Source organism: Terrapene carolina, unplaced genomic scaffold (assembly GCF_002925995.2).
Source record: "Terrapene carolina triunguis isolate 2854851 unplaced genomic scaffold, T_m_triunguis-2.0 Scaffold42, whole genome shotgun sequence".
In the NCBI taxonomy this organism is placed as follows: Eukaryota; Metazoa; Chordata; order Testudines; family Emydidae; genus Terrapene; species Terrapene triunguis.
Genome location: NW_020664393.1, coordinates 15,241,186 through 15,313,274, shown reverse-complemented (window position 1 = coordinate 15,313,274; position 72,089 = coordinate 15,241,186). Strand labels below are relative to the sequence as shown.

The 72,089-nt window shown below is 41.8% G+C and overlaps 1 protein-coding gene across 2 annotated transcripts; it reads left to right on the top strand.

Annotated features, from left to right (window-relative positions):
* Positions 1-19,718: 19,718 nt before the first annotated feature.
* UFL1 (UFM1 specific ligase 1) lies at positions 19,719-62,553 on the top strand. Of its 2 annotated transcripts, XM_024192652.3 has the most exons (19): positions 19,719-19,822; positions 20,877-21,022; positions 27,809-27,837; positions 28,601-28,698; positions 29,237-29,351; positions 30,724-30,854; positions 31,571-31,629; positions 41,600-41,746; positions 44,305-44,480; positions 45,144-45,323; positions 49,434-49,554; positions 51,850-51,972; positions 54,384-54,504; positions 55,224-55,390; positions 56,535-56,665; positions 56,834-56,914; positions 59,800-59,885; positions 60,364-60,544; positions 61,940-62,553. In XM_024192652.3, exons 1-19 carry the CDS (start codon positions 19,746-19,748, stop codon positions 62,153-62,155), a joined length of 2,385 nt encoding a protein of 794 aa, XP_024048420.1. In that variant the 5' UTR covers positions 19,719-19,745; the 3' UTR covers positions 62,156-62,553. The 2 variants fall into 2 exon arrangements, with proteins under 2 accessions (XP_024048420.1, XP_029767919.1); XM_029912059.1 differs by lacking the exons at positions 19,719-19,822; positions 27,809-27,837 and having other exon boundaries at positions 20,878-21,022.
* The last annotated feature ends 9,536 nt before the right edge of the window (positions 62,554-72,089 follow it).

Sequence of the window (72,089 nt, the reverse complement as noted above, 5' to 3'; positions counted from 1 at the left end):
CCATGACTCATCAAAGTATGCAAGGGCTTGTGACTAGATCACATGATACTGAACTCCATTTTGTATTTTTATACAAACTGGGCTGGGAACTTGGAACAAAGGGGTTCCCGCCATGTGGAAGAAACTATAAAAGGGGGAAGTGACATCACCAAGGGGCCTCACTCCCCTACAACATGGCACCTGAAAACACCTAAGGAACAAAGACTGAACTGGGGAAGGAAGTCCCAGGTGGGAAAGAAAAAAACCTGCCTGTGTATGAAGCCTTGATGACTGTTTATACTATCTAACAGGATGAGACACTGCTTGATTCAAATCCTATCTAGCGTATTAGGCTTAGTTTGCATTTTTGTTTATTTGCTAGGTAATCTACTTTGATCTGTTTGCTATCACTTATAATCACTTAAAATCTATCTTTCTGTAGTTAATAAAATCTATTTTATAATTTTTACCTAAAACAGTGTGGTTTGAGTAAATGCTTGGGGAAAAATCTCAGCTCAGGAACAAGAGTCGGTGTGCACATCCACTTTCCTTTGTAGAACTGGCGAACTGGGTAATAACTCTCATACTGGTCAGGCTTTTAACCAGGCAGCTCTGGGGTCCTAGGCTGGGGAGCTGTGGGTATTTTGGCTGGAGCCTCTCTCTATTGTCAGTCCTTGAGTGGCTTAGAAGAAGCTTCATGTAAGTGTAGCTGGCTGTGTCCCTGCCTGTGTAAAGGTCTGGGTAAGTGCAGGATCAGGAGCGATCTGCAGCTTGTCACAGCAGTACACCGTGTGAGAGGTTGCACCTAGGTCGGGGGGGGAGACCCATCATACCACCATCTTGCCACCTCTAAAGAAAGAAGAATGGCTGTTATTACTATTTATTTATTTACGTGTTTTATCAGAACACCTAGGAACTCCGTCATGGACCAGGACCCATTATGCTAGGTGCCGTACAAAGACAGAACAAAAACACAGTCCGTGGCCCAAAGACTTTACAATCTGAGATAAGAGAAAACAGATGGATACAGACTGATAGATGGAGAACAAGGAATCAATGAGACAATAGTGATCAGCGTGCGAGGTATGCTGCACACCAGCAGCCCAACCACTAATTGTTGTAAGAAAATATACGTTCCCCAAGAACTGTCAGTTCTTAAACTGGTCTGTCTGTAAACCCTTTCTCTTATTTTTCAAGGTAATTTAAGAAAGCTTCCCCAGCAATAAAGGCACAGAGCTAAATAAAGGATTAAAATAAATATAAAACCTTAGGCTGACACGAGAAAATGCACCATAATTCACTCACATCATCCATGTCCTGTTAGGAGGTGTAAAGAGCATGCATTCTAAAGCTAATTTTGTTCATTTAATCCTCATATCAACCTCCAGCAGCAGCTTCCCCTGTGCTTTTTCATTAGTCTGATGCTGTATTAAAAAAAGATGAATGCCATAAGGAAAGAGTTAATTATGTAATACCAAACATCCCCGGGGGGACGTGACATTATGTGTGAGAAACAGAGAGTAAAATGAAGATCTCTACAGATTAATTTTCTGAGATTCAAATCTTATAACATTCCCCACCAGAAATATTGTAATATAGTGCAGCATACAGTCATAGAGACCAAACTCTAATGGTTATCTTTCTCACTTAAAGACTTGATACACTAGCTTGATTAAGTACCACTCGGGAAGTATTTTGCTTTCCCAAAACTAATATTTGTCATCATAATTTTGGGAGAGGAGGACATGAATTTATTTATTGATTTATTTGGTGAGTTTGTTTTTACAGAAGGATTAACTTGTTTCTCATCATGAGTTGGCATTCCATAAAGATCCATCTAAAAACTAATTGCTTGCTAAAGTTGTTTTTTTATCCTAGCACATCCGTGCTACTTGCAGCGTGTGTAACATGTAGGCATCCTTTAATAAAATGATACAGAATGGAATGGATTAATATGTTGGCTAAAATAGGAAGCAATTGTTCCGCTTGAGAATGTGTGTAATCCCAGAGAGTTGATACAGGATTGAAATGCAGCTACACAAGGAATGCCATGTAAAACTCACATTAGCCCATTGGATGCTGCAAACACAACGCCCAAGTCCCTTCATGGATTCCACCCTAAGGCTACATCTACACTGGCTATGTCTACACTTGTGCAAATACCTGAGTACTGGATTATGTTCATGCTTGCATGTGCTCCCCATACATGCACACGTCCACATATGCTGGGCTGGACATGGGTATAATGCCATGTACATGCATATACCCATGTCCACACTGCCGCTGTACGTACACAATTCTTAGAGCTCCATTTCAGGGGCAATATCCCAGGGCTCTGTGCATCATAGGAAGATGTTCTAGGAATCATATTGCTTTGTTTTGTTCGTACTATACCTGCCTTCACACATTTGTCTATGGCAGTTCCCAATCACGGTAACCCTCATGTTATCCCCCGGAAAACTGGGTGAAAGTCATGAAACAATGAGATGATGATCTGGTTCTTCTCCTGCTCCTTATTGCAGGACAAATGCTTATGCGGTGGAGTAGGCAATCAGTGATATGCTGGATAGAATTTGGGCAGCATTTTCTAACAAGTCAAAGATGGCTGACCTTGAGGGTCTATGACAATTTATTCAGCTCACACTGTACAGATATGGTGAATGCCGATATTGCCACAGTATGCCCTTGGGTGGACCGTCACTTCTGTTGCAGAAGAACCAGCACCGTGAGGGGGGATCCCATAGTTTTGGAAATCTGGGATGACCAGCAGGGCCTTCAGAACTTCAGAATGAGGAACAGACCTTCATGGAGCTGGGTGAGGAGCTTGCACCAACCCTTCAGCATCACAATACTCGATCCAGGGACACCATACCAGTTCAGAAGCGGGTTGCTATTGCCCTGTGGAAGCTGGCTACGCCAGACAGCTATAAGTCTGTTGCAAACCACTTCAGGGTTGGAAAGTTCACCCGTGGGATTGGGGTTGTGCAGGTTTGTGAGGCAGTTAACACTGTGCTTACCCAGGGATGGTTGACATAAGAAAATTTCCAGAAATAATAGCTCGATTTGAGGTGACGGTGAACTGTGCATGGGCATGATGGCACCCACATCCCTCTGCTTTGCCCACCACACGGATAACTCAGTATGTGAACCGAAAAGGTTACTATTCAATTGTTCTGCAAGGCTTAGTGGACCACAGAGGCAGATTCATGAATACAAACTTGGGGAACACCAGACAGGTTCATGACCCCATGGTGCTGAGGAGATCAGGATTGTATGGGGGAAGAAACGACTTTATTCCCTAGAGAGGATATGGTTCTGTATGATATGTCTGTGTCAACTGTTAGTTTGGGGAACCCTGCTTACCCATTTCCGCCTTGGCTCATGGATCTGTACCCCCACACCAATGACCCTGGAAAAAGTGAATTCGGTTACAAGCTCAGCAGCTGCAGAATGATCATGGCATGCATGGTTTGTAGGCTGGCAGCTCATTGGCAGAGCCTATGCACTCATCTGGATGCCAATGTGGCAAACGCCGTTCATTTATGTGACACTGAGCACCTCTGTATTCACACCCTACATATCACTGTAATAATCTTTGTTCAAATATGCCTTGTGACGGAGGTATCATTTGAAAACTAATATCTCACTGATCATTAATATTCATGTGAGATGTATGTATGTGGTGGGTATTAAGAGTTATGGACATATGATGATAACTAAAATGTGTTCAAACCAGATATGGCAGGGGGAGTTGTTAAACAGGGCTATACTAAACAAAGGAACATGTGGCTACTTCATTTTACATATAAGCAGTAAACAGAACCATCAAGCTAACAAAGGGTGGAGGCAAACCTCACACAGACAAACAGGGGAAGACAGGGCTTGGAGCCTCCTTCACCACCAGACTCCATGTCACCTACCTCACAGTTTGAGGGGTATCCCTCAGAAGAATTTCAAAGATTCAATGGACTATAAAAGTGGTATGGTTTAAACTGATCCCTGGTATAGTTGAAACTGCTTAAGGTTCGGGGGGGTGGGGGGGAGTGTTCTGTATGGGGTCCTGGCAGACGCTGTTATTGCAGGTATGTTCCCTCTTTCTTTGTTGTTGTTCTTTGGTTTTGATTTTCAGCATGTTTAATAAAGCTATTAAGACACTGATTGACCCCATTTGTGTCAATCTGCTGTCCTGAAAAATAGTGCTTTTGAAGGCATATAACACATACACATACAGTTTTCCTATCCCTTCTGTGCATCTGTGGGACTTAAGATATTTTCAAACTTTAGGGGACAAACTCAAACATATTTGCACTATGAGGGCACCAGATTTTTACAGACCATTCCATTACAGGAGGAAGGAGGCTTGCAGACCATTCAAGAATGAAAAACCACCTTCAGCTCATCATTAGGAAGGAGGACCAACACATAGTTAAAGCATAACATTTCTCTTTCCCCTCATTATCAGAAGGGATGACTGATGAGAGACAATGGCTCTCTGTGCCACCGGGCACATCTCCTCCAAGTGGTTTTGGGAGCCAGTATATGGTGGTGTTCCAAGACTCCTGCAAGCTCAATGTTCTCATACTGGTTGGTCAGTGGAGTTGTGATGCTGGCAGAGCAGGTGCCAGCTCATGCCAAGTCCCCTCGGCCTCACTGTACGCTGGCAAATGCATAGCTGGAAAGACTTAAAGAAGACCTGGAAGAGCTCTGTGTGGCTTGAAAGCTTGCCTCTCTCACCAAGAAATGTTGGTCCAATAGAATATATTATCTCACCCACCTTGTCTACCTGGAAACCAGTGTGGCCCGTCTGTATGTTAGTATTGTTAAAATAGATAATGGAGTTATAAGAATGTGTTTAGTGTTTAGACTTTATGGAATGCTTGTAAGATGCTGCATACATTAATCTTACTTATAATGTCCGTATCCCATGTTACAAGGTAATATTTAAGTGTTTGCTCTGTATGTATAAAAATGTTTGCTAAGACTGGAAACCCGCACAGTCAGGGGAGAAGCATTATCAAGTGTGAAATACTAGTTTACTACAAGAGGTGTTATCTACTCCTCCAAAAAGGCATATAGACCCCAGAAAAGCCATTGTGGAACATCAGTGGACAAAAGACCTTAATTGCTTCCCCCATACCCCTAAAGAGGGTAAGTGCACAGAGCCCTTCTCCCATCACAGCTTGAATTCTGGGGGAAGAGAATAAAAATCCTTGTTAAGGAGAAATTGTATCCCTGTGCTGCTTGAACTCTAAAGGGTGATGATTTCTAAGCATAAGCAAGGGGTCTCCAGCAGTTTAACTTGAGTTAGCCCTAAAAGACATATAAAACTTACATATTATAGCAACTACCACTATCTTTTGGAACCTAAAACTTTATCTCATTTGTGTGTGTATGTTTACCTGTTTTAGCCTTGTAAAATAACTCTTTTATTTCTTTTTTCTGGTTAATAAATCTTTAGTTAGTTTATTACAGAACTGGCTACAAGTGTTGTCTTTGGTTTGAGACCTGGGGTACAATTGGGGTTAAGTGACTGGTCCTTTGGGACTGGGAGTAATCTGAATATTGTTGTGATTTTTGGTTTAAGGGACCATTCAGCAAAAAGGCGAGCTTGCCTGGGTGGCAAGACAAACCGGAGTGCCCAAGGGGACTGTCTGTTAAGACTGTTATAGTGCTTGAGGAGTTCACACTTGATGCTTGGTTGGTGAAATCTAATTATAGAACACACAGCCAATTTGAGGTTTGTGCCCTGGCTTGTGGCAGTTTGCCCTGAGGAGGGCACCCACATTCATGAGTCACTCCAGACAGCTTGACAAGGGTCACTGCAACAGGATCCTCAAGCTCAGCAGCACCACTGGTGGCAGCTGGAGGAGAAGCAGGAGGCAGTGGCAGCAGATGGGCTGGTTCTGGGCTTCAGCAGCACCCAGCCACCAGTTCAATTAGCCTCTCTATTAGGAAACGCTCCCATTCTTTATGGTGTGTCTCCATGTCCATGAAATGGTTCATAAGTGTCTCTTTCTGTAGAGCATACCACTCCTCCCATCCCCTGAGGAATTCAAATTGTGTCCGGTTTCTCCTGTCCATCCTTATGAGTATCTCCTCCAGGGTCCTTCTTTATCTACCTCTGCCCTCTCTGGGCGTCTGCTCCTCCTGTCCTCTTGGTGTCATGATTTCACTATCAGGAGACATAGGTCCTACCAATTCAAAGAGAAGGAGAGCATTATATTTTGGACCTTTTTGGAGAAGCCGAGAAATCTCCCCACAGAACATAACTTTGTTATAAAGGGCCACGATTTTGATCCTTTTCAGCATTCCAGGAATGTAGCTGTCTTATTATTCTAGATTCTTAAACAAATTTTGTAGCCCATGAGAAAAGAGCAGAGGCTACTAAAGGTATGAAGATTAGATCAGTATCTTTAGCTATTTAAAATATTCATACTTTCTAATTGGTAGCAGAGAGCAGTAGGTTAATTCTTGCCTGGAACTTTGTTACCCGTTTACATTTTTTTTCCCTTAAGGCTGACCAAAATGTGGAGAACACTGCAGTTTTCAAAGTACCAGAGTAGAAAAAAGAAGTGGCATTCCAGTCCTGTGGAGGAGATGCCAAAGAGAAGTTTCTGCTAATGGTCACCCCTCTATATATTGCTGAATGGAGGGGTTTGGTCAGCTATGAAGGTAAACAAAGCAGATTTGCCAGTGAACTTAAAGAACCAGCTGCAGTTTTTTCTGCGACAGAAATTTTTGAAATATGCTTACAGGATTGGGAGGCAATTTGATTACTATATTCTCAGCTTTTGTACAGGGGATTTCATGTGAAAGGAAATCTGAACCACCAATCACCACCACCCAGCTTCACCAGAAAATCCTGCCCCTGTGCCTGTCTCACAACAGGGAAATGGTTAGGGAAAGAAACAGACACACTGTAATTTCATTAGGTTTCCTGAAGATTTGGCTCAGCACCACAAGCCCCTCGCCTCACGCAAATGGAAACAGACTCTGCGCCATTTTTATCTGACTGCCAGACTGGATCCTTCTCCCACCCCGACATCTCCTGGCTTGCGCAGCATGACTCTGTGCAGGGAGAGGGCAGACATCAGAGACAGAGAGTGTAAAGACTTTGAAATCTTCCAAGGGAGAACAGACTGCTATGACTAACTTTTCCTTAGACAACCAACTGTACATGTTCTACAACCATGTTTTGGCACCTTCCCCATTAGAGACCTTCCTTCCCCCAAACCCCTCCTCCACATTCCATGTGACTCCAGTTTGTAAGAGGACAGAAAGATCAGTGGGTAGGAGATGCACTGAAACTATAATCTTCCCAGGGAGAACAGACTGCTGTAAGGGCTTGTCTACACCTAAAACAATGCAGCGGCAGGTAGCATTTCAGTGAAGACACTATCTATGCTAGCTTCTCCCATCAACGTAGGTACTCCACCTCCCCAAGAGGCAATAGCTAGGTTGACAGGAGAATTCAATTTAGTGCGGTCTACACTTGTTAGGTTGGTTTAACTGTGTCACTCAGGATTTTTCACACCCCTCAGCGACATAGTTATATCAACCTTATTTCCTAGTATAGACTAAGCCTAACTAATTTTTCCTTAGACAACCAACTAAGTTCTCTACATCTGTGTTCCCTTCCCCAGCCAGGACTTTTTGACTGCCCCCCCAATCCTGAGCGCCCCAGCTGGTCCATACAGACCCAGGACCATTACTGCCTGACTGCGGCTGAGAAATGCAGAGACATAGGGACACACTGATTTTTCCTTTATAAAGTGTTTGAAAAAAATATCTTTAGAAGCCAAATGTATAATTGTGGTTCATCAGAAGTCAATAAAATCATTGATATGTAACTCTGTCTGGCTTGATGGCCATTTCAGGTGGAGCAGAGCAGGGGCTAGATGAAGGAAGGAAAGTTGGAGGAGTTTGGTAAAGTTGGAGGAGTGGATTCAGCACTGCAACGACACAAAGCAGAGGAAGAGTCAGTGCACAGTACTGTAAATGCCATTGGTCTTAAAATCAGAAATTTAGCATCCAAGCAAAAGGGGATATTGGTAGGGAAGGTGGGGGAGCCATCGCAATTTATCAGCCTCAGGTTCTCGTGACTCAGGGCCCTCCTCAGGTTTGTTAGAGAATCCTAGAATCATAGAAGATTAGGGTTGGAAGAGACCTCAGGAGGTCATCTAGTCCAATCCCCTGCTCAAAGCAGGACCAACACCAAGTAAATTATCCCAGCCAGGGCTTTGTCAAGCCAGGCCTTAAAAACCTCTAAGGATGGAGATTCCACTATCTCCCTAGGTAACCCATTCCAGTGCTTCACCACCCTCCTACTGAAATAGTGTTTCCTAATATCCAACCTAGACCTCCCCACTACAACTTGAGACCATTGCTCCTTGTTCTGTCATCTGCCATCACTGAGAACAGCCGAGCTCCATCCTCTTTGGAACCCCTCTTAAAGTAGTTGAAAGCAGCTAACAAATCCCCCCTCACTCTTCTCTTCTGCAGACAAAACAAGCCCAGTTCCCTCAGCCTCTCCTCGTAAGTCATGTGCCCCAGCCCCCTAATCATTTTCGTTGCCCTCTTCTGGACTCTCTCCAATTTGTCCACACCCTTTCTATAGTGGGGAGCCCCAAACTGGATGCAATACTCCAGGTGTGGCCTCACCAGTGCCAAATAGAGGGGAATAAAAGTCATGGGGGGCTTCTTCAACCTGCTGCTTTGGGTAACGGTGCAGAATCGTGGGCTCCTGTCTTCCACATTTCTGAGGCATCCTCCACAGTCCTTGCTGCCTGCTTGTCCTGGCCCACCTCTGTGTCCTGTCAGACAAGGCTGGCAGAGTTTAGGAGGGGGCCATGAGCCACTTCTGCCTCAGTCCTGGGGAACCTTGACAGCACCCGGTCAAGCTCCTATAGAAGGGGCATGTGTGAGACCTCTCAGACTGATTGCTGATTTCTGTACAGGAGCTTCAAATGCTTCATGCATTCACAGCACTCTGCCAGAAACTGCTGAATGCCTTCCAGGTGTGTGAAATTTCCTGGTGCAGGTGAATGTTCTTGCTGTTCTGGCCAAATTCATGGAGGACAGTGTACTCAGTCCACACATTGATCAGCACCTGGGTATGCTTGGAGCTGGATCCATTGTCACCTGTAAGGAGTACAGCAGAAAGCTGTTCTGCTGTGGTCAGTGCAGCACACTACTACAGGTGCACTGGGGGACAACGACCTTGCTTGTGTAACAATCAGGAAGGAAAGGGTTCAGTGCATTGGGAAAAAGGGGGTGGAGGACTATTGTAACTCCAGGTACACGCCCCTTAACCCCATTCAAACTGCAAACTGGCACAGGTACGTGGCCATGCCACAGCTGGCTGTACTTACAAAACCATCTCAGATGTGCTAGCTTACTTGCCTTCCTCCCCTTGAGACATGTGTTTCAGGGGTTTAAGTGTGGACAATAGGGAGGTTGTGGCACAAGTCCATGCATGGACATGTGTACAGTTGCTAGTGTAGATGTACCCTAAGGGTATGTCTATACTGCAATTAAAAACCCGTGTCTGGCCTGTGCCAGCTGACTCAGGCTCATGGGGCTCCGACTGCCGGGCTATTTCACTGCAGCTCTGGGACCCTCCCATCTTGCAAGGTCCTAGAGCCTGGGCTCCAGCCAGAGCTAGGAAGTCTAACTGCAATGAAACAGCCCTGAAGCAGGACCCCACGACCCCTAGTCAACTGCAGGTGTCTAACTGCAGTGTAGACATACCCTAAATGACTTGCCCAAGGTCACAGAAGAAGTCTGCAGCACTGTTGGGGCAATCATCTAATGAAAGGTACAAATGCAGTATTATGGATGTGAGATGCGTGCTGAAAATGGCATGGAAAGGTTACAGCTGCAGTCAAAGGGAGTCAGATTTGTCCCGGGGGTTAATAGGGTGTGCCCACCTCAGCAGTAGCATCACCACCACAGGAAGAGTGAAATCCGTTCCCTACTACACACCCAGCTCTGCTGAATGGTGCAGAAGGGAAGGCCATAAACCTGCCACCCCTGACCTGCCACCTTCAGACAGCTAGCATACAGGGGCAATGGCAGGGAGCAGAGCCTTCATCAAGGAGATTTTGACAGCCCTTGTCCAGGAGTGCAAGGTAAAGGGAAAATGTCTTGTCATGTTCCATTCCCTCTTGCAAACTCATAAAAGGGTAGGCCAGAATCTGGCCCTGCATATATATCGCAGCAAATATTCGTAGGATTGCCAAGTGTCCAGTTTTTGACCAGAACACCCAGTCAAAAAGGGACCCTGGCGGCTCAGGTCAGCACTACTGACCTGGTCATTAAAAGTCCGGTTGGCAGTGCAGGCAGGCTCCCGCCTGGCTCCATGTGACTCCCGGGAAGCTGCCAACATCTCCCTCTGGCTCGTAGGCGGAGAGATGGCCATGGGGCCTCTGTGCACTGCCCCCAGCACCAGCTCAGCAGCTCCCATTGGCCAGGAACCACAGCCAATGGGAGTTGAGGGGGTGGTGCCTGCAGGCACGGGCAGCACACAGAACCACATGGTCACCCCTCTGCCTAGGAGCTGGAGGGAGATGTCACTGCTTCCCAGGAGCCGCCTGAGGTAATCGCCACCCAGAGTCCTCACCCCGAACTCTCTCCGATGCCCCAACCCTTCCCCAGCCCTGAGCACCCTCCTGCACACTGAGCCCCGCATTTCTGGCCCCATCCCGGAGCCCGCACCCCCTACCCAAAGCCCGTACCCCCTCCTACATGCCAATCCCCAGCCCCAGCCCAGAGCCCCTTCCCACACCCAACCCCCCACCCCAGCCCGGAGCCCCCTCCTGCACCCCAAACCCCTCATCCCTGGCCCCACCCCAGAGCTGCACCTCCAGCTGGAGCCCTCACCCCCTCCCGCACCCAAACCTCTAGCCTCACCCCAGAACCTGCAGCCGGAGCCCTCACCCCCTCTCACAACCTGCCGCAGCCCGGTGAAAATGAGCAAGTGAGCAAGGATGGGGGAGAGCAAGCAATGGAGCGGGGCAGGGATGGAGTGAGTGTGGGCATGGCTTCAGAAAAGGGGCAGGCAGGGGGCAGGGCAAGGATGTTCAGTCTTCTACAAATAGAAGGGTGGCAACCCTAAATATTGGGCCAGTTTCTTGGCTGTTGTAAAATGGTGCAGCCCTACTGAAGTTAATAAAGCTACATGCGTTTATATAAGCCAAAGTTTGACCCAGGTTTCTTACATTGCCTTGTTTTAGATGCCTGAATAATCCACAATGTATGAATAATTGTTACATTTCATTTAGTATTTTCTTCTGGTGCAGAGATTTGGGCAACAAATTGACTTGGATATTTCAGTTTTGAAAATTACACTGTACTAGTTATGAAGCAACAGATAAATGTATTACTAGGCCTTACAACACAATAAATGGGAAAAAATCCTAAGAATGTCTATTGTGAAGGAAGAGTGAGAGACATATTTGGAGAGAAATTAGGGTCCCTCTGTTGAAACTGGTGACTTGACCGTAGCATGTGTTCTAACATCACTGGTGTTAAATGTTAGATTGGTGTATAATATTGCATGGCTTGTCTTACTGCATATAAATGAAACCAAAACACATGCACGGGGGATGTCATATACTAAACACAAATACTGGATTTAGTTGGATGAATAACCACAAAATATTGGAAGGCCATAAGCTATTTCATCTACTGCTTCATACTAGAGAAAGCAAAAAATGAACCACTGGCACCAGAAGTAATTCTTCTTGGAATTACAGTACCGGATCGAGCTAGCTCTTCTCAGGTTTTGTCAACGCTTACTGGGGGATCAACGAGCAGCAATCGATGCATCCACTGCAGATTGCTCTCCCATCGACTCCTGTTCTCCACCAGATTGAGAAGAGTAGGGGGAGTTGACAGGAGAGCATCTCCCATTGACATTGCCTAGTGTGGCCCCTGCGGTAAGTAGATCAAAGCTAGGTCAATTTGAGTTATGTTATTAACGTAATTCAAATTGCGTAGCTTAGATCGAATTTCCCCTGTAGTATAGACAAGGCCTTAGTTGACAAATCTGATCCACTTTCTAATCCCTTTTCCAGAGACTGGCATTACAACGCTATGGAAATCCCCAGTCCACTGCTGGTCTAAGACTATAAATGACATTTCAACTGCAACACAAATTTAAAATCAAAACCGATGAACCGAAACAGCATTTAAAAACTGTTGGGGGAAAATATTCTTAGAACAGAAATGTCTGAATTACATTGTGTGTGTGTAACTCAACATAAAATTATATAAAAAAGAGAACCACACTTTTGTGTCATCTTTACGAGCTGCATGTATTTCTATTTTTTTTAATTGCTACCCTAGTCCTTGCTTGATGTTGGATTTTGTGACTTTTACTTCTGAATATACCATTTTAAATAGTTGAGCTATTGCCTTCCATAGTACAAATGTATGTTCATTTCAGCAATAGCACATATATATTGTTTGTAATATTATATGAATGCTTGTGTTTTGTGTGAATAAAGCCTTTATAAATTTTTCAGTGCTCTGTTTCATTGCAGCTAGTATCTAAGGGTAAGAAATATTTGATGTTTGCTGTAATGTAATCAAAGTTGTATCTCAACATGATAGACTGGTCTTGCTTCTTACATAAGTCAAATATTCAGTTGCATGGCACAAGGTGGGTAGTGTTGTATTAGTTTTGATGGAACAAAGGGCCCAAAGAGTTAAAGGTGTTAACATGACCCTGTCACTGTCCAACATTAGTCAGAGTTAAACAAGGCTTGGGGTTCAATGTACAGAGAACACAGCCTGCTCAGTACCACAGCAAACACACCATTAAAAATCTTTTAAACCTTTTAGTAAAGATACAGAAAAGAAGGAAAAACAGTAAAAGCATTTGAAATACAAAATGTTAAGTAAGGCTTTCATTTTAACAACATCCCTTGTTCCTGTTAGGTTAGGGAGTCTTTACAAGAAAAAAATTCTACTGTTTGGCAGCCTTTTAGATGATAATATCTGTCCCTTTGGGAAAGAGAGAAAAAGTTAGTTAAGAGAGGCTGGAACTGTTTTTGTTGCTGTTCTTGTTAAAGTCCGATACTGTTTCCTAGAAGCCCAAACTAGACAAACATGCACAAATGCAACTTCTGTCTCTTGTGTTGACTTTCACTTGCAGCCTCACAGATGGGAAAAAATAATCTGAGGCCTGGCAAACTTGTACCAGTGTTGGGCTGTTTAGGGCATTGCTTCTAACTGCTTCTCTGGTCACAGGTAGGGTTGCCAACTTTCTAATTGCACAAAACCTTGTCTCGCCCCTGCCCAGAGGCCCCGCCCCTTCTCTGAGGCCCTGCCCCCCACTCACTCCAGCCCCCCTCCCTCCGTCGCTCGCTCACCCCACTCTCACTTTCACTGGGCTGGGGCAGCGGGTTGGGATGCAGGAGGGGGTGTGGGCTCTGGGATGGGGCCAGAAATGAGGGGTTCAGGGTAAATAAGGGGGCTCCAGGAAGGGGCAGGGGGTTAGGGTGTGGGATGGGGTGTGGGGTGAAGGCTCCGGGAGGGAGTTTGGGTGCGGAAGAGAGTTCCAGCCTGGGTTAGGGGGTTGGGCTGCAGGTGGAGGTGCATGCTCTGGGAGGAAGTTAGAGTGCGGGAGCGGGTTCTGACCTGGGACAGAGGGTTTGGGGTGCAGGCTCCGGCTGGGCAGTGCTTACCTCAGGCAGCTCCTGGTTGGCGGTGCAGTGGGGCTAAGGTAGGCTCCTGCCTGCCCTGGCTCCGCGCTGCTCCCGGAACCGACTGGCATGTCCGGCTCCAGGCAGAGGTGCTGTCAGGCAGCTCTGCGTGGTGCACACTGCCCGTACCCACAGGCACCACCCCCGCAGCTCCCATTGTCGATGGTTCCCAGCCAAGGGGAGCTGAGGATGCGGCACTCGGGGTGGGGACAGTGCGCAGAGCTTCCCTGATTGCCCCTGCCCCTAGGGGCCGCAAGGACATGCTGGCTGCTTCCGGGAGCTGCGCAGAGCCAAGGCAGGTAGGGAGCCTGCCTTAGCCCCACTGCACCACCAACCAGACTTTTAACGGCCCGATCAGTGGTGCTGACTGGAGCCACCAGGGTCCCTTTTCGACCAGGCATTCTGGTCGAAAACCAGATGCCTGGCAACCCGTGTCACAGGCTTACAGCAGTGTTGCAAAATATACAACATTGGCCAGCTAAGCAAGACTCTTATTAGACAGAAGGCAAAAGGAGAGAGATAGGAAAGAGAAGAAAGTGGGAAAGAAAAAAGATTATTTGGCAGGTGGGAGATGGGGTTTGACACAGTCTCACATCCCGGATGGGGCTGGGATTTAGCCGGAGCCAGTGGAGGTGGAGGTAGTGATATCATCTAGGTTCCTCTCTCTCTGGCTGCTGTGGTCAGGACATCTCTCAAGTTCAGAATAATGAAGGCCTAACTCTGTTACAGTAGATCCCAGGGTCCCAGGAGATGGTGAAGGTGGTAGCCATGATGGTAAAGCTTGTTGCAGCAGTTGTTGGCAAACAGCAGTTGCTTCTTCTTGATTTTCCCTCCAATGTCTTTTCTTTTAAGACCCCAAAAGAGTGTGATGAATGGAATAGCCCATCCGCTCATTATTTTATCAGTTAGGTCTAATTTTCAACACACCAGTTTGGGTTCATTGATTTCCGGGATCACACTTCTCTTGCTTATGAGGCAAGATCTTAGCACAGTCTTTGAGTTACATCAGTTGGCCTTTTTGGTGGGCTATAGCGGGGTGGACACCCGCTCCTGCCTGAAAGGGCCTGAAACAGCCCTGGGAGAAGGCTGGGGCAGGGAAGGCTGAGCTGATTTGGGGGAAGTGGCTGCAGCTGGGGCCACGCCCTAAACAGACTCAGCTGGCCCTATAAAGGCAGGGAGCCAGGAGCTCAGATAGAGTCTCTCTCTCTGCCTTCAGAGAGAAAAGGGCCTGGCTGCAGGGAGGTAACACAGAGTACCTGAGTGGAGTAGGGCTGGGGAAAGGCTGAGGAGCTAGGGAGCTCCAGCCTGGAAAGCCCCAGGTTGTGGCCTAGGAGAAGGCCAAGGGGTACTGGGGGTTGCAGAGGGCAGCCCACGGCTAGACTGAGGCAGCAGGTCCAAACCCACCCTTGCCTGTGATGAGTGGCCTATACTGCAGTCTGCCCCAGGGAGTGGGGGCTAATTGGTGACTGGCAGTGGCCTTATCCTGAGGTGAGGTGGGGTTAGTGGGTGGAGGTTCCCCTGGGAGGGGAGAACCAGTGTGTGTGGGTACTGCCAGGGGGCAGCATCCCAGTAATAGGGGCACTGGGTCCTGGGAGGGACACAGGGGCCAGAAGAAGACAGGTGGATCACTGGCCTGCAGAGGGTGCTCCAGATGCTGGATGAGCTGATTCCCTGAAGCAACCAGTAGGGGGTGCCGCAGGGGTGAGTCTGACTCCTTACAGGGACTAATTCAATCTTTGTCTCCCTTTTGCACTTTCCCCCTCAACATTTGTTGTAAGTTACAGTAATGTTTTATGAACTTTCACTTACTTTTTACAGTTGTACTCACAATTAGAGTAAATTTATAGGGCCAGTTATTACAACAGTAGCTAATCTTTGATTCTCTTCAATTTGTCTTGCTAATATGTCAGTAAACTTGACTTAAAACTGAATAAGAGGCTGAAAATGTTCAAAAATATCTCTCCTCCCCTTACATTTTTTGCATGATATTCAAAGATAAACAAATGATTATAGTAAACCCCAGGTAGTATATTTCAGTCTTCCTGGAGAAAGATCAGAGGCTTAATTCAACATACAGTGTGGGAGTTTACTCATCAGGATGCTTCAATATATTCAGTTTTCCAATTCAAATGGAGAAAAACATCATTTGGCCTTAAATATTTTGAGATAGAAAAGAATAAATAATCCCTATTAGATGTAGCTACAAAAATAAGTTAATTATTTAAAATAATAATAGTGATATAAATAAGGTTAGACTTTCCATTATAGGTGTCTAAATTGCATGCATAAAACATGTATTTGTGCACAAATCAGATGATTGCACATGGAATTAGCATTTTACCTGGTACAACATACAAATGTGATATTGTATTTGTATGTGCTGTTGCAGGGATTGTACAATCATTAAAGCTTTGACCTAGAAAGGTATCGTTAGAAAAGCCACATTCCCTGCTAAGGAAGGACTGAATCTGGTGTGGTTTCCCCCCCCTCGCCCCCTATCCACAGGTAGGTAGGTAATCTGCCTAATTAATTGAAGGTTTGCTGTTTAGTAACCAAAGAAGCTATGTAGAAAAGGCTGCCTGAGGTTGAACTAAGTGCTGTCTCATTAGCATTCAGCACAGCTGCTAGCTCATGAACAAAAGAGAAAAGACAGGACATAAGATGTGAAAAGAAAAACATATTATTTATAATTGTGCCTTGATGAAGGATAGTGACAAAGAAAGGGACTGCATCTATTCATGACACACTCAGCCAGTGTAGTATGGCTGCATTAGGTGGAGGTATTGTGCTCTTAATGCATATCCCAATTAATATTTTTAAAAGCCTACTCAGAGCACATGTAAACACCATTTGTAGCATGCTCTGTATACAGTCAGTACTGCCATCCTTTACATATTACATTGACATTACTGATAAAATGTTTCCTTATCATCCCATGGACTTTTTCTTGCTAATGAAGTCATCATCCATTTTATGATGTACAGTGGATACGTCAAGTCACACACAAACATTTCAGCTTGTATTTCCTAGCTGTTCAACAGCCAAAAATATTACACACTAGTATTAATAACCCTTGTTCGTAACAGGTTCAATGCTTGGGGCAAGCTACTTTCTTACATTCCATATAACCATAAGTAACTATTGTTACTTCTCATTTCTTGACAAATGAATGGCAGGCTGGGTTGAAATTAGTTGAACATAAGTGGTTTTGTGTGTGAGCTTTTTTGCATAAATTATTATTTTAGTAGCACCCACATTTTGCTAGACACTGTCCATATACACACAGTCTGTCCTGAAGCTCTCACTCTTGGTCTGGTTTTCTAACAGTTTGCTCAGTGGAGAATGGGACACTGACATTCTTGTTGGATCATAAATTCTCAAATAGCCCCTATGGTTTGTTTGCATCAATATACTGCATTGTTTTAATAATTTTCATGTAGTCCTTTTCAATAAGAACATGGAAAAAAAGGGGATTACACTGAGGAATATAAAAACACAGCTAAAGTGTGTGTGAATGCAGCAAACAGAAGGGAAAGTGGAAGAATGCAAACATATCTGATTTTGGGTAGCTTCTGCATGGGTGTGGAAGGCAGAAGTAGCTTCCTCCTATGTAAGGTTGGCCAGAATTATAGTGAATGTTCCCCCATAAATCCAAGGACTCCTAGTAGTCAAAATATGGAAAATATGGGGCCATGATCCTGCTCCTCTTTCTATTCAACCAACCATGAAGAGATGTGTACACTGCATCCCTTTAAGGAACACCACAATGGACAATTTTGGGTGTGGCATTAGACTATCCCTGATTCCTTTTGTATTGTAACTAGTGCAGCAAGCATTTTAGCTCTTTACAAGATGTGATTTTGTTCAATGGACTATTATTGGCCATTAATTGTATAATTTCTTTTTCAGGTCGGCAGACAGCAGTTACACTGCACAGTTCTTCAGGGATTGTTCCTATGATGATTAATGCCTCCATACCTCAGAGCAGCAGCAGCAAAATTGATAACATGTTCCTTTAACTCATGCTTGGTTGATGAACTAGAAGAACTTTCAACTCCTATAAGAATGGAGTTTAGAGTAGTCACTGAAGTTTTCTGGGTATTCTAATATGAAACTTTCTAATGTATTTCATGTCACACATCCAGTATTGATTCATTTTGACAGCACTAATATCCCCTATCATTTTCTTTCATTGTTCATAATAAAGATGGGGATTTGATGCTCCCAAAGTGAATCAATAGGATACTGTATGTGGATCATATAACACATTACAAACTTGCATTCATCATGAAATGACCATCAATCCATATTACAATATTAATATAAAGAATTTTGAATCAATTACCTCCATTAAACCTGTATAAATCTTCATTTTGAGTGTACATTGTTTCAGGCAATCTTGTGATATTCATGACTCTGGAATCTGTAAAGCTCAGAATACTAGAGAGAAATGAAATGTGTACCTATTAAACATGATTTATATCCTATGTACCTACTGTATATGTCTCAGTTCCCAAGCAGCCTGTAATAATATCAGAGTTCAATTCACTGTGGTTCTACTGTGTATATATGAGATAATTAAAGAAATTGTTTACTACTTCTTTTAACCACAAAGGGTCTTATTTGATTTGAATAACACCCTGACTTGTATAGTAGAAATACCTATGTTTATATGAATAATACATAGATGTAGAAACTATGTATACACAGAGTTGTAGCCATGTTACTCCCAGGATATTAGAAAGACAAAGTAGGTGATGTAATATCTTTTATTGGACCAATTTCTGTTGGTGAGACAGACGCTTTCAAGCTTACACAGAGTTCTTCTTCAGGTCTGGGAAACCTACTCAGAGTGTCAGCTACACACAAGGTCTGCACACACATATACACAAAGAGAAAGACATTTCTTGTTTAAAAAAAAATCTTTGAGTGCTGACTCAACAGTACAACCTGGTATTTAGGTGTTTTATTTTTTTTTAAAGTACTTACAAAATTGAGATTTATAAGTTTTACCTGCTTGCCCTTCCCCTCCCCTTATTTCCTCTTCTGCCTTTCCAAGACAGGGCTTGTTTGCATAGGGAAATTGACCAGCAGAGCTATAGCGACACAAAGCTATACTGAAGCAAGTTACTTTCCCAGACGGGAAGGACAGTTCTGTGTAGGTTCAAAATCTTGTCTCTCTCACCAACAGAAGTTGGTCCAATAAATGATATTACTTCACCCACCTTGTCTCTCTAATATCCTGGGCCCAACAGGGCCACAGCACCACTGCATACTTTTATTCTAGATACAAGGGACAGTTCTGCTGGTCAATTTCTAAATGCAAACACACAACCCAGTCTCACATCACCATGCTCTGAAGGTAGAATACTCTTCCGACTGAGCCCAGACTGCTGCTCTCTCCGCTCAAGCTGAACAAGCGAACAATCACTCAACCTGAGCCAAGGCTTTTTCTAGACTGGGGGAAAAAGTGGTTTGTTTAAATGGGCTAGGTAAGGTTTATCTACACTTGAAAGGTAATTCGGATTAAGGTGGGGGTGTGAATTTAGCTATTCCTGGATGACGCCAATTTATTCCATCCTGCACCTGAGAAACCTTCCCCACCAAGCGGCGTTTCCTTGCCACTGTTACGTTCCTGTGACAAGTGTCACCCGTGGCGGATGGGCGCCAGCCTGCAGCTACCGACGTCCGTGGCAGGTCTGCAGCTGGCAGCCGGGCGGAGGCTCCCACCTGGTGCCATGACTTACCCCAGGCAGGCTGGAAAGGAGCCGGCCCTGGGCTGAGGGCTGGAGGGTTTCGTGGGGGCAGGTCTTTAACAAGGCTCCTGTCCCGTTTCAGCTCCACGCGGGATCGAAGCCCAGGGCTGGGCGGGCGCTGGGGAGCCCGCCTCCCACTCGGGGCGGGGAGCGGAGCCGCTTTCCCTGCGCTACTGCTTCCCCTCTCTAGGGGGCGCTGTGGGGAGGCGAACGCGATCGTTGACGCGCCGTAGCGGTATGTCCCTGCGCGCGGCCCGTAGCCCGGCGGCTAGGCTGACGTGTGGCTACGGCGGGGGCAGCGATGGCGGCCGCCTGGGAGGAGATCCGCAGACTGGCTGCCGACTTCCAGCGGGCGCAGTTCGCCGAGGCGGCGCAGAGGTGAGGGGACTGGGGTACACCCTCCCCCGCCGAGTCCTGGCGACCGAGAGGAGGAGCCCAGCTCCGCGCGCGTCCCGTCCCCCCCCCCCCCCCGGCCCGGGCCCCCGGGGCCCAAGGGCGGGGGGGATGGACAGCGCCGGGCACTGCGTGTTGGACGGCTGTGGGGAGGTCCGGTGGCCAGGACTCTGTGTGGGGGGAGGGGGAAGGAGGAGCACTCCGCCCAGTGGGGTGTGGGGCGGGCAGTATGCAGCGCCCTGCACTGGGGGCGGTGAAGTGTCGAGCGCACCGCGGCCCGGATCATAACAAGGTTACTGTGGCTGAAATTGGAGTAGAAAATACTTTCCTTGCTCCGTGCCCAGTGCGTCCTGCGCCGTCACTGCAGAGTCAGCCAGTGTTTGTTTGGGTCTGGCACCTCACGGGAGAAAACCCATTTTTGAAATAGGAAAGCGGTGATGGTAAAACTATAGAAATGGGCAAGTGAAACTAACAACTCACATTTTAAAGTTGATGGGATTTCAAACTGATAGCGCCCTTTTCAGTTCCAGCCTCCTATTTATCCACATCAGCGGATCAGCTAAATATTTAATCTTTTGGTAGTGCTTTGTCTTTATCTGTCTTGACAAACAATTGTAATTTGTATAAGTGGGGGCAGTCATTTGCTTAATTGTTTTAACTATTTTCAAAATCAAACTCCAAAGTAACAAATTATAATCATAGGGCCTCATCCTGCAAAGTTGACAAAGAGCTTAACTTTGCTGATGTGAGTGGTCTCATTGAAACATTGACTATCCATGAGAGCAAGGAAACTGACTTCAATGATACTACTCACATGAATAAAATTAATCATTTCTAGGAACATTTGCAGGTACTAAGACCATGTTTTTAAAATGAAAAGAGAATTAGGATTTTGTATGAAATTGACATACTGAAAGTTGTGTGCAGAGAATAGCAAATTAATCGTTCAGTTTGTAAAATTTGAAAAGCTTCAGTTATTTATCCCAAAATTAGAAGTTCTCATTTAAAATGACTTGGTTACTCTTTATAACGTCCACAGGCTGTCTGAACGTAACTGCATAGAGATTGTTGCTAAGCTGATTGCTGAAAAGCAGCTGGATGTAGTGCATACGCTTGATGGAAAGGAGTATATCACTCCAGCACAGATTAGCAGAGAAATACAGGATGAGCTTCATGTTTGTGGTGGTAAGAGTTACATTTGTTTTTCTTCACTTCAGTTAAATTAATAGCAAGATCATAGAAAATAATTTGGGGATTCAAAGATTGCCTTTGTCCTTCAATAAACTTAATATTACTTAAATTTGCATTTCCCTGTTGCTTCATTGAGGATTGTCTCGCTTCCAAACTCCGGCCACTGGCTGGTTGTGAACCAGAATTGTCAATGTTACCTTATTTTGTAGTATCAAGAATATAGGACAAGGATGTTACAACGCACAAAAAGAAATCTTTTAGCGCCCTTAATATATTGCTAATATTATTTTTTATATATATATATCCCAAAATATATATTATAAGCCAAAATATGTACTTTGATATCTTATGGGCATTAATATTGTTCATATCTTGTATGTATAGTAAATAAAATAGATTTTTATAAATTCAGTAAATGTAGCGCTGTGTTTAATGATTGTTAATGACTCCATCACTATCAGATTAAAAGTGTGAGTAAGACTGAAAAAATTCATTGTACTTTTGTGGGCACTTAAAGCCTGATCTTGTAGTACAAAATAAGCATTTGCATGTGTATATGGGTGGTTTTGTTTTGTACTGAATATTGTTATTTAATGGTCAGAAATTATCTAAACATGACTGGTATATTTAGACAGTTTTCAAAGACAAGTTAAAGAAGGTTGTTGAATCAAGCAAATCACTCAACTAACCAACCATTTTCCTCTGTGGAGGAATAAATGTATGTGCAGTTATAATCAGAAAAGTGGATTTAAAACGTTCCATGATGAGGTTTGACTTCTCAAATACTCACTTCACAAGTAGATTAGTTTTGAAAGGTGTGTGTATCTGTTAGAAAACTTACAATAATATAACTATCAATTTAAAACCAATATAATTACACCAGTGAAAACCTCTAATATAGATGCATTACAGCCATAGGAATTGTAATTTAAACCAATTTAAGAACATCTGTATTGGAAGTTTGCACTGGTGTAACTAGATTTGATGTTCAATTGACTTAGAGAATTTGCACTGATGAAACTACATTTTTCTAAAATAGATGAGGCCTGAGAACGAGGCCTGCAACCTTGACTCAGAATCTGAAAATCATATTTGTTTCTGCCTCTTACAACATCACTAGCAATAAAAATGTCTCAATCAGAATTTAGAATCAATTTTGTTGATGTAGAAATATAGAATAATATCCAGCCTATTCTTCCATGTCTATATGATATCACAGAGTGAACAGTAGTAAAAGCTTTGATGTATTAGGTATGGTTTAGATGCACAGGGAGCATATATGGCTTAAACTACCCATTTGTCTATAGCAAATGGGTAGTTTAGCCTACAGATTTCTACCAACATAACTCTATCAGTCAGAGGTGCGAAGAGGTATGATCCCTGCCCAAAAGCTGTGTCAACATAAGCCCCTAATGCAGACACAGTTATACCAGTAAAACTACACTTTTAAACAGTATAGCTTGTTTTACCTGTGTGGAGTCATTTTACTATTCTAATACAAAGCTCTGCTTTCCCAGTATAGCTGCGTCCACCCTAGGTGCTCTTTGCTGATATAGTTTACTGTATTGCAGGGATCGGCAACCTTTGGCACGCGGCCCGCCAGGGTAAGCACCCTGGCGGACTGGGCTGGTTTGTTTACCTGCCGTGTCCGCAGGTTCGGCCGATTGCAGCGCCCACTAGCGCGGGCCGAGGGATGTGCTGCCCACCACTTCCCACAGCCCACATTGGCCTGGAGCAGGAACCACGGCCAGCAGGAGCTGTGATCGGCCGAACCTGCTGATGCGGCAGGTAAACAAACCGGCCCGGCCCACCAGGGTGCTTACCCTGGTGGGCCGCGTGCCAAACGTTGCCGATCCCTGCTGTATTGGATAAACATTCCTAGTGTAGACATGGCCTAAATTAGAATGTGGAGAAAGCATATGGTACCTCTAGTTAATCTGAAGTCTTTCCCCCTTGTGTGAAGTTCATATCATCATATGGTTTGGAAAATAAGTTCACACACCTGCCACATTCATGCACTATAGCTGATTTTTCCTAAGATTACCTTGTCAGCTTGGCAAAAGTTCAAATTTGTTACCATTTGATAGCAGTTTTCTGGCACATGAGGAAAGGATTGGTGGTTTCAGTTCCATGTCTAGTAGACTGGTGTTCCTCTTCTAGTAGTGTCCTTATGGGTGCTCCACTCTAGGTGCACTTGCATCCCCTGCGCCTTTGACTAGAGATTTCTTCAGCAGTGTCCGTTTGGCCTGTGCATACATGTTACTCAGCCTTGTGCTCCATCCCGTTGCTATATGGCACTGTGTGGGCTAACCCTTCTCAACTGTCATGGCTTACGACGAAGTTGAGTTTTGGCCATAGGTGCTGGAACTAGGGGTGCTAGTGGTTTGAAATGGTTTCCACTATATACAGGGTTTACAGTTTGATTCTGACATTTGAAGAAGTGGGTTTTTTACCCACGAAAGCTTATGCCCAAATAAATCTGTTAGTCTTTAAGGTGCCACCGGACTCCTTGTTGTTTTTGTGTATACAGACTAACACAGCTACCCCCTGATAGTTTGATTCAGTGGCTCTCAGCACTCCCATTATACAAATTGTTCCAGCACCTCAGGTTTTGGCTCAGCTGTGTTCTCTTAGCTTTTGTACTTAGTGTATTAAAGTAATTAGTTAGTTGTATTTTTAAAAAAAGTTTCTCTCTCTCTCTCTAGATATATATATAGATATAGATCATCCCCCCCGCCCCTGAGGATGTTTTGCCCTTTCCAAGGGTATGCTTGGTTCTCCCGGATTCAGGTGTTGCCTGTCATGCTGGGAGGCAATCCCAGTGAGTGATGGACACTCCCGCTGCATCCATTGCCTTAGGGAATGTCATATTTCCCAAAAGTGCAACTTCTGTCTGGCGTTAAAATCTAGAGCCAGAAAGAACAGGGAGATAAACTTTGACTCCTTAAGATGGAGAACTTGCTGCGTCTGGGCTCTGACGCAGATCAAGAACTCTTCACCCTCCTCCCCCTTGCATACACCAATTTCCGAGTAAGTCAGCTGCCTCTGAACCGCACTCCTCAAGGGCATCTAAGAGGAAGACCCAAGATTCCTCTCATAAGTCTTCCAGTGACCGTGCTCCAAGTTCTCCAGGTAGGGAACCTACATCAAAGAAATCAAATACATCAGCTCCCTCGGATCCCATCGGTCTCAGACATGGTATCCCTGAGGCTGCTGATTTCTCAAGTACCGAGAGCTCCGCTAAGTGAAGAACCCCTAAAACATCGGGTTCTGAGAGACCTTTGATACTAACAGGAGACCGCAGCGGCAAGAAGAGCTCTACCATGGTACCGGAAAAGATTGGTTGGGCTCTGTCTGGATTCTGCCCGGAGCGTTTGATACTCACATTACCATCGCTACTGTTACTTCAGCACAAGCCCTGGACACGATACCAACAATGCTGTCAGTACTGTAAGATATCTGGTTTCTCCAAGACCTCAGAGCGTTCAAGACTCTTGATTCACCATTGTTCAACACCTATATCTTTTTGGCACCAAGAACTTCCAGATCTCCGGACACCTGCCCGGTACTGATGATGATACCTCAAGCTCCTTCTGCTCTCTCACCATTACCAAGTGACTTAGAGGAGAAGGATTCTGAGGAAGATTTTGCCTCAACCTCCCAAATATCTGTTCCAGGCTCTCCACTCCGCCCCTATGGGAGCCTTTTCCTAAGGAGCCAGCGCTCACTCATGACAGATGTCCACAGCTACCATTCCGCTGGGATGAGCACCTATGGATTCCACCATCCATGCCATATGTGCCATCCTCTTGGCTATACGGGAACCCCTGGATGAAGCTGTCATGCCACCTGCACTATCCCTGGCTGGCGATTTTAAGCAGTTTCAGGATCTCATCAAGAGCATCGTGGATTCTTTACAGATCCCTCTTGAGAAGATTGAAGCAGTAGTTCTCAACCAGTGATACGTGTACCCCTGGGGTTAAACAGAGATCTTCCCGGGGGTACATCAACTCATCTAGAGATTTGCCTAGTTTTACAAGAGGCTGCATAAAAAGCACTAGCAAAATCAGTGCAAACTAAAATTTCATACAGAGAATGACTTGTTTATTCTACTCTGTATACTGTACGCTGAAATGTAAGTACAATATTTATATTCCAATTGATTTATTTTATAATTATATGGTAAAAATAAGAAAGTAAGCAATTTTCCAGGAATTGTGTGCTGTGATACTTTTGTATTTTTGTCTGGATTTGTGAGCAATTATTTTTTAAGTGAGGTGAAACTTGGGGGTACACAAGACCAATCAGACTCCTCAAAGTAATCTGGAAAGGTTGAGAGTCACTGCATTGAAGAACCGCATCAGAAGCTGTTTGACATCCTCCATATAGCCTCTTCTGCCCGCATTGCCCTGCCAGTCAACAAGGCACTCCTGGATCCTGCAAAGGTCATCTGGCATATTCTGGCCTCAATTTCTTACACGTGCAAAAGGACAGCCGAAAAATATTTCCCTCTAAGGCAGGGATCGGCAACCTTGGGCCCGCGGCCCGCCAGGATAAGCACCCTGGCGGGCCGTTCAGGTTTATTTACCTGCTGCGTCTGCAGGTTCAGCCGATCGCGGCTCCCACTGGCCGCAGTTCGCCGCTCCAAGCCAATGAGGGTGCAGGAAGCAGCAGCCAGCATATCCCTCGGCCCGCACCGCTTCCCGTAGCCCCCATTGGCCTGGAGCGACGAACCGTGGCCAGTGGGAGCTGCGATCGGCCAAACCTGTGGACGCGGCAGGTAAACAAACCGGCCCGGCCCGCCAGGGTGCTTACCCTGGCAGGCCGCATGCCAAAGGTTGCCGATCCCTGCTCTAAGGAGTCATAATTTTTATTTTCTCACCCATCTCTTAATTCCTTGGTGGTTGAGGCAGTTAACAAACGTGGTAGGCAGAACTACACTAAATCTACACTCTATGATAAAAATCATAAGCATCAAAATCTGATTCTTCAACTACTTTACAGTTTAGAATCGCCAACTACCTGGCCTTACTGGCGAAGTACAACTACACAAATTATACCAAGCTAAACTCCTTTATTGACCATCTGCCGACAGAACACAGAGAGCAGTTCCAGTCAATTATTGCAGAAAGCCAACTCCTCACAGGATATCTCTGCAGGCTTCTCTCAATGCTGCCAATGCTACTACTTATTCTATTTCTACAGCAATAGTTATGAAGAGGGCCTCCTGGCTTCCCAAAGCAGGTCCAGAATACGATAGAGGATCTTCCTTTTGATGGCACTAAGTTGTTTGCTGGCAATACACATGAATCCCTGCATACATTAAAAGTTTGAAGAGCCACTTTACAATCTCTGGGGAGCTACACACGTGCTCTGAAGAGAAAATTTAGTAGGTCCCAGAAAGCACAGATTCCCATCCTGTACAAACCTCACCACAAGAGCAGAGGTTTCAGAGGAGGAACCTACCCATCTCCCAGCCTTCAACTTCACAACTTTGCTCTTCAAAGGATCAATTTTGATGGGATGGTTGGGGTCCTGAGCTGCCATCCTCTTTCTTACCAGCTGTAATGCTTCACATGCCTTCCTCCATTCGGCAACTGCCTTCACCATAACTACGGACAAATGGGTTTTAGAGATCATTTACACAGGGTACTCTATCCACTTCAATTCTCTTCTGCTCACCAACCCTCCTTCCCTCTTCAGGGACTCCTCCCACGAGAACCTGCTATGGCAGGAAATAGACTCTTTTCTACACCTGTGTACTATAGAATCAAGTTCCACACAGCTCAGAGTGAAGGGGTTTTATTCCAGGTATTTCCTGGTTCCGATAAAAAAAAATGATGGTTGGAGACCCATCCTAGATTTAAGACTCCTCAACACATTTGTGAAGGCACAAAAATTCAGAATGGTGACACTTGCAGTGATGATCCTATCATTGTAGTATGTAAAGGCACAACTTGGACTTCTATCCATACATTTGCTGTAATAATTCACGACACTGCTTCTGATACCATGTTTGGCTCAGCTGTACTTTCTTCCATACTGAACTGGACTCTGAAGCTCCCTCCTCCTTAAAGGGGAACTGCTTGGTAGTCAGCTAGAGTGGGGCATTCATGGGGACACTACTTGAAGAAGAAATGGTCATTCACCCTGTGCAGTAACTGTGGTTCTTTGAGGTGTGTGTTCCCATGTGTTCTCCACTACCCGCTCTCCTTTCCTTCTGTCATGGGGCTTTGTGGAGGTTAGCCTGTGCAATGCTATATAGCAACAGTGTGGGGCACGAGGCTGAGTAACACGCAAGTGCAGGCCTAATGGACATTGCTATGAGCAATCTCCTATCAAAAGCGCAGGGAGTGCAAGTGCATCTAGAGTGGAGCACCCTTAGGGGGACAGGACACATCTTGAAGAACCACAGTTACTGCACAGGGTGAGTAACCACTTCTTCATGTTTTGTTGGCATCATAACTTGACAGTTTCAGCACAGAGGTAAAGGGGGAAGAGTCTCAACAATTCTTCTACCTTTAGAGAAACTGTGTTAATGTTGTCTTTAGGCACATAGGGTAGGGTGTCATGGGGAATCTTGCACTGTGGCTGCCATTGTGTGGATATTTTCCTCTGATTAAACAGATTTCAGCTTAAAATGCTGTCAATCACACTCCTTGTGATCACTAAAAAAATAATGAAATAAAGTTCATACTTGATTGGCTGTGCTGCATTATAAACCTGTTCAAAGCTATTTGATGTACTAAATACTTAAATTATATTTGTATTTTTTCAAAGGTCGAGTAAACATTGTTGACTTACAACAGGTAATTTTTTGTTATAAAAAAATGCATATACTTTGTTTCTCTGTTTCTCCATTTATAATGCATCAGTCAGTCTCCAAGTAAGTGCTGATATTGAAGTACTGTATAGCAGCAGTTGCAAAATTGGTGGCACTTCTCACTAACTTTGACTACTTTGTCCATTTGTGTATCACTTCACAAATGTTGTATTCATGCTTATTCTGATTTTGAGATAAATATTACTATACTCTGTAGTACTGTGACACTCTTTAAAATTGCCCCTAAAAAAAGAAGCAGGGCTTTCTTGATGATTTGAATAGCTCTGCTTTCTTAAATTGAGAAGTACAGGTGGATAAGAAATGTCTGCCTTTGCTAAAATTTAGAGCGATGGGGTCATACAGTGAAATATAATAAATTTTGCATGGGTCCTCTCTCTTCCTTCATTAATCTCTTGTTTCCACTAACCTCTATCCCCCAGTAATCTTCTGTGAGTAATTTTTCCTTCTGTCTCGAGCAAAATTGCTTGAAATCAGAAAACTTTCTATAAGACAATGAATGTTTCTGTTCAGAGCTTTACAAAAATCTTAATTTTCTTGGACCCTTTAACCTAGTCGTAATTGCAAGAGATTTTTTTAAAAGCACAAACACTTCTGTTCCAAGCCCCAGACTTTCTTGCACATAAATATGATAGAGCAAATAAAAAGCAGATATCCTTTTCAAAGTATAGTGTCTTAATGTCTGAAAATTCATTTGAATTTAAGGGACTGATGGATTTATTTTTTTCCAGATAATAAATGTAGACCTGGTCCATATTGAAAGCCGAGCTAATGACATTGTTAAATCAGACAGAACTATTCAGCTGGTGCTGGGACAGTTTATAAATGAGTGAGTATCTTCAGGAGAAATGTATACAGTGGTCCAGAGGTATGACTTTAGATGTTATAGGTGCAGTATAACTATAGTCTTCTATTATTAATTATGCTTCAGAGCTTATTCTTGAGGCAGAGAATAGACTTTCGTGGACCAGAACCAGTGACGTGCTGAGCACCCTCGTCTCCTATAAAAATCCATGTTCAGGTCCCTTTGAGAGGAAAAACTGGGTGTGTTTTTATGAGGGGGTTGTGAAGTTAATTCTTATTGTTCCATATAAGGAAATAAAGGAACAGGTTGCAGACTAGTGGGTTGGTTAGCAGAATTTTAAAAATACAACCTTTTCCCTGTAATAGTTGTACTGAGCAAGATGAATTCCCACAGCCCATCTATTTCTATTTTACAGTAAGTTCCAGTATATTTATGCATACTCTGGAAAAATGTTTACTCTGAACAAATAAATTAATAATGAGGCAGGATAACTATACGTAAAAAGATGCAAGTTGAATTGGGAACGTCACACTAATGTCTTTTCTTCCTGGTTTTACATAAGGAGTTACCTAGACCAATTAGCAGAAGAAATAAACGATAAACTACAGGAAACTGGTCAGGTGACAATATCTGAACTCTGCAAGGCATACGACCTTCCAGGAGACTTCTTGATACAGGTTACTGCATGTTATCTACCCTTTCATATAGAAACGTTGAATTCTGATTTGAAGAAATATTTCCCTCTTATAGCAACTTTATTATCCAGGAAACAAAGATGATAGTTATATGAAGTCTTGGGTAGTGTCCTAAGCAGGTCAATATTAAATCTCTCAGGTTTGCATTTTAGCGGCTATGAACTGATTTAGGTTAAAATTTGCCAGTACAGAATTCCAGTATCTGAACTGAGCTAGGTTTCCTCTCAGCCATTGTGATCCTTTAGGAAAAAGGAATGAACATACTTTAAGAGTGTGATCAAAGGATTTGAAAAACTGCCTTTGGGTGAAAGACTTAAGGGGCTCAGTCTCGTTAGCTTATCAAAGAGAAGGTTCAGGGCTGAACTTGATCACAATCTATAAGTACCTACCTGGGGAACAGAAATTTGATAATAGGAGTGCTCTTCAATCTAGAGGAGAAATGTATAACAATATCCATGGGCTGGAAGTTGAAACTAGACAAATTTAGACTATAAAGGTCCACATTTTTAACTGTAAGAGTAATTCAGCATTGGAACAACTTACCAAGGGTTGTGCAGGAGATCCTCTATCACTGGAAATTTTTAAATTAAGAATGAATGTTTTTCCAAAACAAGCCATAGGACTTCCCTTTCAATGAGAGAAGCTCTTTTTCAAAGTCCTCATTGAAAGGGAAGTCCTATGGCCTGTGTTATGCAGGTATTCAAACTAGATGATCGCAATGGTCCCTTCTGGCTTTAGTCATCTTCTAAACACATTGTCCAGAATATATACACATACAGTTTCTTTTTTTGTCTCAGATAATCTGAATGTTTTAAGTCACTAATTTGAACGCCGATTCCAATCTTTTTCCTTTTGTCTGGGTTTTTTTATTTTATTTTTAATTTCTTGCTGTTAATTTCTACTCTGACATCTCAGAAGAGTGGGTCAGGGACTTCCTTTGTCACAGACACAAAGGATTTAACATGAATGTGCAGCCTCAGAAATCCAAGACCAGATGGGTTTCTTTCACAATGTGTTCGTTCTTCATTCACCTGTAAAGATTGTAATATGTGTGGGAGAGGGAATAGTCATTACATAATTCAGGTCATTGTATGTATTATTAAGAAAGCTACTTTAACCTGGCGATTGCAGTTGGGTCAAAATAACACGAACTCACACACACAATCTGTGTGTTTTTTATAGTATCTTCTCAATATTCTCCAGTAATAATTACCATTTAAAATGCATTCTTATTTCTCAATACATTGATTATTTAGACAAATTAACTTTCTAATCTACAGCTTAAATACATTTTCTTCTATGCTGTGTAACTGTAAACTGTCGTACCAGCATTTATCATAACTTCTGTTCACAGACATTGTCCCCCCGTCTGGGTAGGATTATCCATGGCCAGATAGATCAGGACAACAAAGGAGTGATTTTTACAGAGGCATTTGTAGCCCGGCATCGGGCACGCATTCGTGGTCTGTTCAGTGCCATTACTAGGTAAGCCCTGACACAAATATCTGTATGTAGAAATGTGTTTTACAGCATTCTTTATGCATCTGATTTATTTGTAATATACAAAAAAGAAAATAAAGGCATATGTATGAGACCTTTTCAATTACAATTCATTTTACTGTGAGAGAGAATTTTGTGTACTTTTTTGGCACAACATGTAATGTGAGCCCAGTCCTCTGCTGATGTACGAAGGTACTTGAGCAGCAGGAAAGGCTTATTCCTAGAAAAGGGAAAACTAGTTAGCTAAAATGAGCTAAATTACAATGGGAAAATATTTTGAAAAACTGGCTAAAACTGGTCATGAATACACTGTGAATTCTTAATTTTCTGGAAAGTGTCACCCTCATTGACATAATTACAGATTGATACCCAGCAACCACACTTCATTTTTCAGAAATTTGGGTATCAGTTCAATAGCCATCTTAATGCTCTATCTTGAGCAGGAACTTAGTTAGCAGAAGTTTGTGTGTGTATATATGATATTTACAGTAGTAGTAATACAGTTTTAAACCAGTATGAATTTATAAATTTCATAAATTAAACAACCTGGCAGTAACAGTCTGGCTAAAACACTTGATCAGTTTTGCAGAAAATACCTTTCTTGAGGGAAAAGTCCCGAGGTACTTGTATTGTTTGTAGATTCTACTTCAATTTGAGAGTCTCCAGGCCTGTTTCATGTTTATTCTTTTTATTCTTTATAGGCCTACTCCTGTAACTAACTTGATCACTCGGTATGGATTTCAGGAACAACTGCTTTACTGTGAGTTTCTTTCAGATTTTGTTTCATGTATTTAGATTCTTTATTGTTGGAATTAATCATTTCAAATAAACCTTTTAGTATTTAGTATTGTTTTTGCAATAAATAGCAATTGGTCTCCTTTCCAGTTTAATAAGTAATAGACTTCTTGTGCTGTCCACAGCTCAAAGAAGTGTCTCTATATCTACAGCAATGAAAGCTCATTGATGGAATACCTCTAAGGGAGTGGAATGATGCAAGAAGTGCAATATTCATTTTTGTCTTCTATTTCATTATGTGCGCTCAGCTACTGGTATTTTTATCAATGGAGCACACAAAAGGGACAGATTTCACATAGCTGAATGACATTAACTGCACAGGATTTTTATTTATTGACTTTATTTTGCGATAGCTGAGGCAGAGCTTTTGTTATGCTCACAACTAGAGGTCTTAATAAGCAGGGAGATAAATCGCACTCTTGTTTGTTTGTTTTTTCTTTTATTTAAAAAAGAGCCTCACAAAATTACAATCCATGAAGATTTCCTTTTGTAGTCCTTGATTTGATCTCACCTCAACTATTGCAACACTTCGACTATCCAGCTCTCATGTCTCCTCTATTCTATACAAAATGCTCCCTCAAAGATCTGTCTTGTCTGTGGACTGAGCACATCCTGCTATCTTCATTTGCGGGCTTCTCATCCCTTCTTATATAAAAGTTAATCTCCTTTTGTTTGCCTTCAGGGCCTCACATGACTTTGTTCTGTTAATGTTCCTGTCTTCCCTTTCTTCTTTCATTCTACATGGCTAACTGCCCCTTTAGGCTCTCCCACTGACATCCGAGTCTAATTCCCTTATGCCCGCAATCCTCTCGCTGACCCTGACCCCAGGATTCCTCCACCCTCTTTCCTCAAACAAGCCAAATAACATTAGCCCAGCCACAACAGAAAATGAGCAGCTCTAACTCTAGTGATAAACACTAAATGTACTAAAAAAATGGGGGGGGGGGTTGTTTATAAATAGCATTAGAAAGGCATGAGCTTAACTTCATTTAGTTATTCTACTTGTTCATTGCCTTCCATTTCCTTTTACTTTGAATGCTGTCTTTTTAGGCCCCAGTTCTGCAATGAGAATCTGTAGGCCCAGAGCTCGACCTGCGTAGTTCCCTTTGCAGGTTTGAAGCAGGGACTTTGTCTTCATACCTGTGTGGAGATCAAAGTGGTATCTTAATGCAGGAATTAGGGTACCGAGCCCAAGTAATTTTATCCCCAAATTGCTAAGGCTTCTGTCTAGACTGAGAAAGAAAGATAAGCTGAATTAATCATTGTTTCTTGTGACATAATTCAGAAATTTGACAAACAGTGTTGCCACATAAGGATTCTTATCACGTATAAGGTATTTCTGAGGGAATTCTGTGCCTAAAAATTCTGTGCACAATATTTTAAAATTCTGCATATTTTATTTGTCAAAATAACACAATATAATTACACCAGTTTCAATTATTTTAGTAATTTATTTCAAAATACTTGTCAGCAAGTATGTCAGTAACAACACAGACAACAAAAGTTTTCCCCCAGGAGTAGAGAGTTAAAGAAACTGCTAGGACAATCCAATTCCTGTTTCTCTGTTAGACTGAGGTTCCCAACAAAAGTATGGGTGTGTCACACGTGTCAACTAAGCACATCTTGGGGGGAAAACTCTGCCCCTTTGGTCTCAGACACCCACACCCCTCCCCACCAGACCCTAGCCGTGGGGCGCCCCCCTTAGCCCAGACACCTGCAATCTCCTAACCCCCGAGCCCAGCCGGGGCCCTCCAGAGCCCAGCTGCGGGGCAACCCCCAACACTACATCCGTGGAGTGTCCCCCTAGCCCATTCACCCACATCCCCTATCCCCCAGCGCCCTGCTGTGGGGTGCCCCCCTAGCCCAGACATCTGCACCAGAGTCCTTGTTAGAGTTAGGGTGATCTCTGGTAAACGTATTGGCGTGTGTGTAGGTTCTTTTATTGTTTTAGTATGTTTTCTCTGTAACGCATTCACCTTAAGAATAAATGTGTTTATTTAGGAAAAACTGTGAGCAATTACACTGTTGTAGCCACTGTGGAGAAAAGCAAAGCAGGCCTGCTTAAGCAGTTTGACTTGCTGGGGAATTCACATTATAGGCAGGGAACTGTGCAGCCTGGAAACACCTTAGTCAGAAGGGAGTGAGATACGTGTCTCTGCCCATAAGAGATGATGGTTGAGGAGCTGGGAGCCTGAGAGTAGGTGCTTTTGGTGGAGCATAGTGTGGGAATACAGGTGCAGTTTCCCTGAACTGTGGCAGGTAAATCCTATTTAGATTATCATAGTGAGGGAAAAATTTATAATTGGAAAAAGGTGTAAGTGATCTTACAAATTCTGTGTACTTCAATAACTGGAAGAGACCTTTAGTTCAGTTGCTTAAAGAAGCCACTCAGCTATTATTCACTCTAAATCTATGTGGCTTTTTAGCCCACCAACTGACCCAAAGGGCTTGAAGCAGGCACATTAATAAAAATTAAAAATCTTAAATTCAAATTAAACTCCACAGTCTCTGTTTTAACATAGTCAATGTATATATGCTGTCCAGGAATGCATTGTCCAGCTATGCAGAATTAAACAGGAAAATCTGTTAAACCTTATGTTGCAATAATATTTTTGTCCAATGCAATTTCATTGTGTAGTTAAAATTGATTACAGCAATTGTTCATGTAATGCTTAGCCGTTATTATGCAAGTCTTTTTAGCTACTAAAGTTTGAATTTTGGTTGTGACAGCCTCCTGCAGATCAACACTGGGGCTAATCGAGTTTGTTGATGCTTCTCTCTTTGTTCAGTAAGCAGCTTTTGTTCTTCATGTCGTTCCAATGTTCCTTCCTATACTCCGTTTCTCGGCTCATTTTCATGAATTTCAAAGAGCGTTTTATTCACTTTGATAATTTCTTGTAAATTTTAAAAGTAAAAGCTTTTTCTTTAATTTTGTCCATTTTCTGAATATAATTTCAGTTTCACAAATGTTTGAGTACTGGAAAACATTTTCCAAATTAGTATAAATATAGGCCTTATCAAAGTTTCTTAGATATATAATATGATTAGGGCTATCAATTAATCTCAGTTAACTCACGCGATTAACCTCAAAAAACTTAATCGCAGTTTTAATTGCACTGTTAAACAATAGAATACCAATTGAAATTTATTAAATATTTTGGATGTTTTTCTACATTTTCATATATATCTTGTATTCTGTGTTGTAATTGAAATCAAAGTGTGTATTTTGATTACAAATATTTGCACTGTAAAAATAATAAACAAAAGAAATAGTATTTTTCAGTCCACCTCATACAAGTGCTGTAGTGCAATCTCTTTATCATGAAAGTGCAGTTTACAAATGTAGGGTTTTTTTGTTACATAACTGCACTCAAAAACAAAACAATGTAAAACTTCAGAGCTTACAAGTTCACTCAGTCCTACTTCTTGTTCAGCCATTCACTAAAACAAACAAGTTTGTTTATATTTACAGGAGATAATGCTGCTCTCTTCTCACTTTCTGGTGACGTAAATAAGAACAGGCATTTGCCTGGCACTTCTGTAGCCGGCATTGCAAGGTATTTACGTGCCAGATATGCTAAACGTTCATATGCCCCTTCAAGCTTCGGCCACCATTCCAGAGGACATGCTTCCATGCTGATGACACGCATTAAAAAAATAATATATTAACTAAATTTGGGACTGCACTCCTTGGGGGAGAATTGTATGTCCCCTGTTCTGTTTTACCTGCATTCTGCCATATATTTCATGTTATAGCAGTCTCCGATGATGACCCAGCACATGTTCATTTTAAGAACACTTTCACTGCAGATTTGACAAAACGCAAAGAAGGTACCAATGTGAGATTTCTAAAGATAGCTACAGCACTCAACCCAAGGTTTAAGAATCTGAAGGGCCTTACAAAATCTCAGAGGGATGAGATAGGGAGCATGCTTTCAGAAGTCTTAAAAGAGCAACACTCTGATGCGGAAACTACAGAACCCAAACCACCAAAAAAGAAAATCAACCTTCTGCTGGGGGCATCTGACTCAGATGATGAAAATGAACATGCGTCGGTCCTCACTGCTTTGGATGGTTATGAAGCAGAACCCATCGTCAGCATGGACGCATGTCCTGTGGAATGGTAGTTGAAGCATGAAGGGACATATGAACCTTTAGCGCATCGGGCATGTAAATTTCTTGCGGCGCCGGCTACAACAATGCCGTGAGAAAGCCTGTTCTCACTTTCAAGTATCAGAGGGGTAGCCATGTTGGATGGATCGACCGCTATGCCTACCTTCATGCCTCCAGCTTCCACCCCGGACACACCACACGATCCATCGTCTACAGCCAAGCGCTGAGGTACAACCGCATCTGCTCCAACCCCTCAGACAGAGACCAACACCTACAAGATCTTCACCAAGCATTCTCAAAACGACGATACCCACACAAGGAAATAAAGAAACAAATCAACAGAGCCAGACGTGTACCCAGAAGCCTCCTGCTACAAGACAGGCCCAAAAAAGAAACCAACAGAACTCCACTGGCCATCACCTACAGTCCTCAGCTTAAACCTCTCCAACGCATCATCAGTGATCCACAACCCATCCTGGACAATGATCCCTCACTTTCACAGACCTTGGGAGGCAGGCCAGTCCTCGCCCACAGACAACCCGCCAACCTTAAGCATATTTTCACCAGCAACCACGCACCGCACCATAACAACTCTAACTCAGGAACCAACCCATGCAACAAACCTTGATGCCAACTCTGCCCACATATCTACACCAGCAACACCATCACAGGACCTAACCAGATCAGCTACAACATCACCGGCTCATTCACCTGCACGTCCACCAATGTTATATATGCCATCATGTGCCAGCAATGCCCCTCTGCTATGTACATTGGCCAAACTGGACAGTCACTACGCAAGAGGATAAATGGACACAAGTCAGATATCAGGAATGGCAATATACAAAAACTTGTAGGAGAACACTTCAACCTCCCTGGCCACACAATAGCAGATGTAAAGGTAGCCATCTTACAGCAAAAAAACTTCAGGACCAGACTCTAAAGAGAAACTGCTGAGCTCTAGTTCATTTGCAAATTTGACACCATCAGATCAGGATTAAACAAAGACTGTGAATGGCTATCCAACTACAGAAGCAGTTTCTCCTCCCTTGGTGTTCACACCTCAACTGCTAGCAGAGCACCTCACCCTCCCTGATTGAACTAACCTCGTTATCTCCATACTGATTTATACCTGCCTCTGGAAATTTCCATTACTTGCATCTGAAGAAGTGAGGTTCTTGCCCACTAAAGCTTATGCTCCCAGTACTTCTGTAAGGGCTGGTCTATACTTAGCCGCTAGTTCGGCGGCTGGAAATCGAACTTCCTGGTTCGATTTATCGCGTCTGGTCTGGACTCGATAAATCGAACCAGGAAGTGCTCGCCGTCGACTGCGGTACTCCGTCTCAATGAGAGGAGTACCGCGGAGTCGACGGGGGAGCCTGCCTGCCCCGTGTGGACCGCGTCTGAACCACGGTAAGTTCGAAGTAAGGTATGTCGACTTCAGCTACGTTATTCACGTAGCTGAAGTTGCGTACCTTACTTCGACTTGGAGGGTTAGTGTAGACCAGGCCTTAGTCTTAAAGGTGCCACAGGACCCTCTGTTGCTTCTCACTTTCAGGTGACATTGTAAACAAGAAGTGGGCAGCATTATCTCCTGAAAATGTAAACAAACTTGTTTGTCTGAATGATTGCCTGAACAAGAAGTAGGACTGAGTGGACTTGCAAGCTCTAAAATTTTACTTTGTTTTATTTTTGAATGCAGGTTTTTTGGTACATAATTCTATATTTGTAAATTCTGCTTTCATGATAAAGAGATTGCACTACAATACTTGTATTATGTGAATTGAAAAATACTATTTCTTTCGTTTTTACAGTGCAAATGCTTGTAATCAAAAATAAATATAAAGTGAGTTCTGTACGCTTTGTATTCTGTGTTGTAATTGAAATCAATATATTTTAAAATGTAGAAAACATCAACAAATTTTAAATAAATTATATTCTATTAATGTTTAACATAGTGATTAATCGAGATTATTTTTTAAATTGTGTATTAATCGCAATTATTTTTAATAGCTTGACAGCCCTAAATGACTATATATCATAATTAATTATACTTATATTAATTAAAATAGATATAATTATGTATAATTTGTTAAATTTTATTTATATATAGTACCTGTAGTAATATAAACTTTAAAAGCTTGATGTTTTTAAATTTCCTGGCTTCTTTCATTAAAAATCCTTTAGAAATTTCTTTCATGTCTGGTGAATAAGTTGTATAAACAAGCTATTAACTAATTCCCCATTTAATAATTATTCCAGCAGATATTGAAGTATTAAGAAAATAACCATCTTTGATCCTATAATATTGCCATGCCATTGTTCGCCTTAAGATGACATCAGGCTATTTATAATAAGGAATGCTTATATTTTGAAATGTAAAATAGTTTCAGTTAAGGAGTAATAAATTTACAAAGCTTAATAGACAGCATCAGGTTCCCTCACTTCTGAGCATATAGCCCTAATCGAAAGCCCATTTCAGTCAATGGAAAAACTCTCATTAACATCAGTGGTCTTTGGATAAGACCTTATGGGACATAAATTATTTTCACTTTTATTTAAAACTCTTTTTAAAATATTTTATTGTTTTTGTTGTTCTAGCATTTAAAGCAGGGGCGGGCAAACTTTTTGGCCTGAGGGCCGCATCGGGTTTCGTAAATTGTTTGGAGGGCCGGTTAGGGGAGGGGGTCGTGGCCCAGCCCCGACTTCCTATCTGGCCCCCCCTCCGGGACTCCTGCCCCATCCAACCCCCCTGTTCCCTGACGGCCCCCCCGGGACCCCTGCCCCATCCACCCCCCTGCTCCCTGTCCCCTGACTGCCCCTGGAACCCCTGCCCCTGACTGCCCCCCCAGGACCGCTGCCCCCATTCAACTCCCTGTTCTTCCCCCTCCCCCCCGACCGCTATCCACATCCCGGCCCCCTGACCACCACCTCGAACTCCTCTGCCCTCTATCCACCCCCCTTCTGCTCCCTGCCCCCTTACCTTGCTACTTGGAGCACTGGTGGCTGGTGGCGTTACAGCCGGGCCACGCCGCCGTTGCCACCACGCAGCTCAGAGCACCAGGTCAGGCCTGACTCTGCAGCTACGCTGCCCCAGGAGCTCACAGCCCCGCCGCCCAGAGCAGTGTGCCGGCAGCGGAGCAAGCGAGCTGAGGCTCTGGGAGAGGGGGAACAGCAGGGGAGGGGCCGGGGCTAGCCTCCCGGGCCAGGAGCTCAGGGGCCGGGCAGGACGGTCCCGCATGCCGGATGTGGCCCACGGGCTGTAGTTTGCCCATCTCTGATCTAATAGATCCAAACAGGATGAAGGCTCTTTTGTGCTGTAAAATCTCTTAGAAAGGGGCAGTCCTTGTCCTGTAGGAATCTTATAATTTAAGAAATATCATTTTTAACCAGTAATTTTTACATCTATTTTGAGAGCTTCACTTCCACGCCTGTCTGTAAAGCACCTGGCACACTGTTAGTGCTCTACCATTAATAATACTTCTAGTTTGGCTATATTTTAATTTTTGTGTCAAAATCTTGTAAATAAAGCTTTTTTCCGTGAACTTTGAATGGAAGTAAGATTGAAAATGTAAAATGAGTAATAAAATCAATGCAGTGCACTTTCAATATGCTGTATTGTTTCTGTATGTTGGGTAGTATGAGTATGTAGAGTTTGCTTTCAAAAGTGGTTAGTGTAAACCTCTGTTTTTCCATGTAGTTCTAAGTACTTACTTTTTTTTAATCTTCCGAAGCGGCCTGTTAAGCCCTGTCTAGGCTAGGTAATTGAACTGTTGCTGAAAATGTTTTTTTGCAGTGTTTGTCCCTGCACCAGTATGGAAAACAGTTTGTTAAACAGCATAGCACTTTAAATTCATACCCTACCATATTCCGGAATAACTTCCCCATGTAGACAAGACAATATACGCAACCAGCTAGACTGCAACGAATAAAGCTAAGCAACTGGTAGCAACAGTGGAAAATTTTAGTAAGAAAAAAACAAAGATAGTTTTGGCCAGTCAGTAGCTACTTCAGAATAATATCCCATGTGGACACTCGTATTCCAGAATAAGGGTGTCCACATAGAGAGTTATTCCCACATAGCTATTGCAGACTAGTTTATTCCGCAATAGCTATTCCAGTCAAGTTTGCCAGGTACACAAGCCCTAAATCTCAAGATTCCCACTTGAGTTCCCACTTTGGCAGTGTTTATCACCGCCATAGAATATTTTATTGTCCCATCCTGACAGATTCAGTTAGCATGGCCACACACACCTAGCTTATACTGTTGAGATGGGTTCCGGGCATACCAGGAGTATTTGCATGATGATGACTTTCTCAGATGGCAGTTTCTATGGTGCGTCCCCCAACCCTTTTTTCTGTTTCAGTCCTGGGGATGATACACATCACTTGTTTATCCTTTTTCTGAGGGAAGGGGAAAAGCAATTTATCACCTGTTTGCTCTCCTGTCCATTTCTGTGTTGTAGAGCTCCTGTCACAAATTCCCTAGTCTTGACAGATTCAGTGGGTGTTTGCCATAGGGAAGGGTCTCTGTTTCTTTCCAGTTGTGTTCCCCTTGCTTTCTGTTCCCATTCTTGTTAAACAGTTAATGAAGTAGGAGCTGTATATATAGTCCCACTTTATGTTTTACTCCAGGTATAAACCCATGGCTACTCTGATCTTTCTTTAAAGAAGAAGAATTCAACACATCCTATAAAACAAAACCTAGGATAAAAAATTCCAGTAGAACAGTGGTTCTCACACTGTGGGTCGGGACCCCAAAGTGGGTCGCAACCTCGTTTTAATGGGGTCGCCAGGGCTGGTGTTAGACTTGCTGGGGGCTGAAGCCAAAGCCCAAATTCCACTGCCTGGGACTGAAGCCAAATCCCGAGGGCTTCAGCCCTGGGTGGCAGGGCTCAGGTTACAGGTCCCCCGCCTGGGGCTGAAGTTCTTGAGCTTCGGCTTTGACCTCCCACCCCGGCCCGGGGCAGTGGGGTTTGGGCAAGTTCAGGCTTTACCTGTCTCCCCCCAGGGTCGTGTAGTAATTTTTGTTGTTGGAAGGAGGTTGCGGTGCAATTAACTTTGAGAACCTCTGCAGTAGAACCATAAAAAGCAGCAGAGCTTGGTGCCTCCTTCATTTATAGAGTTTTATATAAGCAATGGCTTGTAAAGGGAGCAGTGACAGAACGCAGAAGGATTATGGTACCTGAACCTTCCATGCAACTTGAATAAATTGAAAATAATGTTTTGTGTTAAGCTGGCCTTAATAATTTAGTACTAGTGGTTGCCAATCAGTGGGTTGCTGATTCTTGGGGTCCAGGGGTTAATTGGAATGTTTGAAGATCGGCTGTCGTCACCAACAGGGGTACAGGATTCCGTATCTGACTTGTTATAGATATCCATTCTTGCCATGATTTTAAAATGTTAATATCACAACATTTTCAGTATTGGTTCTGAAAAGTTTAACACCCGTCCCAATGTGAACGTTAATAAAATCATCATGAATTTCGTTTGCTGGCTAGAGAAGAGCAGCATTATGACCAACTTTCTAGTTATGTTTTTAATAAAAAAGTAGTCTGATACTGTCATAGCAGCTTTCTCCCTTGGAACTGTACATTTGGCAGGAAATTATCAGATTTAAAAATTGTGGGAGCTCAGAATTGCTTCACTAAAACAACTACTGATAGTTTTGTGATTGGTTTCTTTCAGTTAGCAGCTGGTAGTAAAAAGAGGGGGGGAAATACAAGAAGAAAGAATGAAAAAAGGAGGAAAAATAATTCCCAAATTTTTGATGATGTATGTATCTTACTGAAACTGTTGCTTCATTTATTTTATTCTTTCAGCTGTGTTAGAAGAACTTGTTAACACTGGACGTCTAAAAGGCACGGTGGTTGGTGGGAGACAGGATAAGGCTGTGTTTGTTCCAGACATCTATGCCAGAACACAGAGCAACTGGGTGGACTCCTTTTTCAAGCAAAATGGTTACCTAGGTAACTGATCTTTATTCTTTATGAATAAAAGGTCTTTTTGGAAATTGATCTAGGTAACTAAAAGAGCCAAGTGAATCCAGTATGTGTGACTGAGGCTTATAAGAATAATTGAAGTGCTACTACTGTAGTTGGTATTTCTTTGGTAAAGGCTTGTTACTGCCTTCCAAAATACATACATACAGTATATAACTGCATAATTGCAGTGCCTAAATTTGCAAGCTGTTCTGTGTTTGTACTTGCCCACATAGAAAGCACAGTTGGGCTAAAGTCCTGCATATTACTTTAATGATGAGAGAACAGTCTGAATGTTTTAAATGCCAACGGATACATTTACAGGGTATCTTTATTTATCGGGAGGATAGTTTGACACTTATTCTGTTACTTTATATGTATCATGCTGAAAACATATGTGTAGCACAGTGTACTGGGCCCTTTAAGAGCAGATGTCATAAGCCTGACTGATGGTGGGGACTTGGAGCTAGACCAACAAAGGTAATTAGGCGCCTAGCTGCTTCTTCAGGTGCCTATGTCTAACATTTAGGCACGACTGCTCAGCTGAGGCCTAACTTGGTGCCTAAGTTTACATCAGCATGTGCAAAGATACCTAAGCACTGATGTTGCTCTATAGCTAATGAGCTGCTCAGAGCCCCAGCTTACCAACCCCCCTCACTTTCATCGCCTCATCTGCAGAGCCCTCTCTGGTAGGCACTCTCAGCTTGTTCCGATGCTGCACAAAAGACATGCCCAGTATTCCCATAGTTAGAGCACTCACCTGGGATGTGGGGGACCCAAGTTTGAATCTCTACCTGATTTGGAGCAGAGACTTGAATTCATGTTTCCCACCTCCCAAGGGAGTGCCCTAACTTTTGGTCTATTGGCTGTAATGAGGTGGATGCATTCTGAATTTCACTACTGGCTAGCTTAGGTGGCTTCCTGCTCAGCTTGCTGTCTTCTGAGGATGCCTTTCATAGGTGCCTAGCTCTCCCCGTTCATTGTACAGGTGGGTGCCAAACTTGGGCTGGCAGGACTTTGGAGTTCTAAAAGATGTGCTCTAGGAATTATTTTGGGGAAATTCTATGGACGGTGTTGTACAGGAGGTCAGACTAGATTATCACAATGGTCCCTTCTGTCCTTGGAATCTGAATATCTTCCTAGTTCCTATTTCTTATCTGAAGTCCTAATCCTCTATGACATCACGATGGATTGCTATGGAGATGCATATAATTTCACAGAGGATTATGACTTCTGGTGAGGGATAAACTGAAAATGTGAATGAACTTTTAAAAAAGAAACACACTCTTTTCATGCAAGTGTCAGCGTTCGAAAAATCCATTCAGTGCATTGCCTATGCAGGGGTGGGCAAACTTTTTGGCCCAAGGGCCACATCTGGGTGGGGAAATTGCATGCAGGGCCATGAATGTAGGGTTGGGGCAGGTGGTTGGGTTGTGGGAGGGAGTGCCGGGTGTACAAGGGGGCTCAGGGCAGGGGATTGGGATGCAGGGACAGGTGCGGAGTACGGGGGGGCTCAGGGCAGGGGGTTGGGGTGCAGGAGGGGTTCGGGGTGTGGGCTCCGGCCTGGCACCACTTACCTTGAGTAGCTCCGGGGTGGCAGCGGCGCACAGCGGGGCTAAGACAGGCTCCCTGCTTGCCCTGGCCCACGCCGTACCTGGAAACGGCCAGCACCACGTCCCTGCGGCCCCTGGGGGGGGTGGGGAGGAGGGAGCAGAGGGCTCTGTGCGCTGCCCTTGCCTGCAGGCACCGCCCCCCCCCCCGTAGTTCCCATTGTCCGGGAACAGGGAACCGCGGACAATGGGAGCTTCAGGGGAGGTACCCGCAGGCAAGGGCAGAGCATGGAACCCTCTTTCGGCCCCCCGCCCTCTTCCAGGAGCCGCAGGGGCGTGGTGTCGGCCGCTTCCGGGAGCGGCGTGGGGCCAGGGCAGGCAGGGAGCATGCCTTAGCCCCGTGGCGCCATGGGGGTGACAATCCCGCGGGCTGGATCCGGCCCGCAGGCCGTAGTTTCCCCACTCCGGCCTATGGTGAATAAACAGGAAGCTTTCCTATGTGCGTGCCATAACTTTTTCAGAATCTAAGCTTACATTAAAAAAACCTCCATATGACCTTCCAAATGTGGATCAAGTGTTAACCAATGCATCTAGGTCTGCAGAAGGATCACCCCAATGCCTCTGCTGCAGCTTGAAAAAGAAGCTGCAGAATGAAAACTGACCAGCTTTTATTCCTTTAAATTGAATGAGTTGTGGCAGCATGGGTATTTTTCACCCTGGCAGAGTAGACTTAGCCTATGTACTACTTATGTTTAGGTTAAATTTCTCAGATCCTCTCCTTGCATGTAAAAAGTAAGGTTTGAAATTGTATTACTGGGGTTCATGGGCATGCAATCAGTGGGATGGTTTCTAAATACAATGTTTTTTTCATGAGGCACCGTTGTCTCTTCAAGAGTTTTAGTATCTTCCCTGTGTGTGTATTTGTTCTTGGAAATGTTGATTTCTTGAAGGTCCAATGAATGGCTAAAACTTAACAAACTTTTTACAATTTTACAGAATTTGATGCGTTGTCCAGACTTGGCATCCCAGACCCTGTGAACTACATAAAGAAAAGATACAAGTCCACAAAGCTCTTATTTCTGAAAGCAGCCTGTGTTGGTCAGGAAATTGTGGATCAGGTGGAGGCTTCAGTAGATGAAGCCATCAGCTCTGGAACGTGGGTGGATATAGCGGTATGCTCTTTTTTTCAGTGGGATGTATTTATTCCCCTTTTTGTTAGATGTCATCCAATAATGTTACTTTAAAGCAGAATTTTCAATTTACTTAGCTCTAGTAACCAGTGAAACAAACGACTGCTGCTTCACCACCTTAAACTTGCCTGAAGCTTGGGCAGGCTTTGTTGGTTGACTTCTAAGGCAAACTCATTCTTCTGAATCAGTACAGAATCATTGCTCCAGTATTGTGTTAGGGAACACTTTACTTCTGGAAATGCCGTTTGTGAGATGAGAATTTTAAAACAGACTGTCTGTTATACTTTTCACCAAAATAGGGGGATGTTAGAATTTAGCTAGGACACAATGTCTAATTTTAGCAATAATATGCTGCCTTATTTTCTGTCCTAGTCTATTGGGATGCACTTTTAAGCTGCCGTCTTCCATTACAGAGGCAGCTGTATATCATTCCTGGATGAAATTAATTAGTGTTCCTAAACCACTTTGGGATCTTTCATGATTAAAGATCCATTTAAAATATAAGGACAAATCTAGCTCAGATGTAGCACAGTATATTTTAAACAGTTACCATATATTGTAGGTCCTCTTAATACATGTAAAAGTGGCCTTTTCTGTTCTTTATAATGTGCAGTATATATAAATGATTTTGTTTTTTAATATTAGACTCTTCTGCCCAGTTCATTATCCATAGAAGATTCTGGAATTTTGCTTCAGCAAGTGATGAGATCTTTCAACAAACATTTGTCAACTATAATCTTCAGTGATACTATTGTAGTCAGTGAGAAATTTATAAACAGTTGTACTGATCTGTTCAGGGAGTTGATGCACCACAAAGCCGAAAAGGTATGTTGTCATGTATATCTGGATGTGTGTATATGTGTTTCTGTTTTTAACCATATTTGAATTTAATAGTCTGCAATTTTTTATCCTTTATATTTCTTGTGATTTAGGTCTGAAAACTTATTCATGTAAAAATAGCGTCATCTGATTCCATGTGTGTGTCATTGTCTTTCAAAGCAAATCTTGTTTAAAGTAAAAATGTTTTCTCCAATGCTATCTCTCAAGCTTCAGATCTGAGTGTGTTCTTTCTATCTAACGTATCATCACCAGTATAAAGAATTTAATTAAGTTCTGTTGATGTCGTCAGTAAAGCATCTGGCTAATTTTGAGATCTGAAGTAATGACACAAGGAAAATTTATTTTAGGACCATGTTCTGTTGTTGGATGCATTTGTGCAGCTCTCCCTGAAGTCCTAAGTGGTAAATTAAGGGGATATGATTAAGAATACACGCTGGGGGAAATCTCAGCAACTGAAGGTGCCATTTTTACATAGTCAGTTTTCTGATCTTGACCATATAATGTTCGTAAAGCACTAGATAATTTTATATTTATTATTCATTATTGAACGTTTCGTAAGGGTGAGTGGAAAGATCTGTTACTCAACCTGATTTAAAGATTCTATCAGATCAATCCATGGACATCAAAGTTGCACAGCTGCACTGTACATCTCAGCATGTTTTACAGCCTCAGTCTTATTCTGATATCACCTACATCCAAAGTAAATGAGAACTTGAAATCGCTGGCATAAAACTGGTATGTGTGGGATCAGGCCCTATTTTAGTTATTGTTGAAATTTATGTGAATTATAAATAAAGAAAAATGACCACTTCCTATGTTTAGAAATTCAAGTGTGTCCTTATTAATAAGTTGAGGAAATACAAGAAGAACCTGAAAACTATGTTTATATTTTCACAATGTTTCAGGGTCAGTAATTGACTTGTTTTTACTACAACAAAGTTGAGATGTACTTCCATGCACACTTAACATATCAGATTATTATTATTATTCCTAGCAGAACTAGGAATCTAGGTAAGATAAGGGAAATCAAAAGGTGTTGACCAAGAATGCTTTATTGAATGATTTGTCTGGGAGCTTTCTAAGTATCTCATGCAAAATAAAGAGATAATTTTAAGTAGGGCTGTCAAGCAATTACAAAAATTAATCATGCGATTAATCGTGCAATTAAACAATAGAATACCATTTAAATATTTTTGGATGTTTTCTACATTTTCACATATATTGATTTCAATTACAACACAGAATACAAAGTGTACAGTTCTCACTTTATATTTATTTTTTATTACAAATATGTGCACTGTAAAAAAACAAAAGAAATATTATTTTTTCAATTCACCTAATACAGGTACTGTAGTGCAATCTCTTTATCATGAAAGTTGAACTTACAAATGTAGAATTATGTACAAAAAACTGTTTTTAAAAATCAGGCCTACTTCTTGCTCAGCCAATCGCTCAGACAAACAAGTTTGTTTACATTTGCAGAAGATAATGCTGCCCTCTTCTTGTTTACAATGTCACCTGAAAGTGAGAACAGGCGTTTGCATGGCACTGTTGTAGCCAGCATCGCAAAATATTTACATGACAGATGCGCTAAAGATTCATATGTCCCTTGTTGCTTCAACCACCATTCCAGGGGACATGCGTCCATGCTGGTGACAGGTTCTGCTCAATAACGATCCAAAGCAGTGCAGATGCTACCAGATTCTTAAATCTTGGGTCGAGTGCTGTAGCTATCTTTAGAAATTTCACATTGGTATCTTCTTTGCATTTTGTCAAATTTCAAGCGAAAGTGTTCTTAAAACAAACAACATGTGCTGGGTCGTCATCTGAGACTGCTATAACATGAAATATATGGCAGAATGCAGGTGAAACAGAGCAGGAGACATACAGTTCTCCCCCAAGGAATTCAGTCTCAAATTTAATTAACGCGCATTTTTTAACGAGCATCATCAACATGGACACGTCCTTTGGAACGATGGCCGAAGCATGAAGAGGCGTACGAATCTTTAGCACATCTGGCACATAAATATCTTGCGACGCCAGCTACAAAAGTGCCATGCAAATGCCTGTTCTCACTTTCAGGTGACATTGTAATTAAGAAGTGGGCAGCATTATCTCTCGTAAACGTAAACAAACTTGTTTCTCTTAGCAATTGGCTGCACAAGAAGTAGGACTAAGTGGAATTGTAGGCTCTAAAGTTTTACATTATTTTGTTTTTGAGTATAGTTATGTAACAAAAAATACTATATTTGTAAGTTGCACTTTCATGATAAAGAAATTGTAGTACAGTACTTGTGTGGGTGAATTGAAAAATACTATTTCTTTTGTTTATCATTTTACAGTGCAAATATTTGTAGTCAAAAATAATATAAAGTGAACACTTACACTTGGTATTCTTTGTTGTAATTGAAATCAATATATTTGAAAATGTCGAAAAACATCCAAATTAATTAATAAATTTCAATTGGTATTATATTGTTTAACAGTGCGATTAATTGTGATTAATTTTTTTTAGATAATCGTATGAGTTAACTGAAATTAATCGACAGCCCTAATTTTAAGTGAATTTTTGCCATGTTATTTCAGCACTCCAGTTTGTTTAATAAAAAGTTTCACTTTATGAAAAACTTGTTGTATTTGCCCATGCTATTTATTGACTGATTTTTCAAAAGTGTGTTTATTCTCAGTTTTGCCTGTGTAAGCTCTTATTTTTCCATAAGCAATTTTAACCACACAGAGAAAAGCAAGAGTAAATTAAAACCCTTCCAGCCATCCTGATTTTGTCCAGGACTATCCCAATATTCTTAAATCAGTCTGAGTAAAAGAGTCCCAAACAGTGACCCAGCTCCTCTGTTGGACCAGCATATACTTCTTCCCTCCACTCCCTCTGCCTCCCTCCCCCCCACTAGTCTCCTACTTCTGGGGGCCCTCCCTCCCAGCTGCTGGGCTGGATGGCTGCTTGTTCCCTCCACCTGCTCTCAGTGCCTTGGACTGCTGTCTGCTTTCACTAGTGTCTCATAGCAAATCTTAGAGCAGCTGGTGCCAAGCAGTATCAGATCCCCATCTTAACGCAGTGGAAAGCAGGATAGCTGAACCGAGAGGGTTTAGGAGGCCAGTTTTCCCCACCACAAAAAGAGAGAAATTAGGGAGGCAGAGAAATGTCATGTGTTTTTTAACATGGTGTGAAGATGTGATGAGGAACCGGCCTCGCCTGTTAGGCAGATCTAAAAAGCTCAGGAACAGCCTAAACGTATTCATATTTGAGGCATTGTTTATCTAAGGGTATGTCTTCACTACCCGCCGATCCGGCGGGTAGCAATCGGTCTATCGGGGATCGACTTACCGCGTCTCGTGAGGACACGGTAAAATCGATCCCTGATCGCTCTGCCATCGACTCCGGAAATCCACCTCGGCAAGAGGCGGCAGCGGAGTCAGCGGCAGCGGTCGACTTTCCCCCGTCCTCACCGCCAGGTAAGCCGACCTAAAATACGCAACTTCAGCTACGGTATTCACGTAGCTGAAGTTGCGTATCTTAGGTCGGAACCCCGCTGTAGTGTAGACCCAGCCTGAGATATTCATGTGCACTATTACCTTAAATTCAGTAAAATGCACACACAAACCTCTGGTGACTGGGACCCCGTGAACACCAGATTCTTTGGAGAACTATGTTTTGGAAGATAAGGTTGGTAATAGAATTGGGTTACAAAATTCAGTGTTGTAATTCTACCCAATCTATTTTAAATAATTGCTGGTGACATACTTAAACACTGTTTAGACTTCAGGATTTATTAAAATATTTGAGACACACACTGTCTTTAAGTTTCTTGATTGAATACATTACTGTAAAATTAATGTAACTTTTTACTGGATTTATTTTACAGTTCTGTTATTCATTGACTACCTTTGTCACATTAAGCTTGCAGGACAGGTTGTTGGGTTTGGAGGAGGAAAATAAGTATCTTTTTCCTGTGCTGTATGTAGAACACATTCTGTGTTTAAGACAATATGTTTTAAAATGTCTAGACTGCATGAATGGTGCTTTTAGTCACATTCTGCATTTATATTTTGATATTAAATGAATTATCTTCATTCCAGGAAATGAAAAATAACCCTGTTAATTTAGTCACCGAAGAGGACCTGAAAGAGGCTTCTATTTTAGAAAATTCATCTGCTAACAAAAAAGACAAAAAGGATGAAAGAAGAAAGAAAGCAACAGGTAAGGTACTCGGAATTATTTTTATTTATATAAAAGAGCACGTGTCTGCCCTTGGCCATACTTATTTATAAAAGTACTCCCACCGGTTTCACCTAACCCCGTAGCTGACAATAGTTAGGCAAAAAGCAAGCAATGAAAAATCCTCACCCCCACTCACCATCCTCCTCTTTCGTCCTACTTTCCAAATGGCAGGGGAAATTGATGGGCTTTGCAGGGTACTCCAAAACTCATCAAATCCAGACCCTTTCAGATGAAGTTGGAGTGAGTTTTAAAGTCAGAGTCCTCTCCAAGCACAACTTGGTAACCTCCTCTCTATTATGCTGCCAGATCATAATTATTTGAAGGTTCACAAGGTTGTTTTTTTTTTTAATATGTTCTGAGCCAAATTCATACTGGGTCCAAGTATGCATAGCTCCATTTAGCAATAACATTTCTTACAATAGTTCTCAGTTTGCTCCAGAATGCAAATATATATAAAATCCTTCTGAACCTTTACAGTTTTCAGTAATCACTGAAGAACTTTAATCAGGCTAAACATAATGCAATTAGTCTTAAAGACTTTAATAGGGTGATTCAGAAATTTGTTTCAGTCCCTCAGTGTTGTGTCCTATTACATGCTACAGAATCAAAACACTGATATATCTAGCTTAATTGGATATACAGTATAACCATATCTTTAAATAGAACATTAGTTTCTACTCTGAAGAGACCAGGACTGAGTTGGCATGGAAACCAAACTTATTCTCACCACAAGAGACAGCAGACTTTTCTAGGGCATCGTTGTTAAAGAGGAGTTTGAACTTTAATAGAACTGTCATAAATAGAATGACTTCCAGCCTTGCTGGTGTCTTACTCTTCATAAGTATAAACTCTGTGTAAATATAGTCACGTGCATACATACGTAATATATCTTGCACCCTGGCAAATCTGCTTTAGTGATGTGGTGTTTTCTTTTTGGCCATTATGTAGCATGCATCAAGATGACCCACATCACCACGTGTTCCAGATAACATTATTACATATACTGGAAATAATGACAGATACCACTTATCACCTGTTTAGATACTCTTAATGGTGGACAGTTTTATATGTATGAAAGTCTAAAATATATCCATGGTGTGTCTTTGCATCAAAATTGAAAACAGACAATAAAATAACAGTAATGGTGGTTTTTTCACAAGTCCATTTTTAAAAAAAAAAAAAAGGGGGGGGGTGCTGACCCACAATGTGAAAGATAGGCTGCAAATCATTAAAGAGCTTCTTTTAAAATAGCTTTTTATCATTTCTGCTTATTGTACTGTTAATTAAACAACCAATTCCTGCTCAATTTAATTGTCACAGTTCAAATAAACCTACAAAAAGCCTGTTTTTTTCCCTAAGAAGTTACAGGGTGCCAGGGCTTACCCAAATATTAGTTGTTCCTAACCTACAACTTAAGTATCACAGCTATCGCTATTATGGTCCCAGGAAATGACTGAGCAGCAGGGCTTGGGAATTCATATTAAATACATAGCCAGCAAATTGTATGGTACAAGCATTTGAATACTGCCTTCGTATGTTTTTCTTAAGCAATAGTAGAATTAATCCATTGTTTAGCCACTTGAGAATGTAAAAAAAGCCTAAAACTTCAAAGTTATTTCTTGTATGGAATGCAATTATTACAGAGTGTAAAATTTTGCAAATGAAAAGCAGAAACAAGGGCAGAAGAACTTACACGGTGGAAAAGGAACATACTGAAAATTGAGATGCTATCAGCAATTGGGTAAATGCTTATAGTGCAGGATTCTGTCCTGTAATGTAGAGTATTCATGTTAATGACATGTTAAATACAACTGCAAAAATTTTGTTCAGTAGTTCAATTGTTCATCAGCGCTGACGTGCATTAATAAAAATCTTATTTTCAGCCATCAGGTTACTTTTCTTGTGTTTTGAGCAATGGTATCTGGTTTTGTTGTCTGTCGGGAACAGTTATTTTACTAATGTTGTTTACATGATATATATAATTTGATATAAGGAGTAGTCACATTTTTATAAAGTTCAGTTTATTTTAGTAATGAAGTGACAACTAATAAAAGTTGTGAATCAGTATTTCTTTGTTTTCATGTTCTTTATTTAAATATCAAACTGTCACTAATCTGCAATATATAATGTAGGTTCCATTCATGATAGGTTGATAAGATTATTTCACTAGTATCTTTAACAGATAGTTCAGCCTCATTTGTTACCATAACTATGAAAAACATCACATTAAGGGATAATGCTTCTCTATGTACTAAACACATAATTTGCCACCAGAGGGCAGTGGAAGTGTGAGAGGAAGTGGTGGTGGAAATGCCAGAGAGTTCAGGATTAAGAAAACCAAGAAGAAAGGAAGAAAGGATGCGGAGAGTGATGAGGAATCACAAGCAAGTAGCACAAGTTTGTAATTTTGTTTTAGCCAGTATCTACTTTATCTTCTGCTTTTGTAAGGCTTGGTCTACACTAGACCCCCAAATCGAACTAAGGTACGCAACTTCAGCTACGTGAATAACGTAGCTGAAGTTCGAAGTACCTTAGTTCGAACTTACCTAGGTCCACACGCGGCAGGCAGGCTCCCCCGTCGACTCCGCGGTACTCCTCTCGTCTAGCTGGAGTACCGCAGTCGACGGCGAGCACTTCCTGGTTCGACTTATCGCGTCCAGACAAGACGCGATAAGTCGAACCCAGAACTTCGATTGCCAGCCGCCGAACTAGCGGCTGGGTGTAGACATACCCTTAGTCTTTCTGTGTTTCTCCCCATTATAGCTATCTACCCAGATAAAATATCAAAAGATTCTAGTGTGCTGATTAGGTTAAATTGTATAAATGAAAATGTATCTCAATATAAATTGTGGTATGCATTCATAGTGAGCATTGTAAGCAATTCTTAAAGAAATCAAAGTAAAGGGAATTAGAGCAGAATTTTTACTAAATTCAGAAAATATAGAAAATAACATTGATTTCAAGATGCAGATCATACTTAGTCTTTAAATATCTGCTGAATAATGTATGATAAACCCAGCAATTCTTATCTAGTTCCAAGGTTTAACTAGCTTAAATGAGGAAATCCTAGTGATGACTAGAAATAACTGATCTTTTTTCCCTTGAAAAGGAAAACCTCCAGCCAAAAGTTTTAACTTTGATTCAGTGACCTGTAGTGGTTGCTATTGAAAAATGAGCACAGTTACAACACTTCTGTTCTTTTCTAAATGAAGGGGGAAACTTGCTGTGCTATAAATGTTGGTAAATTCTAGCTTTTTAAAGGTGACTGTTATAATTGAAATAAGAATGAAAACAGTCTCTCAGAAGTTTTATGGTTAAGCCTGCTAATTCCGATTGTATACGTCTCTTGAATCTCTAACAGTAACTAAAAGCTCTTTTAATAGATTTGAGTAGTTCATATAGGTTATGTTTATACTATAGCTGCTAGAATGCTTCTGTAGCTGAGCCGCTACAGCACCATACTGTAGACATCTCTTCATCAGCAAAAGGGGTTTTTCTATCACAGGGATCGGCAACCTTTGGCCCGCGGCCCGCCAGGGTAAGCACCCTGGCGGGCCGGGCCGGTTTGTTTACCTGCCGCGTCTGCAGGTTCGGGCAATCGTGGCTCCCTTTGGCCGCAGTTCGCCGCTCCAGGCCAGTGGGGGCTGCGGGAAGCAGCAAGGGCCGAGGGATGTGCTGGCCGCCGCTTCCCTGTTCTATCAATATAGTTAATCCACCTCTCCAAGAGACAATAGGTTAATGGAAGAATTTTTCCCTCAACTTAGCTGCGTCTACACAGGGGGTTAGATCGACCTAAATACGGACCTCAGGGTGTGAAATTTTCATAGTCCTGAGTGATATAGCTAGATCATTTTTAAATGTAGACCAGGCCATAGTGCAGAGGTGGCCAAACTGTGGCTCACGAGCCACATGTGGCTCTTTTACCATTAAAGTGTGGCTCGTAAGCCGCCTCCGTGCGCGCACCCCCCCCCCCCCAACCTACCAGACTGGGGGAGAGGGGGCAGCGGGAGAAGCTCAGGACCTCTGCCTTACAGTGGGGTGGTGATTTAGGAACTTCTGTCTAGCAGGGAGGAGGGTCTCGGGGCTTCAGCCCTGGAGGCCGCACCTGCCAGGGCTCGGGGCTTCAGCAGGAGTGGGGTGGAAGCCCCGGGCCCCAACTCCTGGCAGGTGTGCTCCGGCTCTCGAACTTCTGAAGATTGTCGTATGCGGCTCGGAGGGCCAGTAAGTTTGGCCACTCCTGCCATAGTGCGATAATTCTTCAGACTGCTCATCTACTAGGTGAAATACTAGCAAGGTCCACAATAAATGTCATGCTAAGTTTAAAAAAAAGAAAAATACAAAACCACCAAAATATGTTTAAGCATAAGCTGAGTATCCATGTGATTGTATTGCTATAAACCCCTGTTCCCTCCCTAATGCTTCTTGTACTCATTCATTGTGTTTTGAAATGTAGGTGATAACCTGGCATAAAGGGTGCTCTGTCTTTTTATGTCTTGCTTTTGAATGCTATTAAAAAAATCTCGGCACCAAGTAACAAATGTGAGAAAAATCTAAAACTGACATTTTTACCTTTTGTGGATAATTTGTGAAATATACAGTAGAAGTTTTCAAGTCATCTTAACAGAAATATCAGACTTTTTATTTGTGAGAGAGCTGTAACTGCATTGGTGGCTTAACATTCACTGCTAATCCATTTCATGTTAGGGGTTAGAGCTACCTGACATTGCAATGTCCTGTGCCACGTGGGTAGCTTTAACTAAAATCATCTCAATGTTCTGCCATTCAAATGTTGCTCGTGGTCATTACAGGTAGGAATAAGCATCTGGAGATTCCTTTCATGTCACGGGAAGAGATTCAAGATGTTTTAAGGAGCCATATAGAGGACTGCCCTGAAGAGCTTATTACAGAACTTGCCGAACATTTAATACGGTAAGTGCACTAATTCATCTTGGTAAAATTGGGTGTTTAATGATTCATTCGAAATGAATCTCCTCCTGCTTGCTTTGACTAGAAGAATAGTACTTTTTTTTTCTGAGATTGAGAGAGAGAGAGAAGTCAGAATTGTAGTGCTTGCTACTTGATGTGGCTCAGTCTAATATTGCAAACCTCCTGGCATATCAGAAATCTGTGTTGATACGACATTCTAGGAAATGCTGCTTCTGTATGGCTGGCAGTTTGTATTACGTCATCTGCCAGCCAGCATATTCTGTACTGTGAGAGTGACCTTAGAAAAACCCACACCATTTTTAGTGCATCTTAACTGTCTGATCTGACATCAGTTCAGTGACCATTTGGAACAGTATATAAATAGCATCCTCACTGGACATCTTATACGCTTTTCCCCCCCTCTTGTTTGGATTTAGGGACAAGATTTATAGGCCTGTGAAATTGAAAACATTGACAAGGACTTAACTATATCATAACAAATTGTGCTGCCAAAAGTACCAGAAATACATAATATGCATACATTTTAATAATCTATCATCACTTATGCACTATTATTTTTAGATACACTTTTATCGCATTCTGGAATGTACATCTGGAACAGGAGTGTAACAACCTTGTCATTAATAATGAATGTATTTGGATAAACCCTACTTTTTTTTTAATAGTTTTAAGATCTTCCTTTTTTTTTTTCCTGTTCTGAGGTCCCTAACAAAGAGCTACCAGGAAGTGGTACGTTCAGTATTCGTGTCTTCAACCTCTTCTTCATCTGGAGCTAGCAGGAGGCGGACCATCAAGGATTTGCAGGAAGAGGTTTCAAACTTGTACAATAATATCCGATTATTTGAAAAGGGAACAAAGCATTTTACAGGTACAACAAATATTTCCTTAAAAAAAAATATGAACACCTCAGTACTAGAAAGGTGATGACATTTGAATATATTAAGAAAAGAGCGACAAAATATTAAGGATGCAAACTATGCTGTCATTGAGTAGAGTCTGTTTTAGCTAAAGCTAGTTTTATTTAAATGATGTAAATTCCAAGGAGGGAGAGGAATTACAGTGGTACTGTAAGGGTGTAAAATGTATCTGTGGGAAGTTTAGGATGAAACTAAGAACAGGGAAATTATGCTGAATATGAAGAAAAGTATCCTGATGACATTTGTTTGATTATGGAATCGTCTCCTAACTGAAGTAGTAGAACCCTCGTCACTTGAATCACTTAAAACATGGATGGACAAATCACTAGGCAATATACTGTAGTCAAGCCTTCTCAAATTTCTTCACATTATGGACAACATCTTAACTTAGAGGGTCTCCCCTGCCATTCACACTTGCATAGCATCACTGTGGCAACTACAGTTCTTGCTTACATGTGAAAAGTAGCATTAGAGGAAAAATGAAATATTTCTAACTGTCTCTAAAGCAGTAAGTTGTCTGCCTTTTTGACATATATTAATCATACGGTCTCTTTTTGCCTTTCATTACATTTACCCCTAGAATCTGTTCCTCTTCATCCTGCATGTGTTTCTGTGCACCTCCTTCCTGCACTGTCTGTTTAGTTCCCTGAAGGTGCTGCCTCTTTGCCTAGTTCCTGGAACCCTGCTGCTTTAGTCCCTTTTCTCCTGCTGTCCAGGATATTTCTCTCTTGCGGTGGGTGGCAGCTCCAGTCTTATTTATGGTTCAGGAGCTGTCCTTAGGCACCAGTTTCTTCTCCTCCTTATGTAGCTGCATCCCCTAGTAGTATCAGCTGCTCTGACTCCTCCGTTCCAGTTGCATTTTCAGGCCTCCAGGCTCTTGCTTGCAGTGAGGAACTTTGGACCCCTATAGAAGCAGCTGGAAACAAGAAGAGCTTGCACTACATGTCCAGCTACCTTTCTGTGGACCACCAGTAGTCCTTAGCCCACCACATGGGAGTCACCGCTGTAGGGAAATCTGAACTGTCATGTGGGTGGATTAGGCAACATAAGTTACTTTCTTACTCTGCCTTTACTTACAGAAATTATATCTTACAGATGAGACACAAACTAATCTTGCCAAACACATGCTGAAGACAGTTTGTACAGACATCACAAATCTTATTTTCAACTTCCTTGCTACCGATTTAATGATAGCATCAGAAGATTGTACTGCCATTACAAGTGAGGTATGTAGATACCACTTTTATTCCTCTTTAAGGCAGTTTCATTTTAATAATCACAATATTAATGTTCTTTCCTAACTATTTGCAACAGCTTTTCAGTTATAAAGTACTCACATGAAGATAAGCCTGAAATTTATGTGTAAAACAATATTATGTTTTTTTCCCCAACAGGTCAGGAAAAAGATTTTAGGTAAATTACCTGAAGAGACCAGAGGTCCTTTAACTAAGCTACATACTTCTCTGAATGGCAAGGTAAATTGCTCCAAAAACTTCGAGTTCAGATTATCCATTATACTAATGTAATGCTAATAGCCAGCTAAGTTAGAGATTCGGATAGGTGATTACTGTTGCTGTGAAGGCTGCATACAAATATCCTCAATCCAAATTCTTGTAAATCAGTAAGAATAAGTCAATCTTCATCCCATAAACATTTTTAAGGGGCTTGGGGGTAATCTCAATTTATGATGTTGGCAGTAGAGATTAAAATGCAGTTTCTTAAACTTTATTTAGAACACTTGATATTTCATGTATCCTCCCCCTAAAATTCTTGAGCCCTCACCTCTGTAGGCATTTAGCCATCATAATCATTAAATTGTGGACTATAGCAGCTGTAAAACAAAACTGGAAAGAACCAGTTACTGCCTAATGTACAAAAAAGGCTTATCATATTTTTCTTAAGAAAAGTAGATACCGTGTATACTCATTCATAAGCCGAATATTTTTGGTAAAAAAGGTGACGCATCAAAGAGCGGGGGTAGGCTTATAAACGGGTCTACACCAAAATTTGATGATTTTAAACTCTATGGAATCATTGAATTGAATATCTAATACATTGTCGCTTTGTTTACCTGGAGCGTCTGCAGGCATGGAGCTCCTCAGCTCCCAGTGGCGTGGTTCACCATTCCCAGCCAATGAGAGCTGCGGGAAGTGGTGCCACTTCCCAAGCTTCCATTGGCTGGGAACGGCGAACCACGGCCACAGGGAGCTGAGGGGCTCCATGTCTGCAGATGCTCCAGGTAAACAAAACGTCCCGACCCACCGGCGGTTTACCCTGACGCCCGGGAGCCAGAGTTTGCCAACTCATTTAGTGATGTCAATACTGCAGCCTTTTAAAGTTGCAAAGGCTTTGTTTAGTGGACTAGATTGGCTTGAAAGGAACACTAAAAGAGCAGTGCTGCAGATCTGCATGATATTTGACCCATGCATTTCACAAAATGCTATGCCTTACAAGCCAATCAGAAAAATACAATGAACGATAGTACTATAGCACTGGAGTCAGTCCGCTACTGTGTAATTTGATCTCTTCATGCATTTCTACCATTGGACCTCATAACTCTCGAGCCAATATGAAAATATAACGTGCAGAATTGATGGAATCGCTAATAAAATTGAAATAGCCTGTTATCCCCACAGACATGCCAATCTACAGGTCTGCTTTGAAATAAACAAAGAATAATAATAATTTGACAGTGATAAAGCAGGTGACATGCCTATATAAAGTCCTACAAAATCCATAACTACAATAATAATAATAATCTATTTTCATACTAGTATTTAAAATGAACAAGGTTATCGTGTTTGGCAAATGGATCAAAGCTCCCTCCTGTTGTTACTTTTAAAAGAAGAACCTTGCCTAAAAACATGAAATTTCCTGCTGGTGTCATCGTACATCTACACGAAAAGTGATGGATGGATGGATGAAAGTGGGACTATTGAATGGCTAGAAAAAGTGTGGAATAAGAGACCAGGAGCACTTTTCAAGAAACCTGCTATTCTCGTTTGGGACATGATCAGGACACACAAGGCGGATGAGGTGAAAAATGTGGCCAAAAATAAGAAAACTACTTTGACTGTAATACCTGGAGGCTTAACTTCAGTTCTGCAACTGCTTGATGTCTGCCTGAACAAACCCTTTAAAGACAGGCTACGCAAAATGTGGTCTGAATGGATGTGCTCAGGCATGGCAAAGTTGACAAAAGGCGGGAATCTTATGAAGCCTGAAATCAATCTGGTCACCCAGTGGATCAAGGGTGTCCATTCCCTCGGAAATGATAGAAAAATCATTTAGGAAATGCTGTATCAGCAATGCACTCGACGGGTCAGAAGATGATGCCATATTTGATGATGACACAACAGAAGCTGATGATGAGAAGGAATCTGAGTCTGAAGACGACACTGCCGACATCTACGATAACAATGCAGGTGCAGCTGTGACTGAAGCCGAGTTTAATGAACTGTTTGGTGAATCAGAGACTGATTCAGACTTTGAAGGATTTTAAGACTTTTTAAAGTCTCATATTGTTCTAAGTTACTTGTTTTAAATATCCATTTACTGATTTTAAATATTGACTGTAATTTTGAAGGTGAATACATATTTGTTCAGTTATTATTATAACAACAGATTTTTTGTTAGATTACATTAAAATAATTCTAGCAAAATTTTGAGTGTTTTTTGTGATGCCAGCTTTTAAAATGTAGCAGGGATTGGCAAACTTTGGCTCCCGGCCCATGAGGGTAAGCCGCTGGCAGGTCGGGACATTTTGTTTACCTGGAGCGTTCACAGGCAGGGAAGTGGCCCCGCAGCTCCCATTGGCTGTGAACGGCAAACCGCGGACACTGGGAACTGAGGGGCTCCGTGCCTCTGAACGCTCCAGGTAAACAAAACGTCCAGGCCCACTAGAGACTTACCTTAACGGGCCAGGAGCCAAAGTTTGCCACCCCCTGAAACATAGGATCGGCTTATGAAAGGGTCATACAGTTTTTGCTATTTTTACCTAACCATCTTGGGGGTCAGCTTATAAACGAATGGGCTAATGAACAAGTATGTACGGTAATATTGCGATACCTTCTAGAAGACGATACATTGTATACTTTTTTCCAAAATGTATTAGCATTAGAAATTGATTGCATTCAGTTACTTAATTTTATATCCTTTACTATTTAAATATATAAACTTTTAAAGGTTTAGTGATGTTTTATTTTAAACAGAATCCTTTCCCTCATCTTACATTGTTTATTATTTTACATCTCTATGATCTGAATGCCATCATTTTGAACAGGGAAAAACGATGTGCTGTAAACTAGGTTTTTTAGCCACTAGCACAAATTAAGTGTCTATGGTCTAATTTTTTTTATAGAGTTTAGAAGACTTTCTTTTGTGCCTTGATTCTTCAGCAGATGCTTGTGATATTATGGTGAAAAAAGGGGACAAAAAGAAGGAAAGGTAACTTTTTAAAATTATATTTATTACCTTAAAGAATTGTGCAATGTGGGAAATATAGCACTATTTCTGCACACATTTTAGATAATTAACTTGGTAGCAGTGGAACTTGTAGGTAGATAAAGGGTGGAGGGGGAGATAAATTCGGGAGTCTTCTTTTTAGACAAAATTTAGGCATCTTTCCAAACATCAGATATTTAATTTGCAGATAGCGTACCAAGTTTGAAGCTAATTTTTCTGATAGTGGAGATGGCTGCTTTATATCATTTTTTACAGAGATGTCATTTTAAAAGTTCAGGATGGCATTTTTCAAAAGCTCAGGGTGGCACTTTTGAAAATGCCACCCATTAATATTAAGAATCAGTCTGTTGGGAGGAAAAAAGTTAATATCCATCAAATCTAAATACGTATTATAAATGCCAACCTGATAAAGAACAAAATAGAAAAAAATGTTTTCTCTATGCACTTTTTGTTTTCTTAGGCAAATTCTGTTTCAGCATAGACAGGCTCTGATTGAACAACTGAAAGTCACAGAAGATCCAGCTCTTGTTTTACACCTGACATCGATCCTGTTGTTTCAGTTTTCAACACAGTGCATGCTTCATGCACCAGGAAGATGCGTACCACAAATCATTTCTTTCCTAACTACTAAGATCCCAGAGGTATTCTGCTTATGAAATAGCATCCTGTAGTGTCTGACTGTTTTAAGGAAAACATGGGACTGTCCAGCACTGAATAGTTCTAGGTATAGAATATCAAGGTATAGAATCTATAGGCATAGAATATAAAACATATAAATATATAGTTATAAAATATCTATAGGTATAGAATATAAAACGTCTCTCTATTTTTTCTGTCTCAGTCTGTTTGTTGGCATTAGCACTCTAGCACTTCCATGTGGGTTCATCTGTCACATGTCATCTGTAAATTACAGTGATCTGTGAGGATGATTCAGAGCTATGAGTTGTCTCGATTTCCAACCCTTGATTGTAGTTTAAAGGTTGTCATTTCACTGAGTCGTTGATGGAGTGGTTCCATGGGATCAACAACATAAATGTTCACCAGAGTCTACAGCAGGGGTGGGCAAACGTTTTGGCACAAGGGCCACATCTGGGTATGGAAATTGTATGGTGGGCCAAGAATGCTCATGAAACTGGGGGCTGGGTGCGGAAGGGGGTGAGGACTTTGGCGGGGAGTGCAGGCTCTGGGGTGCAGGAGGGTGGGACTGAAGGGTTCGGAGGGCGGGAGGGGGTCAGGGCAGGGTTGGGGCACAGAAGGGGGTCTGAGTGCAGGCTCCGGGCGGTGCTTACCTCAAGCACCTCCCAGAAGCAGCAGCATGTCCCCCCCTATGCAGAGGCACAGCCAAGCAGCTCTGCACGCTGCCCCATCCGCAGGCGCCACCTCTGCAGCTCCCATTTGCTCCGTTGGCGGGCCAGTGAGAGCTGCGGGGGAGATACTTGGGGCGGGGGCAACGTGCGGAGCCCCTGGCAGCCCCTACACGTAGGAACTAGAGGGGGGATGTGCCACTGTTTCTGGGAGCTGCACGAAGCAAGCCCCCGACCCTGCTCCCCGGCAGGAGCTTGAGGGCCAGATGAAAACATCTGAAGGGCCGATGCGGCCCCCGGGCCATAGTTTGCCCACCCCTGGTCTACAGGTATCTGCAACTTTATTGGATTCACCTTCCAAGGGTGGACCGTTGAACAGGTCCTCATTCTCTAACCATTACCTCTCCCCAGTGAAGTGAGAATAAATCCTGATTTATTTCAATTCAATTTTAAAGAAAATCCAAGGTGCACCCAAAAATGTGCTTCAAACTGCTGTTAATCAGGTCATAGCACTCCCTCCTCCAGTGGCTAAGCATGCTGTTTCTGTAGTGTAGATGCCTGTTCATTACTACAGACATTTTATTTTTGATATGCCTTAAAATATTCATGTGACAATTTAGATTGTAAAATGTCTTGATGGAAAAATATTTGCTGACTTTAATCTCACAAAGTCAGCTGTGCTCCTTTAAATAACCTTAACCCATTTCTTTAATTTTTTCCTCCCCCCCTCAGGATCAACATTCTCTTCTGGTCAAATATCAGGGATTAGTGGTGAAACAGTTGATGAGTCAGAATTATAAGATTGGACAAGGGGATGATGACACAGTGGATGATAACCTAGGGGAGAAAGAATGTCCAGACACTATTCGAAAAGAACTGCAAGAAATCACCGCCTCTCTCAAAGATCTTGTTCTCAGACCCAGAAAATCTTCTGTAACAGAGGAGTGAAGGTCTAATTAAATTTAAATCCAGCGAATAGTCAGAATATTTTTTTCTGAAAGGAGAAAGAAGTTCACTGTGTTGGGGTAGTGAAGAATGGTTGAGATAGTCTTGGCTTCCGAAATTTTGCGTATAGAATTGAAGCCTGAAGGATAACAGGCAGTGGTGGATCTGAATTTTGATTTACATTCTTTTAACATATATATATATTTTATATGCATGCATTGTTACATAAGACATTAATAGCAACACGTAAATTGGCTATGTAATTAAAATTCTAAGATGGAGCCTTTTATGTAGTATTTCAGGAAATGTTTACTCTTTCAAATGGTTAAGAATTCTTATACATGTATCCATAAGTTTATAATTTGCTTTTCTGATGTGAATTCCCCTTTCGCCCCCCTTTTTTTTTTTTTTTTTTTTTTTTTTTTTTTTAACCTGTTTAGTAATTATCAAAATGTAAACGTTTCTCTGGATTCCACAGCTACATTTTAAAATTAAGGTTATAGGTATGTAATAGCATGGAATGAGAGGTCATCTTTACTTTTTTTGATCTCATGAATTGGAACTTTTTCAGGAGTGCATATTAAGCAGTGCAGAGGTTAATAATAAAGTGGTCAGGCACAGCTGCACAAAATAGTAAAAATATCTGATCAGTTCAAATAAGGTTATTAACCAAAGAGGTTATGTTGCTGAATTAAGGATGGATTTCTAGAATTTTTTTCAATGAATTCCAGTGAATTTTGCACACACTATTATTTTTCATTTCATGTCCCTTCGCTAATGATTTGTCATAAAACTGCAAGTGACCTATATTGGGTTTTTTTTTGGTTTTTTTTGAGGGAGTGAGGTGGGGGACTTCTGTAATTAGCATACAAGTTAGCTTGTTCATTTAACTGACGGGCACTCTTATTACAACACAGTTTCAGATACGATTCCTAGAGAGGTTTCTTAAGGGGCAAACATCCATTATATATGCCATTTTTATTTGAGAGAGTTTGGTTCAGAATTTTGTTCACTTTACAGTATGTTTCTTAAAAGAAATTCTGAAAATGTTAACCATTTTGGATATCTGCTACAGTGTTTTTTCTAGTGTTAACCTATTCCCAGAGGTATTTGATATTATTTAGCAATATTTTTGTCATGCCCATTGTAATTTACATCCTCATTTGTACATGGGGTGTATTATGTCTTAGAGAAAATATGTGTAAAGTATACCAACTAGAATCCTTCCAATATTAGTTAATTACATAAATTTTGTATGTCAGTTGTATATTTTTATTATTTGTTTTGGAGCCCGTGCAATTTTAATTTATCATATCAGTTTCAGCTTGTTATCATTGAAGTATGCAATGATTATATATATATACTTGTAATGTTACCTAGTTGCTTGCATAAAATCAAGTCTGAATAGTAAGGTAATAGACATTGCTGTCCAGTGAAAATAATAGTAGTTCTAAGTATTCTCTCACTCTTGCCAAAACTCTTTTGGCACTGAGAAAAACCTACTGTAGAGATGTTACCAAGTGGCATTGTCTGTTAAATTCCTGCAGGTCATGTGCAGTGGTGTGCACTTGGTAGAAGTCAACCAAAAATGTCCCCAAAACTGTGATTGCAACAAAAGAAAGGTGATGAGATTTGAACTTTTGTCTTACTGCATTTAGGCTTATTTTTAGAATGGAGTTTAAAAAACAGAATCACTTATATAAAATCACTAAATTACTGTACTAAATTCAATAATATCTTTACAAAACAGCAGTGATCCTGTACAAAAGAGCAGCTCCACTCTCTGCCCTCCAGACTTAGAGGCAGAGACAGTTGTGTCCATCATCCTAGCTGGAAGCCCCCATACAACCATGTCACCTGAAAAGAAGGGCCAGAGAAAAGCAAAAGAGGAAAATATTCTGACTGCTTTAACTTTGTTTAAAAAAAAATGGTTTGCATACAATAAACTTACTTAGTCTCTTGTTATTGAATCAAAATAGTTCTAATTTTCCTATATTAAATGTACACACTTTTAAATGGCATTGATGATTTTGTAAATAATACTGTACAATCTGATATCTTTATGCAAATATAATTATTTTAATAAAGTTAATGGTTAAGTGGATAAAATAGTTTCTGCTGTTGACTTAACCGCTGATATATTGATTGGATTTGCACTTGTTGCTTAAACTGCAGTTGTTAATGTGCTCCATTTGATTTGTTATACTTACAATTTTGAGTGCTTCTCTTTTGCTTAATACTGTTGTAAGACATAATAATAATAATGAACTTGTTATAAGTCTCCTACATAAAGCAACAGATTTTTTTAAATTATAGGCCACATGATGAGAGTAATAAAACATTCTTTAAAAAGGATAGGAAAGAAGTACTAACATTCCAGTAGTGGTCTCTTCCTGGAATTTTCAGTGATTAATTTCAGTATGAGAAACCTTCACCAGTATTCCCAGGCCAGAAAAAAATAAGTATTGGCTGTCTGTCTATCAAGTGCATTCCTAGTTAAAGGTGTCTTAATTATGAGAGAGAGAGAAATGGAATATGGTTTCCTCAAACACTTTGCTAATGATTTTTTTCCCTATATATAATGGACTTAGGGTTGGGAAAAAGGAAAGTATTCCTATTATTCTTAGGATTCTTATCCTAATGATCAGATGTTCGGTTCACAAAAAAAGGCTGCCTGTTTCTTCTTCAGATACATTTACATTGTAGCTTCATTTAAATTACTCTGTAGAAAAGGGCTGGGAAGCAGCATTGCTATGGCCAACTTGCCCCCTCATTCCACTCATTAACAATACATGCTCCATAAAATTTCTTGTATATAGTCTCTTCCAAAGTGACTTTAAAAAAAGGAAGTGTGTGATTACTCAGGGAAACGCTTGAGGTTAGCCTTTGAGAAGTGGTGGCATTTGAAAACTATTGTAATATGTTGTGTACTCACAATTTAAATGACTTGCACGAGTGCAGTGTAAGATTGGTGGTGTAATCTAACAAAGGTTGTCCTGAGTTTCTGATAGGTATTTAGAACTTCTGTTACAGCTTTCTGTAGACCTTTTAGTTAATGTTTTAAATGGCTTCATGTTTTTGACCTTAACATTTTCTTTACAGTAAGGGTCTGTGAGAGCAGTAGCCTTTTTGAAGGAAGTTTACTCCTGTCATGGAAAGGATGGTTGTAACTGAAACATAAAAGTGATGGTCATATGAAGGTTTTAGATTATTAAAATTCTTTATTGTGAGAGCAGAAATCTTTCTCTCTGATATTTTAAATAACTACTCGTTTTTTTAAAGTGTAATTTGAAGAATACGTTCAAAAAGGCCAAAGATCAATGTAGTAGTGAAATGGGATTTTAAATTATTTTTATGAACTGTCAGGGATTTAAACCTTCGTTAAAAAGAGAAATTTGAGTGAACTAACCTGAGCAAAATGAAAGGGGAAAGAGAGCTCTTCAAGAGGCTCATGTTAATGACAAATACCAAGCTGATATTAAACAACCCTGACATCATTATCAAAAAGGCTGACAAAGGAGGTGCTGTCGTCATCATGAATAAATTGGAATATGACCAAGAGGCTGCTAGACAGCTCTCTAACACCACATTCTACAGGCCATTATCCTCTGATCCCACTGAGGATTACCTAAAGAAACTACACCATCTGCTAAAAAAACTCCCTGACAAAGCGCAGGAACAAATCTGTACAGACACATGCCTAGAACCCCGACCAGGGACATTCTATTTGCTACCCAAGATCCATAAACCTGGAAAACCTGGACGTCCCATCATCTCAGGCATTGGCACCCTAACATCAGGCTTGTCTGGTTATGTGGACTCTCTCCTCAGACCCTACGCTACCAGCACTCCTAGCTATCTTCGAGATACTACTGACTTCCTGAGGAAACTACAATCCATCGGTGATCTTCCAGAAAACACCATCCTGGCCACTATGGACGTAGAAGCCCTCTACACCAATATTCCACACACAGATGGACTACAAGCTATCAGGAACAGTATCCCCGATAATGTCACAGCTAACCTGGTGGCTGAACTCTGTGACTTTGTCCTCACCCACAACTATTTCACATTTGGGGACAATATATACCTTCAAGTCAGCGGCACTGCTATGGGTACCTGCATGGCCCCACAGTATGCCAACATTTTTATGGCTGACTTAGAACAACGCTTCCTTAGCTCTCGTCCCCTAACGCCCCTACTCTACTTGCGCTACATTGATGACATCTTCATCATCTGGACCCATGGAAAAGAAGCCCTTGAGGAATTCCACCATGATTTCAATAATTTCCATCCCACCATCAACCTCAGCCTAGATCAATCCACACAAGCGGTCCATTTCCTGGACACTACTGTGTTAATAAGCGATGGTCACATAAATACCACCCTGTACCGGAAACCTACTGACCGCTACACTTACCTACATGCCTCCAGCTTCCATCCAGGACACACCACACGATCCATTGTCTACAGCCAAGCTCTAAGATATAACCGCATTTGCTCCAATCCCTCAGATAGAGATCTCTATCAAGCATTCTTAAAACTACAATACCCACCTGCTGAAGTGAAAAAAACAGATTGACAGAGCCAGACGAGTACCCAGAAGTCACCTCCCAACAAAGAAAATAACAGAACACCATTAGCTGTCACCTTCAGCCCCCAACTAAAACCTCTCCAGCGCATCATCAGAGATCTACAACCTATCCTGAAAGATGATCCTTTACTCTCACAGATCTTGGGAGACAGACCTGTCCTCGCTTACAGACAACCCCCCAACCTAAAGCAAATACTCACCAGCAACCACACATCACTGAACAAAAACACTGACCCTGGAACCTATCCTTGTAACAAAGCCCGATGCCAACTCTGTCCACATATCTATTCAAGTAACACCATCATAGGGCCTAATCACATCAGCCATACCATCAGGGGCTCGTTCACCTGCACATCTACCAATGTGATATATGCCATCATGTGCCAGCAATGCCCCTCTGCCATGTACATTGGCCAAACCGGACAGTCTCTACGCAAAAGAATTAATGGACACAAATCTGACATCAGGAATCATAATACTCAAAAACCAGTGGGAGAACACTTTAACCTGTCTGGCCATTCTATGACAGACCTGCGGGTGGCTATCTTAAAACAGAAAAACTTCAAAAACAGACTCCAACGAGAGACTGCTGAGCTGGAATTGATATGCAAACTAGACACAATCAACTCAGAGTTAAACAGGGATTGGGAATGGCTGAGCCATTACAAACATTGAATCTATCTCCCCTTGTAAGTACTCTCACACTTGCTTCTTATCAAACTGTCTGTACTGGGCTATCTTGATTATCACTTCAAAAGTTTTTTTTCTCTTACTTAATTGGCCTCTCAGAGTTGGTAAGACAACTCCCACCTGTTCATGCTCTCTGTATGTGTGTATATATATCTCCTCAATGTTTCACTCTATATGCATCCGAAGAAGTGGGTTGTAGCCCACGAAAGCTTATGCTCTAATAAATTTGTTAGTCTCTAAGGTGCCACAAGTACTCCTGTTCTTTTTCCGGGTACAGACTAAAACGGCTGCTACTCTGAAAGCTGATATTAGTGAGGGTAGAAGTTTAGGTCAAATCAGGTTGGTCTTGTTACACCCGTGAAATAGGTTGCTATGAAGGGCTGTGTGGCAATAGCTCATTTTGGGTTCTGAGGAAAGGGCAGCTGACTTTTAATCTCCATATTATCTTCTAATTAACCCCACTTCATACTCCTTATTAGTGAAGGTTTTCACTTTGCTTTAAATGCTTAAGGCAAATCTGGCAGGTTATACAGACATAGTATCTATTCTGCAAGTTCCTTCCGAGAATCAGGGAAGAACACTTGCATTTGAAGTTTGGAGAAGGTAACATGCAGGGGAAAGTGAGCATATATTTCATACCTTCCCTGAAAAGAACATACTGCTTGTGTAATTTGATGTGCTCACCACACAGAAGAAAGCAAGTCCACGAGGTATGGGCTTTAACCAGGCCACAACTTTGAGTCAAATTACATCCAAGCTTCCTGTCAGGGGACAGCATAGTGCAGTCACTCACACCCCAGGGGTCCTTTGCCAATTATTGGGGTGTTTGCATTAAGGGGAGCCAATCTGCAGTTTTCTGGGCACCTCCACCCCCCCACTACCATCCATCCCCCTTTTGTGAGTTGAGGCGAGAGGGGACCTTGACCCCCACCAGCACCACAATAGTGGGGCACTCCCCCCAGCATAGTGTCCCAGTCCCTGAGTCGCATTTGACCCCCAGGATTTTAGACACATCTTGTAAGGAGATGCCCGCGGCGGGATGCCCACTATTTTACCTTTTGGGATCTGGAGCCTAAATCAGCCAGTTCCTTTACTGGGCACTTGCTACAAGGAGAGGGCAGCATGAGATTGGCTACCTCCACTCCATCCCCATACGGGATGCCTAGGAGTTCATCCAGCCCAACACCGTGATTATCCAGGAACAAGTTGGCATCTATATGAGTATTTGTGACACCTTCATCTGTAAAGCCACCATTTGAAGAATTGGTGGCTGAAGGGCAAGCAGCTGGAGGAGCCCAGGCATTGGGTGCCCTCCCATCCCATACCTGCAGACACCCAGCATGTTCTGTGATCTCACATTCATGTCCCCATTGTGCTTCTCCTCTGGCCTGACCCTGGAGCCCATACCATTGCTCCCATCAGAACTGCCCACCTGAGATCATGTGGCCAGACTAGGGGGAGTCTGCTGAACCCCAAAAACATGCAGAGGGGGTTAGAACACTGGAGCTCTCCCAGTGGGCCCTAACCATGACTTCACCTTGTTGTGCCTGACCATTGTTTTACAGTACTCCAAGCTGATCTAAAATGGACTGCATCAGCACAAGAGGACAAGCTAAATAAAGCTAATGACTCAGATAACTAATAGGAGAGAACTTAATTTCACCAGAGGTGATGAGACACTAAGTGTTTTCACAGATTTAATGAAGCAGTCAGTCACAGGGCAAATGGACCTGATTAAAAATCCTGGCAGTAGTGATCAAGAGAATGAATAAAGAGTTTAACTGGTTGAAATTAATTAGGCATAGATAATCTAGAAAATGTATTGCCTGGAATTGGAAAATTTTACCAAAGTCTTCCAACTGCCTAGTACAAATAGCCAATGTAATATTTATCTAAACAGAGTAACAGAATTCTTTCTTTTGGCAATGACATAAACACGGCTTCTGTCTACTTGACATGCAAGGCTTGATTCAGCCCTGACATGTTGGTTCCTGGTGATGTAATCCAGTGAATATAATGGTGGAAAGTCAGCATTGCCTTGGGTCTGCAGTGGCTCAAGCCACAACCAGCCATTCTTGTTTTAAGATGCTTAATTTCAGCCTATGGTTTCACTGATATAATTCACTGAAAGCCTGCAGAAGGCCCTGTACAATGAGTAAGCCGTTCTGTAGTCCCATGTGTTGAATAGAGTGACCATAGCCCAAACTGGAGAGGTTACCTCTGCTCCAATTCTAATGAGGCCAGCACTGAGATGAGCTTTTGGGAGAGGTCCAGAGAGAAGCCATTCACTTTCCACTGATGTGTATCTAGTCGCCAGGATCCCCTGCCTAGAGGGACAGCAGCAACCATTCCAGTCTATAAACTGGACTAGGGGCAAGCAGTTGTGTTGTATGGAGTCCCAAAGCCTTTCCCTAAATTGGAAGAGGGTAGAATTTTAGCCTCTCCCTTCTACCCCTACCCACAGACCCCATGCAGAACAGCCTAAAGAATGTGTAATCAGGGTTTTTAATGTTAGTTCTGAGTTTTATCAAATGTCGTGGATGCACTTTTCAAAGAATATGGGCACAAAAAATCTGAGGATGAACATGTTCAGTCTCTTTCCCCTTCGCCCCTCCATATACTGATTTTTACTAAAGCTCCTAATTCTTTCTGGCTAGATCTTTGAAGCTTTGTCTCTGAAACGCTCCTTTAAGGACCTCCTATGTGGTATGTTTTTGTCTATAGTTTGTAAACACAATACGACAAAGAATGATTTTGGTTCAGTGACAAGGGAACCAGCTATTTGCATGTCATGAGGTCTAAGGGAAACAAACTGACCCTCAGCCTTCTTCTGCAGAGCCAAAATCTGATGGGACCCTCAAATAGCTCTGGCACGCTATTCTGTTTATTTTGGATTTAATGAATGCTTATTTCTGTGAAAGCTAATCTAATTATTTTCTCCCTTTATTTTGCTACACAAGTCATAAGAAGCAGCAGCTTGAAACCAAATGTGAGTATGGTAGTAACTTCTTTCCCTTATTATTTACCTTTCCACTGTTTTATTTGACAGTTTTTAAATATTTAGGTCAATAGACCAGGTAACCAATGGAAAGTTTATGAACAACTAAGCAAGAACCCTTTCTATTCAGTCATAGATTAATTCTGATTTTTTCAGTTTCTAGTAGTGTTTTGTTTTAATTACCTTATATAACTGATAGAATTTGTGACATAGGCAAGAAAGTACATTTTCCTTAAAAATAGTACTACATTTTCCTTTAGAGTGGCTGAGGCCATATACTTTTGATGCATCTTCCTAGGATTGCCTACAGAATTCCATGAACATATTCAAACAATCTTGATTGTATGTGCCATGAAGCACTCCCAAGATTGTTGCTGGTTTAACTGTTCTCAATTTATTAATTTTAAAAAATTAGATAACTAAGATTTACTGTGCTAAAGCCAAGAAACCAACCAATAAACTGTAGATGCTGTTTTCTTCTACTAGCCAAGTTACCTGCCAGTGAGAGCAAGCTCTCAACTGTACCTTTATGATGAGGTAGGTCACTTTTAGACCCAAAGTTACTTTCATAGTATACAGTGGATTGTTCTTGTGTATTTAATGTAAAAGTAACTTGAAAATTTAGAAGTCATACAAAGTTTAGACATGATACAAATCTACATCAAACATTATTTCATCCTTTTTCCTCCACTATTATGTTATGTCTGAGTCTCAGCTTTTTAAGGATCTCTGCCACAGATTTGGGAGTGTTAAGAATTATATTGAAAGGATGTGCCAGTGCTTAGTAAAAAGTGTTCTGTAAATGTCTGTTCACACTGTCACATTAAAAAGCTTTATGGATAATGAGACTGAAATTTTCCATAATTGAAGATCAACAACATATATTAATTGCTGTACTATCTGATTTTATGTATGTAGTACATTCAGACAATTTTTCTTTTACTAATGAGCCCCCAAATCAAACTTTGATAAAACTAGCAAACACAATTTAGATGGTAATCAAATGACTTTTCTAAAATACACTATTTTTGTAGCTTTCCTTATTTTCAGCAGATTTGTTACGTCCTTAAAGCTTGACACAGAACCTCTTATATTAAGAAAACAACTTTGTGCTGTCTGTTTTGTTCACATCTAATATTTATTCCCACATTTGTCTTCGGTATGTATGATTACTTGACATTTCTTGAAGTATTTTAACTGAACAACCTGGAACAGACTTATATATTAATGTTATCACAATCCTGACAGTCTTGCCATATAATTTTATTGCACTGTCACAAAAGTCACTTTGATTTAAGATTGCATAATATGTAGAAATTTAAGATGGCATGTGAACCTTCTTGCAAGAATAAAGAGAAATGAAATAATATGCTTTTTGAAAGAAACTCTGATCAGTTTTGACCCATGGTGTCTCAAGGTTATTTGCAGGCAGACAAGTTTAAAGATTTGATTGATTGATTGATTGGTGGACATTGTAAGGTTCAGAATCAGTTGTCCTTTTGGCCACAGTTTTCCTTTTGCTAATAAAGCCAGTTTTCTTTTCAATTCTTTGTCTTTTACTTTTATGGTTGAATTTTACTTCTCATGAAAGTTGAAGTCTAACAGCATTGGCTAACTGTGGATATAAAGAGGGGGAAAGTGCAAGCTCCCCAGAA

Excerpts from the sequence above, each read along its gene's own strand:
- UFL1 (XM_024192652.3), top strand. The coding sequence starts at position 19,746 with ATGGCGGCCGCCTGGGAGGAGATCCGCAGACTGGCTGCCGACTTCCAG. Across the intron at positions 19,823-20,876 it reads TTCGCCGAGGCGGCGCAGAG|GCTGTCTGAACGTAACTGCA; the intron begins GTGAGGGGACTG and ends TAACGTCCACAG. Across the intron at positions 28,699-29,236 it reads CTGGGACAGTTTATAAATGA|GAGTTACCTAGACCAATTAG; the intron begins GTGAGTATCTTC and ends GTTTTACATAAG.